Raw genomic sequence first — 72,089 nt, forward strand, 5'->3', positions numbered from 1 at the left:
GTTGAGATGAATTGAGATGGATTGTGAATAATAATGAGATGAGTTGTGAATAGTAATGAGATTTGTGAGTTAAAACTGCTGAATAGTAATGAATAGTAGTGAGATGAGTTGAGATGTCCTGCGAATCCAAACGTCTCCTAAATCTATTCATAATTTATTTTCTCATAATCTTTTTATTATATTTTGATATAACATTAGATGATAAATTTATAAGTTAAATATAATAAATAGTCTTAAATCATCTAATACCACATAATGAGATGATAAGAGTATGATAAAAATTGAGATGATGAATAACATTACTCGACTAAAAATTCTTGCCCCAACTTTTCAGCCCTTCATGGAATGCCTTAGGCTTGACTTGGATAGTAAAATCCTCTCAACTCATTTTATTTCAGCTTAATATCTAAACATAACAAACACAAATAATTTTTTAATTTCAAATTTTTAACATTTTTATCTAATCATTACAACTTTTCTAAACTTAAAAAAAAAAAATATAAACAATTCGACTTTTTCAAATATCAAAATAAAAATAATATTATAATTTTATAATATTTTTATTCAACTCTTTCTCTCTTTTTCCAAAACCCCATTAGATGTATAAATTCAAATTATTTTATTACTATTTATAAATTATTTCACTACTATTCATATATAATCTCATCTCATTATCCAAACCAGCACTTTAATCTTTCTCCGAATGCACTGAAAACGTTCACAAAAATTACACATGCACAGCTACTTTTGTTTGAGAGAATTTTTACATGCTCTTAAGTTATAGTTCAATTTTTTTGTCTTTTTGTCTTTAAGTTATGGTTCTTTCCACAATAAATTAAAGATTCATGTTACGAAAACCCAGATGAGTTTTACGCTCAAAACCGAGGATATCACTACTTGGATATCTAAGATATATATATCCGGTTTGGTGACTAAAAACCAGTCAAATGCAACTGTTGGGCTGTTCAAGATATGCTTCACAATGAGGAAACCCCAAACGAGGTGGCGCTATTAAGCGTCAAACGGGCTGTTCCTGCATTGGGTTGGGAGGATAGTTAATTCATTGGGGATAAAAAAAAAAATGGGGTTAAGTTAGAACTTGTAAGTGTCTGTGCTAACGACTCCTCTCGTTAGCTATTCTATATGGAAGTTATTTGATCAGATTGGTTTCAGCATGCGGGAGAAATGGGCAGTACTTTGGGGCGTTGGAGTTTTACAGGGATATGCAATGTCATGGCGTGCAGCCAAATAATTTGAGGATTGTAGGCACTCTCCCTGCCTCATGTGCTGATCTTGGTGTTTTGTCTATAGGGTGTTGTTTTAATTGTCTCAGAAATATTCAGAACTCGCGAGCTTGTCGATGTGTATACAAAATGTAGGAATCTTGAGGCAATAATCCGAGCTAGCAAAGACATTTGGTGAAGAAGGACATCATGATATCCCTAGAGAACTATATATAATTCGTGGGTGTATTGAGAATAAGTCTTCAAAAAATGCATTGTGTATATTCGTAAAGATCATGCATTTCTCTTGTTTAGAACCGAATGAAACCATCATCTGGGATTCAGCTGTGGCTTCCTTACAAGCAGATGAGCATAAACTTAGGCTAATATCAGCTCATTGCTACATACCGAAGATCAGTGGTTTCTTGGGTTTTGTTTCAGTTTGAACAGTAATTTTGCGAATATACATTAAATTTGGCGAGGATTCAGCTAAAGTCCTCATAGGCTGAATGCAATGATCTCGGCATATGCTCAAGACTGAAGACAGGAATCCTTGTAATGCATGTGATTCATTAGATACGACCAATGAATTATAAGAAGCCCAATGAGATCACTTTTGTCAGTTTATTGCAAGCATGTTCTTGATCAATGATTCAATGGGCCGGGGTCTCAAGATCTTGGGTGAAGCATCCCGTGGCCATTCCTATGTAACTAGCATTAAGTTACTCCCTCCAATACGTACATATTTAACATCAGTCTTAATAATTGATTTGTACCTCAAATTTGGAAGGATAAAGCAAGGAAATTAAAGCCCTTTTTTAATGAACTTCCCACCAAAGATCTAATATGTTGGAGCTCAATGATCAAATGGTGCGGGATGAATGGGTATGGAATTGAGGCTGATCTTAAATCATTCTCGAACAAATTGGATGGTGGGGTGGAGCCCAATGATGGTCTTTATTTTTGTATGGGTAGTGCTAGGTCTACCAACAATGGGTCCCGATTCTGGGTCCCGAGACGTGTAATCCTCTCTTCTTCTTCTTTTTTTTTTTTTTTTTTTTTAATATTTTTTTTAGAAAAATTCTAGACATAAGTCTCATATTCTACACACCTACTTAAAAACATATTATTTTATCTTTTTACCCACGTAATAAAAATAATTTCAGATATATTTGTAAGTAAAATAAGATAAAAAAGTAAAATGATATGTTTTTAAATAAGTGTGTATAGTGTGAGACTTATGAATAACACTACTCTTTTTTTTAATCTACGTAACTTTTTTTTAAAACAAATTCATAACATCGTTAAAAAGTACTTCTTTAATCATTAAGTTAGAAAAAAAAATGGGGACCCATTGTCGGTAGGGGCAGCATTTTCCTTTTTGTATCATCTGCTTCTAGTTAATGTCGGCTAGAATATGAAGGTAGGAGCTGGTTTCATTTTATGATCAAGCCTAAGTATGGCATTACTGCTAAACTTCCCCACTATGTTTGCATGGTGGATTTGCTCAGTCGCCAGGGAATTATAGAGGAAACTCTTGATTTTGTAAGAAAATATTGGCAGTGGAACCCAATGAAGGAATTTGGGGAGCTCTTATTGGGTGTTGTAGATTAACAAATTGGTCTATTATTGAGATTGCAGAGTTAGTCCTTATGTGATTTTATCAAACTTGTATGCAGAGCACACTATATATGAAGATATGTAGAGAGACTGGCTAAATGGGAGGATGGGAAGGAATAGAGGAACACTTTTAATTAGCATCATTGACTCAAATTCAATAACTATATAAATACTCAGATTACTTGTTTCCTACAATTAGGATATCTCAGATTTTATTGTTTGAATCTCAATTCATGATGTACAATGCTGAATCTGATATAAACATGGAAACTCAAAATTCGGATAGAATTTCATTTGGATTCTCTACATTTTCTCTTGATCCCCTGTCACTCATTTAATCTTCTGGGCCAGTAACATTCTCGCATCAGAGCTGGTCATGGCAAATCCTCGAATGGAGTACTTAGAACAATAGATGACGAATTTGGGAAGTTTCATGGAATGACTCGTGAAAAAGTTTGAAGAGAATAGTGCAAAGGTAGATTCCCTTGCCAGCAGAAGTTTGCTTGAAGGAGAAGGTTTGGGCTCGAGAAATACAGGTGGAAGAAATTATAGTGAAGCCCCTAACTCTGCAATACCCAAATTGGCCAAACTAGATTTTCCTAAATACAATGGTTTGGAAATGTTAGAAATAATAGATCAAAATACACAGCGGAAGCGATATTATCACACAGGAAATATCTCGGATCTAGTGCGGTTGTTCCACAGATTCTCCAGTATCATTGTTCATCCAGGATCTTCACATCGATGGTGGAGTGTGCTACGTGGTAATACCAGAGCAACACTCACACGTTCCACAGCCTAGATGCCGTGACTAGAGAGAACCATTTGAGAGAGAGTTTATTTGTTCAAGTGTCTCCTCTAAAAGAGGGGGAGAGACTATTTAAATAGCCTCTCTAGTGTAACCCCCTGGCTGGCCATTAAAAGCCAGCCATCAAGTCTCATGAAGTGGCTTAAGAGCCCCTTCATAACCCCCAAGAGGAGGTGAAGGGGTGCCCACTATGGGTGCCCATTTCTTACATCTCCCATTCACACATAGTGGGCAAGACCCCAGGTCTGCATCTCTCAATATGTTCTCAATCTTGTTCATACTGACAAATAGGCTGTGCGACCATCGAGCACAGCTGTAAAGGAAAATGGGAGCACTATACCAAATCTCTCCTAGAAAAGACCAGCATAGCAACATCCCTAAAAAGTGTCTCGTTATGCCCCGACTCATTTGGTCACATCAGACTAAGCATCCCTAATCCCTCTCGAGTCCAAATGACTCAGAGCAATGCTCAATCTCCATAAAACATGATGTACTCACAGCTATATTGCAACTCCCAAGAAGCAACATAACTTGCCGGCAATGAGTATACACCATTATCGATGTGTTACCAAATAGTCTTCCCTTCGCACTCATGTCATTTAGTTTCAATCCAGTCGCTTTCCCAGCAATGCCTCTTTAGACCGCATCATTCATGGCCATAGATAACATGCCAAAGTAGCAGACACTAAAACATCAACCTCGTGACATAGTCAAAGGTCTCCTAAGGGCATAAATAAATTATGGTTATCAATTATAACTTACAGGACTCACACGGTGAGGAAGCAGGGAACCATTCACTCACCTCTACTGTTGGTCGCAAAAGCACATGTAGTATGAAATACATGCTACGGTGGAGTTCTCTTCCCAAAGAAAGAGCGTATATCTATTCTCAATTCACTGTACAGATTTTAGTCTAGTCGCTATCTCAGCGCCTAACTCGAGTCCCTCCATTTGCTCGCTATCCAAAGCGCCAAAGAGGATCTCGCATCTGGTTAAACCACAGGCTACATGGTATGTGGGTAACCATGCACGGTCCTTAGACCTCATCTTAGCTCCCACTAAGGCGACATATCTATTGTGTCTTCCAACTTATCCCTCTCCGGACAAGTACCGAGTAACACATTGTCTCATCTTTGCTCGCTACCTCTTTGTAGCGCCAAAAGCGATCGCTAATGTGAGTGAGCCGATCTAAGCCTGTCAATATACCTTTTTCACCATAACTCCTAAATATGGTGAATGTGTGTGCATACCAAAAAAATGCTTCCAATCACGCCACATGATCATAGAACACATAGTATCATGTGCATGACGAGCAATACCGTGAGGTACAGAGAAATCACATGGTCAACAACAAATTATTAAACCACAACTCTCAAGTGGTGTTTAATGATCATATCTCTCCATGCGCATTCTAATGTATAGTAATTTTCCAAAACATGCTCGTATCAAGAGACTCAACTTTTACATGTAAAAGTCATTTGCATAATCATGAAGTCAGCGATGACTCATCGCGAATCTCATTTAGGTCAAACTCACAATATAAGCCATAGATTCTAGTCAGCAAGTCTAACTGCGATTTTTAAGAATCTACAAAGTGACCACAAATGTTATTCAGCAAACTTAATTTGCGACTTCAATGTTTCATTTAAATCTCTTGCACTCAACAAAAACATGTGAGATAACCATTATTTATTTTTCATTAAGGGTAAAGCGATTAGGGCTTTTGCTCCCAAAGACAATCATAATAGTCTAGTCGTTACTATTAACGACAATCGTATCACAAAGTCACTTAACCAAGTAAGCCATATTTACCATCTAACAAAAACTTAACCTCTAACTTCCATGAGCAAACCATAATGAAAACATCAAACAGTATAGGCAAAATTAGATTCTTTAGTATTTTTCCATCTCATTAATTGTCTATGGATTTTGAACAAGAGCTCCTAGAAACTGTTTTCCTCAAAAACAGTCTCACAAGACATGAACTCCGAGCTTCTTTTCACAAACCCATGTCCATCACCTCAAAGTATGGAAAACCTCTTATTAAGCGACAATTAATTATCTAAGATAACCAGTTCGCAATATCTCTTATTATGCCACTTTTCTGATATTGTCGACAGCGTTCAAAGAACCCCATTTTATTCAATAGGTCGTTTGAATAGATGGTTTGTTTAGGCCGCACGTAAACAGCACTAGCAGCATTCATTCGCTTTATGTACCAAAATAGTACTAGCAACAATCATGCGTACCATCTAATTCTCCTATGAGAATCAGCTATTTAACACCTTCAAGAAAAGTTTCAATAAATATGCGATCAATAGCTATCTAAATGCAACTCAATTAGTGCCAAGAGATGGATCTATACCTCTATCAACTCCACTTTCCTTTGTCAATTAGATCAACAACCCCAGGTTGGATCATATAAGTGAAGCGAATCTAAGATTCTATGTTAGGATTCCTACTATGTGAATTCAATACCTTTAGCGGAGCCATATTATAAATATTCTCTTCTAGTCTCTAAATGATGAAAGAATATTGATATAAAGCTACCACACTATTTATGAGGATCCTTATAGTCTATAACTTTTGGGAGTCACTATCACTAATGGTACACCTTAACTCAAACTTAAAGGTATACTCTCACTAGTTGTTGAATTACTCTCACTATTTTCGGCCATCTTATATAAAAAGAATTTTGAAAAAATAAGGTTAAGGTAATGTGGAATAAAATGTGATGAAAACGTTCGTTCTTTCCAAAAATAAATAAGTGTTACAAAAATCCACAATTCCCCACCCTCGCCGAAAATACGAATAATTTTTTTGACTCAACCAAAAAAAAAATGATCAAGTTTAGATCCCCTCGACTTTTAATAGAATTCACGTTTGCACAAAATAGTCACTCAGCCTTTCTCAAAAGCGAATGAACTTGATCTAAGGACGACAAATCAAAATTAAGGCCATATTACATCAACCCAAGTGTAATGTAACAACTGCTTTGCGCCATAATTCATTTATAACACCATTCTCAGCAAATCAATAAACTGCGAGATAATTGTTTTCATCATATAACTCATACGATTGCGATTTCAAAAAAAAAAAAAAATTTTAATTGAAAAATATATTTTCATAAAAAAAATTTTGGATCGCATTTATATGATGAAACAACATATTTATTATCAAAGTCCTTAGTGTGCATTTATAGGAACCTTCACATAGAAAATGCTCATATTGCCTTTTCTCTTTGACTCTACTAAACCAAGGAGAGGGATCTCATTAGCGAGAAAAATTTTCAATTTCTCAAGCTTCACACCCATCATCCTATGCCTCTATGGCATATTTTAGTATATTATTTCCCCACCCGAGAAATAATACCACTGAGTCAATGAGTGACCATCCAACTTCCAAACCTCTAGGAATTCTTACTAACACCACTACTTTCAATAAGTCTTAAATCAAATTAGGTATAGACTTCACAAATATCGCATTAAAAGCGCTAATAAAAACATCGTTTTGTGCAACAAATGCAGTATGTGACGTTTTAGCTGCTAACTAGCGATATATCTTTATTTCTTGCATACTCAATATTTTTCATATTCTTCAATCCACTATAGGAGAGAAAAAGAAAAACTTTGCGAGAAATTATCTTAACCTAAAACCTATCTTGCATCAGTGCAACCACGAGCAAAATTTTTAGTTTTGGTTTAGATAAGTCATACCTAATTATTCAGACTTTTGCCACAGTTGCCATGCAAACCTCCAAGGTGCTTGGTATTACTTTCAAGGGGTGCTCCAAAGTTTATATATCTGCAAGAACCTATCTGTTCTCGCTAGAGAGATATAAAACTTGAGCAAGATTACCAGTGCTAATACCACATAAAGGTGTACTGATAAAATTTTTTATAAAAATGAATGTGCCAATCAAGAATGTCCTCAACACGCTTGCACACTCAGATTTTAATATCCTTACTCGCCAGACATACTAGCAAGTTTTAGAGAGTATGTTCTTATCTGTGAGTAATCTAAATTGCTTTAAGATTATAATACTCAACCTCAAAATATAGGAGCAATTAATCTTTGCGTTACAAAAATAACACGCAATTTCTTCTATTATGCACAAGATTCTTAAAGGCAAAATAGTGATTTAGCTCTATATGATAGTTGATCCCATCAACTTCTATAAAAATTGTAGTGCATGCGTCCCACGCGCACTTTCAATTTTATTCTAGACATTTTAGAGGTTTTACAATAATGATGGTATAAGACTATCTGACTCTCAAAATAATTTTCATTCGTTTCCAACTACTACTCATGGAGGAGATTAATGCGACAATTAAGTCGTATAAATAAACTATGCGCATCTAATTGCACACACATTTAAGAAATTTGCCGTGTTAATCCAAGTCAGAACAAAAATAATTAATACATGTCGCAAGATCGAAAATTCGCTAAACTTCCTAATCATCTCTTGCGCCTCAATGTCTAATTATTAATTTCTAACTTAATTTTCGCGCAAATTTATATTGTATAGGAGATTAATTTCAAATCAATCTCAACCATACTCCCACTAGGATATGTAAATTACCGAGTTAGTCTCATGCAAAAATAATTTATTCTTAGATCGAAGAAATCAATATGAGCCAATCACAAGCATGGGCTAATCAAACTCAGGTTACTTAATATTCTAGTTCATCACATTCTAAAAAATTGTAGACAATTCTTAAAAATAGTCTAACAATACAAGTGATAAAATAAGCTCGTACAATTACATGTAATTACAATACATGTACAAAAAAAAAATCACATCACATTTGATCCAAATAATTATTATTCACAAAAATAATAATCTAGGCAATTTATAACGTAAAATAAAATGCCAAACAAATATGACAAAAAAAATATCATGGCAAGCATGTATTTAATAACCATAATCACATGCAAAAAAAATATTTCAAAAAACATTTATGCCACAATAATATGCTGAATTACTAAATAAAATTAACAACAAATACACTAACAATAAGCTCTAACCCAATGGTTGAGCTTATAGCCTTTGTGTGTGAGGTCTTGGGTTCAGAACACCATCAAAGTATTTTGTAAAAAAAAAAAAAACTGTTTTTAGACATCTAATGGGCCGCACCCCCTTGGGCGCCCAGCTGTAGAGCGGGCTTGAACTTGTTGGGCTCACGGCCCAAATCTCCCAGTGGCCTCTTTTTTTCATTAAAAAAAAATGAGCTAGACTGCATTTAAAAAAAAAATGGTTGGGCTTTTCTTTTTCAACCGAAATAAACCAATAGATTTGCAGCCCACAGCCCATAAATAATTTAAACCAAAACTGAAACTAATTTTAGTTTTGTTGGGAAAAAAAAAATATGGGCCAGGCCGAAAAGTTTGATTTAGTAAAAGACAACCCATTTGTTTTACTGTTCTTCTTCCCCAACCGTTACAGAGTAACGTAACAGAAGGAAAAAAAAAAAAATAGCATGTAACCGCCGCCGCCACCCTTTCAAGCTTTCAGCCACTGCTCTAGGGCTCCCGCCGCTCACTGGTGCGCGCAGCACCTGGTGCTCGCCGCACCTGGTGCGCGCCGTTCCTAGTGCGCGCTTCCCCTGGTGTGCGCAGCACCTTGTGCTCGCTGCCACCGCCCTGCGTAGCATGCAGCTTCTGCATAGGCTGCTGCATCGCCGTTTCACGCGGCTCTGGGTGCGGCAAAGCTTACCGCACCAGCCAGGTGCTTTGGTTGAAGCCGTTGTGGGCACTGCCTGGCTTTGCCAGTTGCCGCTGGGCCCCCGGTAGCGCTGCACCTAGATGTGCACAGCAGTGAACCGTGTGCGCGCAAGCGCTCTTGGGTGCGCAGTGCACCATTGCAGCGCGGTGAACTTCCACGCTTTGGCATGCTGCATCGGTAACAGGTGCCACCGCACCTCAGGTGCATAATGCACTAAGGGGCAAGCAGCTCCAGGTCGTGCACGTCGCACCTGGGCGTACGCAACGCTTCCATGTGAAGCAGTCGCTGGCCGCGGCTTTGTGTACAGGTATTTTTAGTCCACGTCTGCGGCACTGCTTGGAGGTGCACGGTTGCAGCACCCTTGGATGCATGCCATGTGGGTGCAACCAACCCTCTCGTGGACGCAGCACCGAGGTGTATAAACACCATCAGGTGCGCGGCACATCACAGTGGTTGCAATGCCGCATGTGAACAGCCACATGACCAAGGTCGTGCTCCACTTTGTGTGGGTCGCAGTCACTGCCTATGCAGCGGCGCTACCACCGTAACGAGCAACCCGTTGGCAACAATGGTTACAAATCATTGTGCATAAAAAATTCACATTACAGAAAAAAATATTCAGTAAAAGAAATCACTACGAGCACGATAAATATAAATCGAGAACAACCAATTCAATGCTCTGATACCAATGTTAGAAATAATAGATCAAAATACACAGCGGAAGCGATATTACCACACAGGAAATATCTCGGATCTAGTGCGGTTGTTCCACAGATTCTCCAGTATCATTGTTCATCCAGGATCTTCACATCGATGGTGGAGTGTGCTACGTGGTAATACCAGAGCAACACTCACACGTTCCACAGCCTAGATGCCGTGACTAGAGAGAACCATTTGAGAGAGAGTTTATTTGTTCAAGTGTCTCCTCTAAAAGAGGGGGATAGACTATTTAAATAGCCTCTCTAGTGTAACCCCCTGGCTGGCCATTAAAGGCCAGCCATTAAGTCTCATGAAGTGGCTTAAGAGCCCCTTCATAACCCCCAAGAGGAGGTGAAGGGGTGCCCACTATGGGTGCCCCTTTCTTACACAATCCAACAAGTTGGATTTGTCGGGTGAAACAATTTTTAACTCTCCAAAGACAGTGAATAAATTGCATCCTGGGAAGCCTTAAAAAGAGGGACTCTTCGCATGCATTACTGGCCAACCATATTCGAGGATCATTTCGGCATGTTAAGCATGCTGCGATAGATAGGAACAATTTGAGATTACCAGTTGCATTTGAACAACTTCTAGGTTTGGTTGAAGGGCTCACACCCAACCATCAATTGGGAGGTTTTATTAGTGGTCTCAAAGAACTAATCCATACAGATGTGCAGGTGGCTTGTCCTATGTCCATCACTGATGCAATTGGGCTATCCCGATTTTATGAAGCACGACACTGGAATAGACCAATACCGGTTGAGGCCAAATGAGAAACACCTAAGGAATTGATGCCCCTTTTGCCATCAACCAGTCAATCAAGAGCAAAAACACCTCCCACTCGACACCTCAACCCTAATGAGTTATAGGCTCCAAAAAAAAAAAAAAAAAAAGACCCTAATGAGTTATAGGAACGGTGGGAAAATGGGCTTTATTTTAATTATGATGAGAGCTTTGCACCTAGTCATTGCTGTAAGAATTATTCCTAATTGAAGGAATGTACACGGAAGGGGAAGAATTAGACGGCGGGGGTGAAGAAAGAGAACAAGCTGACTTCTCAGATGAGCCAGTGATTTCAATACAAGCAATTGTTGGGACGACAACACCACAAACCATGAGGATTCGAGAGGTGATACAGGGCCATGGGATCACTATCTACTTGACTCTTGAAGTTTCCACAACTTCTTGAGTGCTTCCGTTGTTGATAAGATTGAATTGTTCCTTCAACGGGTCCAAAGGGATGAAGGTGATGATTGAATGGGGAGAAGTTGGACTAAAAGGGGCAGTGCGACAAGGTTTGTATCCTTTTCCATGGCACTCTATTCATTATTATTTTTTTGTACTGGCGTTAGAGGGTTGTGATGTCGTTCTCGGCACACGGTGGCTGCACACAATGGGTTTGATATGGTGGGATTTTGCTAAGTTGATAATGAGTTTTGAACACAAGGGGGATCGGTGGAATTGAAGGGGATTGGGGGATCGATACAACGGGTGGTTGAAGATAGGGTAGCAGTGAAGGAATTGTGTAAGAAGAAGTGTGGACTTCTTTGCTAGTTGTTAACCCACCACACAAGAGGGTCTCGACTAGGGGTGTAAACCGGTCGGTCCGAACAGGAGAAATCGACCAGACCAACCGGTTCGATCCGGATCGGACTGGACTGACCAAATGCACGGTCGGTTTCGGTCCAGTAAATAAGGAAATTTCGGTCTTTGGTCTGGTCTCGGGGTGGAGATTTCTCAGACCAGACCGACCGAATAAAAAATAAAAATAAATAAAATATTATATATATTATTTATATAATAATTATACAATTAACAATATAAAATTTTAAATATGTTATTAATACTTGTTAATATTCTATAAATTAACAATATTTTATATATATCTTCATCTAACTTATCACTATTAATAATATAAAATTTTAAATATGTTATTAACACTTGTTAATATTCTATGAATTAACTAATATATAATATCAATTAGTTAATTATATAGTAATTATATAAATTAATAATGTAATTTTCATTTAATTTATTATCATTGACCATATAAAATATTTTTTTATTGAGTTTGTTACATAATCCACATCAATAAGTCACTTAATTTAATTTAGTATTTTAAATAAAAAATTTTTATTAATTGATTTAAAAATATATATATATGCTGGACCGATAACTACCGGTCCGGTCCCTATGGGGTGTTCGGTCCAGTACGGTCCGATCCGGTGATGGACCGAAAATAACTAGATTGGACCTATTTTCGGTCCATCACCAGACTGACCGGTTTACACCCCTAGTCTCGACAACTCAATTTCTTTCATTAACTTGGGCACTGACCCTGCAGGACCTGCATCAATTCCTGTTTTGACAACCATACTTCTGGAGGCACTTCAAGCCATCTAGGCAAGACTGTTTTGACAAGTATTGGGTCAAATATGTTTGACTTTAATTTGTAATTTAGTTTATTAATATAATTTGCTTGGTTCTATGCTATCACTTATTGATTTTAGCAAATGAATGATCGTATGAATGAACTTGATCTGGTGGAGGAGTATGAAAATGAAAACTCTATTCGAATTAGTTTAGTAGAGCCCATATCCAATGATGATGGAGACATTGCAAATATTGAGGCCCCTAATACGGTCTCTAATTAGGGCCCAATAGAAGTTCAAATGGTAGCCTATGAAAGAAAAAAGAGAAATAAGACTTCTGTTGTATAGAATGATTTTGTTAAAATTGAACGAGATGGTGCTAAACAGCCTCAATGGAAGTGGTGTTAAACTTTGTTCAAAGCATCTCGATCGAGTTTTAAGACTAAATTGCGTGTGCGTGTGCGTGTGCGTGTGCGTGTGCGTGTGCGTGTGTATATATATATATATATATATATATATATTATCAATTTGAAAGGCTTTAAACTTTCATGAATTTCAATATATATTAGTTACTAAAATAATTAAGTGAATTATTTTATAAATTTAAAAAACCAACAAACTTTTACAAAACTTAAAAATGAAACAAATTAAGCATATATCAGCTTGTGAGATCCTTATAGATGGAAGTGAAATGAACTAGAATAAACTTTGGCATGAATCCACTTTGAGATTTTGTTTTTGGACATATTCGTTTAATATTCCTTGCAATACAAAAATGAAGTGATTATTCAGGATTTAGAGGTTTTCACTTTCGATAAATGTGAATTTTCGAAACTCACGCAATCATCCAAATATATATATAAGATAATTTTTATTATTTGAGTAATATTTTGGGTGTGCTGAAATATTTTGGGTGTGAAGATCTTTACTACTATAATATCCATGGGATGATACCGTACAAAATTGTGTACTAAGGAGTCGTATGGACTAAGAAACACTCTCAACCCATCTCATCTCATCATTATAATTTTTTCAAATTTTCACACAAAATATAATAAATAATTCAAAATTTTCAAGTTCTAAAACAATAATAAATTTAAAAAATAATATTCTAACAGTATTTTATTCAACTTTTAACTTTATAAAATTATCTCATCTCATCTCATCTCATCTCATTATTTAAATAGCTCCTAAGTAAAAGAATTAGTTGGGTTGACTCACAAATTATCTAGCTAGGTTGTCTGGAAATGATCCGATTAATAATTGAATCAATTGGTTATGTGCCAAATTGACATTAAACTCGATACTAGACCACTAGTACTTTGTGTTAAGTTTGTTTCGAGTTCGCATGTCATATGAAAAATTGACAACCTACTTATCTGGTTATGTTGGACCCTGAGAGCATCACATAGGGACTTCCAAAAGTCTAGCTAGTTCTAAAAATGCATCTCTCTCTATTTTTAACATTTAACTTTCCGAAAAACATAACATTTCACTCTTTATTATTTCTCTTTTTTATTTAAATATTTTATCTTTATTATTTGGGTGCTATCATATAGTTTTTTATCGGTTAAGTTGACGAGTTGGAGATAAGTAGATTTAAATCGCTGACATCCGCTAGAGAGTAAACTGCCGTCTTTACTAATTCTATCATATTTTATATACTGTATCTTTTTAATGGTCATATTTTTTTAAATTCATACTACTGCTGATGATATTTTTTAAATAATTATATTTGGGAATGGTCATATTTTAAGATATTTCGTAATGAAAACCTTTAACTGGCCAATAAGCAAAATATATACTTTTTGTCAATGTATTTATCAAAATATAAAATATGATTTTGGCTATCCCCTGCCAACAAAATTATGAAAGTTACAAAAATATATACCGACTAATCTTTTTGTTTTATTAGTTTGAAAAATAGAAAAAATTAGAACAAAAATACGAGACCTATCGAATCTTGAATAAAAAATATATAAATAATGTTTAGCTTTGCTACAGCTTCCAAATTTGAGAGCAACAATAGAAAAGCTAAAATAAAACAATTCTACTATGTACAAATGAAGTGTCCAATCGCCACGTAACTGGTTGACGTGGCATTTTGCATTAAAAGCATTTCAATCATGTAAGAAGAGGACATCTGGCAAAAATTAAAAAAGAAAGAAATTTGAGAAGCCATCGGACTGAAACTCAGGAAGAAGACATCTGAGAAAAAGTTTTGATATTTCAAGTGAAAGCATTTCACATTTTGTTAGAGAGCATTCACGCTGAAAGCATTTCGATCATCTGGGAAGAAGAATGCCCAATATAATGACTCGTCCCAACAATTCTAAGGTCGATATATTAATAATCTTTATTGGGCTTAAATTATATTTAATGGGTCATATTGGATAAGCCCACGAGTAAAAAATTGTTGATTACTCCTTTGAGTTTTAATTAACCTCAATAATTAGGTTAAATCTCATTTATTATTTATTGAATCAGTTAGAGTCCTTTTAGAATTTAAAGATCGGCCATTAGAAATTTATTTCAACTTAAAATCATTACTGATTGAATTCCCTACATAGTCTCAGTTACTACCAATCCTATATTGAATGAACTACTAAATCATATTCTTAAAGTCAAACTCTCTTCTTAGATGATCATGACTGAGTATTCAGCAGATTAGTGTCACTACATGTATTAACCAAGTCCAACTCAAACTAGTCGTCACCCTCTCCCAAATATCTCTATAAATATCTCTCTTCCGCTTGTTATTTGGAAAAAACCATAAACCTCCAGTCCAACACTATGATTGATTTTGTGTTGAAAATTTTAAGAGGAATCACTACAAGGTAAGTAGCTAAATTAGAATTAGCATACGTTAAGTAGTTATATATATTATTATTAAAGCAAGTTCTTTCGAAGCTAGTGTTTACGTGCGACACATGTCATGATATTTGCAAGCATGTCATTCATCATGTTTCGTTCTACATATTATAGTTATGTATGTATTATGCATCTCACATTGCATAAGACATGTAAGTTTTCATAAGATCAAGTATAAGATAAGTTCATAACAGTTAATCAGATAGTCATTCAGATGTATAGTACCAATGCAGTCTCAAGGTGGGTGTGTAAGCCACGGACTCAAGCGTGGTCTACAATAGTACGCTAGAGTACTGCACAGTCGTCTTCCTTTGCTGCAGCATGGAAAGTTAGTGCACAACCTTGCACACATAGTTAAGTGTGTTGGCCAGCCAAATCAGTCAGTTAATTCAGATAAATCAACCATGTATAAATAAGTATCATTACGATTAGTCATGATTTTAAGTTCTCAACATGAAATATTTTATGAAAAATATTATATTTAGTATGTTTATGTTATAATGGGTTTCATATCGAGTTAGTTATCGAATCATTTTCGTTTATTTTTATATTTTTAAACCACCCCAGGTCAGGATAATTATGGATATAGAGCTACAAGATGAGACTTAGTCTAGGGAGGTGTGACAGTGGCCTAAATCATGTACAGAGATTTTATGTTGTGAGAATTTTATGGCACGGGTTTTGAGAAGTTTTAATAAATGCTTCCGCGCACTATCTTTTATAATCTCAATATTTTAATAAAGAATTATTTTATTTATAGAATCTTTATACTTGACGCTTCCTTTAGAATAAAAGAAAATATTTTTAAGTCAAGCTTCAGTAGGAGCACTCCGGCTCCCGAAAATTTTCAAAATTGACTTTATTATTAACCGTGGGGAGTTGAGTGTTACACCCACACTTGGTTTGAGTGAGGGCATTTCGACTGAAAGGAAGAAGCCATCTAAGAAGAAAAATGCTGAAACCCATTTCGATGGAAAGGAAGAAGACCATCTGAGAAGAAAAACACCCAAACCCATTTCGACTGCAGAGCATTTCGATGGAAAGGAAGAAGACCATTGGAGAAGGAAACGCCCAAACCCATTTCCAACAAAGCATTTTGACTGAGAAGAAAAACGAGGTCCGAAATCCATTTCTTCTCTCAGCTTGCCTTTGCCTAATCTCAGAAATATTATAGATATAGATCTGCCTATTAGTTTCTCAAATGCTGGCTATTTTGTTTGTTGGATTTGAGTTCTAGTTGCATGCTCTAAGAACAGTTTCGTTAGTTTGTATTCGTGGCCACATGAAGTACACGTTCTTCTTATTTTGTCATCTATTTTTGTTACCTGCTAAAATTAATTTTTATTACCTCCAATAACAAAGATGTAGAAGCTTCAGGTTCTAAATCAATTCTTCCTAAGCTTGCTTTAATTTATTGGAAACAAACTACATAGACACTTGCTAACTTGTTTGCCATACATAAGATCTAAAAATAAAAAAAAAGTTTTAGTAGTGGAGTCTAAGGAGCCAGATGGTGGCTTCACTGTGTCAAACTTTACCTATGATCGTAATATGGTCCAAGAGCTTGCCTCTCTAATGATACTTTACCATGAATATCTGTTCTCCTTTATGGAGCATGTGATATTTTATAAGTTTATGAGTGTAAATACTCTATATTGGAAAAAAAAAATTGTCTTGGGCTGCTGCAAAAAAGGAATGTATGAGAACTTATGAAACTGAAAATAGAAAGTTAAACGCTTTGCTTAAAAATGTGAACAAAGTTTATGTCATTTTATATATGGTAGTAACATGTCATTTTATAGATACTAATTGGCATCTTTAGAGGCGTGTGTTGAACTTTTGTAATGTGTCACTTCCACATACTGGCCTTCTTATTGCTGATGCTTTACAAAATTGTTTTCAAGATTGGGGAATTGAGAATAAAATTAGTTCAGTTATTGTTGACAATGCAAGGTCTAATGATGTTGTCATTAGGATCTTGAAAGATGATTTTAGCTTGAAGAAAACATTGTCTGTTGGTGGGCAATTATTTCATGAACGTTGTTGTGTACATATAACTAATTTACTTGTGCAACATGGACTTAGAGAGATTAGGAACATCGTTGATTGTGTGAGAGATGATATAAACTATCTGGTAGCATCAGGCTGTGTTTGGTTGCAAGACTCAATTGAGCTTAATTGAGCTCTGTCTAATTTTAAGCTGAGTCAAACATCCAAACACCCAACTCTCAAATTATTAAACTCATTTCAGCTCAAAACCTCCTTATACGTGGGACCCACAACCTTTTTTAACTTTACACATCTTTATACGTGGGACCTACAACCTTATTCAACTTTTCATAAAAAGTACTAAACTCATTTTAACATCCAAACACACTTTAAACTCAGTTTAGATGGGCCCCACAGAAGTCCCTACACTACTCAACTCACTACTATTCATAAAGAACTGAATTCAACTCAACATCCAAACGCAGCCTTAATGTTGGATGTTGTAATTCAATTTAAAGAAGTGTTTATTAGATATGGTGATAAGGATAACAGTTTTGAGTGGGTTCTAAGTGTTGAAGATTGAGGGCAAGTTGAAAATGTTTGTCAACTACTTGATATTTTTAATGAAGTAATCAATATTGTATACGGAAGTGCTTACCCAACAACAAACATATTTATTTATGAAGTATGGAGAAGGAATGTCATCTTTGGGTAAAAAGTCTAGAGATGAGAATAAGTACATGAAATCAATAGTAAGAAAAATGAGTTCTAAGTTTGAAAAATGTTACGGAGAGTGTAATCTATTGATGGTAATTGCTACGGTGTTAGACCCTAGATTCAAGATGGTGCTGATCCAGTTTTGTTTTACTTGAATTTATCAAAAGCCGGAAGCTTCCAAGAATGTTGAGCATGTCGCTTAAGTTTTGCATGAGTTGTATGATGAGTATGTTAAGGAAGACAATTCAACTATTGAGACACAAAGAGAGCAGAGAAAATGCTCAAATAAACTTTTATAATAGTTCCTCCAATGGTGGGCGAAGCATGCAGAGTGGCCAATTATTGTTTAAATTTTTTGTTAAAAATGTTGATACAGTGCAGCCAATCAAATTAGAGCTCGACAATTATTTAAAGGAGAGTATATATATATATATATATATATATATGTATGTATGTATATGAAAAGGGTTCAAATGCAAGTTGCTCTGGAATGGCGGAAAGTAAATAGTCTCAAGTTTCGAACTTTGTTCAAATTGGCCCAAGATATATTGGCTACACCAATTACCACAGTTAGTTCAGAATTAACATTCAGCGCAAGTGGAGAGTTATTGATCCTTATCGAGCTTCATTGTCAACTGAAACGGTATATATATTGTTATGCGAGTCTGATTGAGTTAGAGCATTATATGGGTTTAAAAAATCAGAAACTAAGACTTAGATTTATTTTAATTTTAAGTTGCTATTTTATTATCTTATTGGATAGTTATTTACAAAAATACTAACTAATATTTTTCTTGTCAATAGAGGGAGGTTCCATCATAGTTTTAAGAAATGAAAACCCCAATGATCTACATGTCACGGTCATAAAAAAAATGTGAAAAAATGAAAACTTAATAGAAAATAACTAAAATAGACAAAAATTATCTAAAATTTGAAAAAAGAAAAAAAAAATAGTACCCTATGGATCCGTTTGAAATTGGGCAAAACCCGAATGACCAATATCCTTAACTTTGGTCAAAACCTGTAAAAAGTAGGAATGTTCTGCACCTTGGAGTGGTAGTACGGGACTCAAAGATAGATCTATATATATATATATATATATATATATATATATATGTCAATATTATATGCGTGTATGAATTTGTTTTATATGCAGAAAAGTTGACCTCAATATAATTATATATATCAATTAATTAGAGTCCTCAATTATAAGCCACCCATTCAAGAGCCCAAAAAGATTATTATCAGAAGGACTCAAAACTGGGAAATGGGATGCACGTCTATCACACCTGCATGCACCTCTTTGAGACCAAAAAAAAAAAAAAAAAGCCAAAGTTTATTATTATTATTCATACGGCCTAAACAACATTAATTTAAATTATCAGGGACTGCATGATTAATTTCAAATAATAAATTATTTATTTTGTGGGAATAATTAAGCAAAATGTGGTCGAAGGGTGAATGCAATATTTCACAAGCTTTCCAAACCAACCTCCGACCAACCTTTCTTGAACATGCATGCAAGTGCATGGGATCCACCTCCTGCACGTAGTACTTCTTCTTCTTCTTGGGTCCTTCTAATTTTAGGTTCAATTAACCTTTGACAACTAATGATCATCATCATGGGTTTTATGCATTTAATAATTAATTAATTCACGATTCTCAGTCCTAAAGAATAATTATTAATTATTCATAATCTGCATGCATGCATAACACTATTTTATTTTTTTATTTTTATAATGGTTATTGCCAATTTATAAGTTCTTTATAATCTTCATGAAGGCTTTGAAATCTGAAAAATCCAAAAGATGCATCAAAATTGAGGGGGCAAAGTTAATTTCTAAGGAATTTACCATATAAAAAAAAATTAATTTTTTGAAATTTGGAAGGTCTCAACACCAAGTACTAGTTCTTCCCCTGCTTGATTATAGATCTTGATATATTTGTGACTACCAAGCTGAAGTTTTTACCGTAAATATTATATTAGAATGTGTAAATTTTGCACACTCATTTTAAAGAAAATAAATAAATCTAAATTTTGAATGAATTTGTGCAATTCTCAGCATTATTCAATCATCTTCATGATTCAGTTAACAACCATTACACCTACTGATCATGATTTGGTGGGTGATGACAAAATTAGTGATCTTACTTTCCCTTTGCCATATTGTCAATCACAGTAACAGTGTACGTGCAACCGTTTAACTTGAAAACAAAACAATGATTAGGCAAAAAAGTCTACACAATAGAATACTTGAAAGATTTTAGGATCAGATCGGAATCCGGAATACAAAATTTCAGGCAATCATGTAATTCAAACTAAATATGTTCTTATTTCACAAAACCAATAATAATATATTATGTATATATATATATCGATGTCCAACCATGTCATACAATACTGCATGTCCTTAATTTCTCTACATATTTTGCAAAGATTCAGCCATTCTTTGCAACTGGGTCTAGCTCATTTGATCAAATAGGTCAACCGCACGATCAGACGGCCAATTGTGTTCGAGTTCTATGATTATGGCGATATGGGTATACCGGTATGTTGCAAGAAAGAAAGTTGTTCTTTAGAAAAGAAAAAGATTTTAGAGGCATAAAGATGCAGCATGCGCTTAGGGGGGAACAGTTTCAAACGTTCTTCAGCTAGCTTAGCTTCAACAGTTCAAATTCAAATCTTGCCATTAAAGGTAAACATGAAAGAATATTAGACCGTTGCTTCTTTTCCCAACCGTTGTCTTTGAATTTTTAAGTTTCAGTTTTGTTAGAACTACTAACTACTCTTGGGAATTTTTCATAACACTGCTTTATTACTAAAGCTTTTGCTGCATATTCAGTAGTGAATTATTTAAGACTCCTGACAGCAATAGCTACATCTCAGAAACCTCTTTTGCTTTTTTGTTCCAAGAAAAGAAAAAGAAAAGATTCATGCTTTTAGACTGTTAAGTTCTACAATTTCAAGACATTTCCCGGGTCCAGCCTTTTTAATCAGAGTCCCACCAAAATACCTATGTCTGAATGTGATAATGAGGTTCTGAAATCTTTGAGCCCACTAACCCATTCCGTGAGAGTTTCATGATTGCGTGCAGGTTTGAGCAATTTAGAGCATAAGTTACAAAACTCGAATGGATAATTTGTCGAATTCTGATGATTATGATCTGGGTTATCAACCTTCAGTTTCTTCAGTGGATCAAAATGATCTATCAACTTCAGAAACTCCAGGGCGTTCTACGATGAGTGGGAGCCCTTTTGCATACTGTAGGACTAATTCTGAGGCCTCAGCCTTCTCAGAGCCTACAGACGGAAACAGCTTTTCTAGTGAACCTTCTCCTTCCCCCTGGCCAGTAGCCAAATCCAGATCCCTCTACAGACTACCAATGAAGCCCCACAGGCAAGTTGTGGACGATAAACTTGATGATCATGAATCTACTGATTTAGGTGAGTTTGCATTGTCTTGCTTTGGCAAAATTCTTGTCTTTTAAGGGGAGAAAATTTTGAAAAGGCAATAAAATTTTGCTTAATTTATGTGAAAAATCTTGGCAGAGCTTGAAATGATGAAGGAAAGATTTGCAAAACTTCTGTTGGGTGAAGACATGTCTGGAGGTGGGAAAGGTGTCTGCACTGCTGTGACTATCTCAAATTCCATAACAAACCTCTACGGTAATTAAGTTGTAACAGATTATAATTTCTGATGAAAAGTGATTATGCTCTAATTCTACATCTCTTTGATCTTCTGCAGCAACTGTATTCGGCCAAAACTTAAGGTTAGAGCCTCTGAGTCCTGAGAAGAAGGCTTTGTGGAAAAGAGAAATGTATTGTCTTCTATCTGTGTGTGATTACATAGTGGAGTTTAGCCCAACCTTGAAAGATTTAGATGATGGGACAACTGTGGAGGTGAAATTTCTTTGATGCATATCTGATGCTTCGATGGAATTTAATTGTTTTTACCTCTTTCTGATGCAAGTTATGATGTATTTTAGATGATGGCAAGTACAGCAAGATCGGATATTTATATTAATCTTCCTGCATTGCAGAAGCTTGACATGATGCTCATAGTAAGACAAGCTCCATTTGCAAAAACTCATTCTTTTCTCTAATAGAAACGACACATTTTTCTCATAGCTCATGAAGGATTAAATTTTCTATGACAGGAAATAATGGATAGTTTTGAAGATACGGAATTCTGGTACGCGAAACAGGGGAGCATGTCGGGGAATTCAGTTCGTTCAGGCTCATTTCGAAGGGTTTCTCGGCGGAAAGAAGACAAATGGTGGTTGCCAGTTCCATGTGTTCCTCCAGGTGGCCTCTCTGAGAAGGCAAGGAAGCACTTGCAACACAAACGGGACTGTGCTAATCAAATTCACAAGGCCGCCATGGCAATTAACAGTACTATTCTTGCAGAGATGGAAATCCCAGAATCATTCGTGGCAACTCTTCCAAAAGTGAGTCCTCATAGTTGATCCAACAGTTCTACAAAAACTTGTGTTTCTGAAACTACGAGTCTCCACGAGTCCAATGGATTTATCTTCCAAATTAGATGTACACTGAAATTTTGCAGGGATTGGGAAATGGTTGGCGGATTAATTTAGGAATTAACATAAAAACTTTGACAGAACTTTCCAAATAGAGTAGAAATGGGAAATTTTCAAGAACATAAAGATGAAACATATTAATTGCAAGAATGAATTTGGGACAACTATGTTGACTGCTAGGAATACTTGAGTAGTTCCGGGCATATTTATCTTATGCATATGTCACAACATTAGGCACACAAGTATGTAAGTTCAATGAAACAGTAAAGTGTTCTTAGGACTTTTCTCAGATGGTTGTGTCAGTGATAAAACAAAAAACTTCCTGGTTCTGACTTCATTTTCTCCCAAACATTTTGATCAGAGTGGAAAATCATGTCTAGGAGAATCGATTTACCGCTGTATGTGTACCGGAGATAAATTCTCACCAGAACATTTTCTTGACTGTCTGAATATAACATCCGAACATGAAGCACTTGAGCTTGCAGACAGGGTTGAAGCTTCTATGTACACATGGAGGCGTAAAGCATGTATGAGCCATTCAAAGTCATCCTGGGACCTGGTAAAGGATCTCATGGCTGACTCTGACCGGAGTGACAAAAATCATGTTCTAGCAGAGAGAGCTGAAAGTTTACTGTTCTGCCTCAAACAGAGGTATCCTGAGCTATCACAGACAACATTGGACACTAGCAAGATTCAGTACAATAGGGTAAGTTTACGGCAATCTTTTAATGCTATATCATAGGATAATGAATGGTATCTTTATAATTTCACATGAGCTTGGCATGTTTAAAAGATTCATTACAAATTTGAGACTTGGAGGGAACTGATATTTGCAGGATGTGGGGCAAGCAATATTAGAGAGCTACTCAAGGGTGTTGGAAGGCCTAGCGTTCAACATTGTAGCTTGGATTGAAGATGTTATTTTTGTAGACAGAACATGAGAAATGAACAATAAGGCCAGAAATGGGTCCGATATATCTTAGTCCCAGTGCTTTCCTTGAGCTACTATTCTTTTCTTTTCACAAACTTTTGCTGCAAACTTTTCCAGGAGGTTAAAAAAAATGCAGTGGATGATCCTAGGAAGTTTACTTGTATGTTTATGAGCTTAAAAATGTTAGCTATAATATGTACAACATTTTCCACAACCTTTTAATGATTTTTAGCCTAAATTGTACATTAGCCTGGTCAAACAAACTCCCAAAATTTAGCGGAAAATTCTTTTAATCAGTCTCTATTCACTACCCCACACCACACACTCTATGAAAAATACCCTGCACTTTATAAAAAAAAAAAAAAAAAAAACAAACTATAGATATAGTATGAAAGTGAATAATGACTGATACATAAAATTTTTCAAATTTAGCAGCTCCCCAAACCCCTAAAAGAGTTCACAATTACAAGATAGTATACAAACCTCACAAATTACAATAAGACCCATTGCAGTCATTAAAAAAAAAAAGTCATAATATAAAGAGTATTTCTATCCAGCTGCCTACACCGCACACTATTGTTATTTTTTTTTTAATTTCTGCTAAACTAATTGAGTTATTCTACTCATCATCCATACACCACATATTTGTTAAGGAAAAAAAATATATAGTGTAGAGATAATGAGTAGAATTATTCTAATATAAATACCTTTTTATAATAACTAAGAGGAATTCTGGGCATCAGTCCATAGCCGCAGCACACCTGCGTGCTGTGTTTTTTTTTTTTTCACTCAATCCAGTGGAGTGTGTGATAAATAGTAAGCTGATGTAAATATTTTTTCAATAACTAATATAAATACATTATAAAAATATAATGTGTTTGGTGTGTCAATCAATAAATAGGCTTATTGATGCAAATAAATTTTATGTATTTAAAGTAGAAAAAAAATGGTAAATATTATTTCAAGCTTACTTCACAAGCCGAATGCTCCATCAAAGTATATGATGATGAGCAGAAAGGACAATGAAACACAAATATGGAAAATTATCTAATAAAAAAACCTTATCCAGACAGAGGAAAACAGGAAACGTCACCAAATTATTAGTTTGAGGAAGCATGATGTATGTTAGCAGTCAACTCTTTTGGGGTCAACCCTAACTTTTAAAGGGTACTTTTGCAATAATGTAAATAGAATATTGCAGCAACATAAAGAAATAAATAGGAAAGTGGGTCACTACTTCAATCTAAACCCAACTTTTGGCTCTTATTTAGAACGTGCGAGGACGTCGTGAAAGATTCCTCTATTTTTTATTTTTTATTTTTTAAATATAATTTGGATTTAAAAAAAAAAAAAATTGAAGCTGGGGTATTTTAAGAATTTTGCTTGATTACTACCAAAATCTAATGGTTGTCATTAAATAAGATAATAAAAATCTCTGTTCGTATTCCTTGAGAAATAGAACTTAAAATAAGAATACTCATTTCACAAACCAAACGGAATCAATAGATGGATTTACCTTAAAAAGAAAAATAAAAAATCTACACAACCTCTTACTATTTACACAACCTCTACACTCTACACTTTTTTAAATTTTTATTATTTTTTTCTTTTATCAAATATTTAATATATGAATAATGAATAGAAAAATTGAATTAATTTAAAAAGAATAAACTTAAAATAAATATTAAAAATTTAAAAAAAATATAATGTGTGGAGGATGAGAGAAAAATATAGCCATAGTAGAAGCTTGAGAAGTTCGATGAAGTAATGCAATTTAGACCAACAAATAGATATTTATAGACCCGAACCCCCCTCGTTACCGTACATGCGACTCTCACTGCATACAACTCACACAAAGACTCCTAAACCCTAATGCTCTAAATGGCTAGGCACCACTCTCTTTCTAAGTTATTTCAACTCTGCCCTGTGTGGCGGCACGAGCTACCTAGCCCACACAATGTGGGCCGGGGGGTCCAGGCCCGCCCATTTAATACCCCACCCCCAGCCTAACCCACTATTATACATATATATATATATATATATATATACACACACACAAATATTAAAAAAATATTAATAAAACGATGTTGTTTTGGCTTTATTTTTAATTAAACCTAACTCTTCTCTCTCTCTCTCTCTCTCTCTCTCCTTTTCTTGCCTCTTGTTGCTCTCAATCTCTTAGAGCATAGTGATGTGCTATGCAAAACACGCACACCAACGATAGCAAACAAAGTAAAAACAATCGCGATCAAGTACACGATGTACAATATACGTGATTCGACAAATTACCTACGTTCATAGAGTTACAGAAATCTTATTAACAGTGGAGATTACAATCACTCTATCTCAACTCACAATCTCTAGGACTTTTTGCTCTCTCACATAATATATACTCACTTGATAATTGTTCTCTCTCAAAATATGCTGAAAGTCGTACAAAACAAGTAAAATATGACATATATATATAGCAAATGGTGCTAGAAACCCTAATCTAGCACCGTTTGCTATATATATATATATGTCATATTTTACATATCTCGTCTTGCTCTTCCCCTACTCTTGGAACTTGACCTGTCATGTTCTTTGCTCCGATTGTCAACATTCAGGGCTGATCCTGAACTTGAGAACTCACCCGAGTCTTTCCTACGTACCTATTCAGCAAGGACTATGTCACGTATGTCGTCATAGTTCAATTTCATCTTGCTGGCTAAACTACTCACAGTCATCCTCATGACCTCCCAACTATTTGACAACAATGTCAACAGAATCAACGTTTTGATCTCATCATCAAACTCAATCTTTATAGAATATAGTTGATTTGTAATCGTATTGAAGTCATTCAAGTGTTGGGCTACAGACATACCTTCTGACATTTTTAGATTGAACAATTTTTTCATCAAGTGCACTTTATTGTTCGTCGACGACTTTTCCTGACAAAGTCGCCATGAAATTCACTGTGGTTCTCTCCTTACTGACAAAACAACATTGACATTGAACCTTGTAGAAAGTGATGGAAAATAAAGTGCTCCAAGTGAGTAAGACTATTTCTATATGTTTTGTTTGCTCATGAAACACATAAAATCATTCTGATTTGATAGAGGTACAAGAAAGGGTTGGGGGCAATGAAGTAGGAGCAGTATTTTGCGAGTTGTTCCAACCACTGCGATAATAGTTCACGAGCCCTAAAAATGATCTTAGCACCTTGATAAGTGCTTGCCATTGTCTTTGATGGCTCTAATGCCCATCCAATTCCCTAGGAATAAGATCTCTGTCTATCCAAAGGTGCAGGTCCAGTCCCTACACAAAAATAGAATACCCGAAAGCGGACATGAGAGGAGAGGCAAAGCCACTAGATGTATCTTTGTTTTGATATTTAGGACACTAAGTCAATTTATAATCTTTAACACCAGCTTTGAATTCAATACTTTTAGTCTCAAATGGTGGTGGCAATCCTCCCAATGAACTCAAGTTTTGTAGTATGCATAGGATCAATTATAACAAGTCACACACTCAAATACAAAACAAAGAAATGGCCACCCCCTTGTTCTAGAGGCTATTCTACAAGGGATGGGATTGTTACTGCAACCTTTTCTTCCAATGTATGTGGATAAAAAAAAATTGAGAAAATCATTTTATTTAGATCTATAAAGTCAACAAAAGCTAATGAAGCAGTTGAGAGGTTGAAGACTAGATTGGTGGCAAGAGATAGACACGAGCCTAGAGTCGAAATTGAAGAATGGACCACTCGATAAAAGAAAATTGAGTTGAAGCATGGTTAAGTAGGTAAGTGAAGTCTCTCTCCCTCACTCTGTGGTCACATCATGATGTTACCTATAAATATCAGATTAGTAAGTCCATAGTTCATCATACATTTTATTTTAGGTTTGCCTCCTCTCTCACCATTTCCCAAGATTTTAAAAAAAAAAGTAATTTCTTAAAAACCACAAATTCAGAAAATAAAACATGAATACTTATAAAAAGAATTAAAAAATTATGATGAATGTACAAACCTGGAAAAGTAAATGTTTTTTTTTTTGAAAAAAAAAATTGACTCAAGTTGGTTGAATTTTATAGTGAGATATTTTGTCTTTCTCAAGGGAAAGGAGAGCAGATTTAATTGTTTGGAAAGATGATAGTCAAAGATTGATATCCATGGTAAGAAAGAAACATGAATAATATGAGCAATTATGATCTCTTATTAGTTATTACCAAAGCATTGATCCCAAAAAACTAAAAACAGGTTCCATTTTTTATATTAAAATTAACAGTAAAATTGTCCACAGTCACCCCACCCTCTACAGACCTTTAAATAATAATAAGGTGAAATCCAGAAGCGTCATGCTACAGCTCGAACTCCCGCTTAAGTGTAGTATTATTTTATGTGTTTTTTTAAGTTATTTTTTATATTAAATTTTTAATATTTTTTAATATTTTAAAAAAATAAAATATCATTAAAAATATCATTAAAAAAATACTTCCTTAACTACAAAATAAAATAAAAAATTATAAAAAATATTTTTTTATAATTTTTTATTTTACTTCGTAATTAAGAATAATATTATATTTTTTTTATTTTTTTAAAATATTTAAAATTATTAAAAAAATTTATATAAAAAACACATAAAAAAAACACTTATTAGATCCCACCGGTACCCCCAATGGGAGATCTAGCATTTTCGAAACTGTAAAGAATGCTTTATAATACTGACCGTGAAGAACTTTATTTATTTTTTATTAAATCAAGTCATGCATCAAGATAAGATTGGCTGTATACATCCAATACACCATCACTCAGCAGCATATGCATCATCCATGAAATATGTCAATCCACAGATTTTAATTTTAATTGGAACTAAGCCTATTCTGAGAAGCATATCACTGCAGAGAGTTCAAGGACATGATTTTTTTTTTTTTTTTTTAAGGCAAGATAGTTCAAGGACATGATTAATTATACCAAACCCAACACCAAGGGGAAATTATTTTTTAAATTAACAAATTTTTTTTTTTTACAAATGATTTTTAAATAACAAATAATAATACTTATAATAGCTGTATTTAAATAACAAATAGTAGTAACAAATTTAAAGCACCGCTTATAGGAGGGCCAACAAATCTTAAAAAGTCCAGAAAAATAGCAGAGACGAGACAGCATTATTAAGTAAACATGAAGAACTGAAGAAATGAAAAGTTCCAAAACCGGGTGTTTCAGAAATTACAGCAATAAATGTCCAGAAAAGTTACACAGCAGCCATGCATGCACATTCATGGCGTCTGCCATTCTGTCAGACACGTCCACAGATTGGCATTTTACTTATTTAAATACTCAGACAACTCAAAATCGTATTAAACAAGAGTATATGAAGAATTTGAAGACTTTCCACATTGAAAAGCACAGATATTAACAAACTTGGGTGAATTATTCTCCACCCACTTTTTTTTTTTTTTTTTTAAAGTAATATTCACATACTTTTTTACAATAACATTCCAAACTTGCCTTCATTTTAAGTGCAGAAAATACATTACTCAATATAATCATCGTGAAGACAAAAGGGATTTTGGAAAAGAGAACAAATTGGAATATGCATAGAAGAAAAGTTGGGCAATCTTTTTAAAGGGAGAGAATATGTTAACATGCACATGTGCGCGCAAACAAAAATCTGTGCATAAGTTTTCATGGTGAATGTCCATGTGTACATATACACGAGTATATGTTAATAGACATAATAAAGTGTTGCTTTGCAAGAGTATGTGCCTACATATGTTTGAGAGAGAGAGAGAGAGAGATGCAACTAAAATTTGATGAGCGTGGAACAGCTCCGGATCATTCTTGAGATATTTTACTCGGATCAATTGGTAAAGTGAAACAATATCTCTATATATACAAGAAGCACCCAAACTGCACCTGAAGTGCAGTCTGGATGGGGGTGATTAAAGGGTTAGTAGTCAGGCACGCCCAAGACTCAATCAGAAAGGGCTACCTGAGAACATTCTTCAAACTTCTGTCACAAGGACCCCACAACCCCAAAAAAATATCCCCCTCACCAGTTTCCTTCATCATCAAAGCAAGAAAGGCAACAGTAAACTCGATGCCTATTATGCATATTTAGAACCTTAAATTACCTGCTGAGGGATCAATATACTCCAAGATCAAATCAAGAATGAAGTTAACTTATATCAGCTATCCTCATCCATGGCACCAGTATAGGTGAGGTCTGTCCGCCTCACCCTTACAGCACCCTTAAGCCAGCTGGATGCTCGAAGATTAGCTTGGTCACCGCTGCCTATCACAGCCGTGTTACTCGAAGATGGCCCAGATCCTGCACCATCTTCCAAGAGAGTCCATGGATCAATTTCCATGTCGTGATCCAGCTGCAAGGGCATTGACTTGAACTTCCCTGACGTATTAGCTGCAGTTCGTGCCAAAGGAGCTGGAATCCTTTGGGGTGGACAAGAATGAACCCCAGTAGTGGAGATGCTGGGTTGAAGCAAAGCAAGGGCAGCACCTGGAACAGATGGTGGCTGGCAAGAGACGGACCAATGGACAGAAGGAAGAAGAATTGGCATTGCAGTTTGAATTCGCAACCGAATTGTTTCAGGCAGTGGCATCCGATTTAAGTCATTCTGCATCAGTTGATAACATGTTAAGACACAGAAAAAACCATTTATCCATTTGACAACTTGTTCAATTTTTTCCTGACAAGTGACAACGTGTAACATTTTAATAGATGATGGAGTGGCAAAAAAAGCCTGAGAGACTAAGTGCAAGAAATTTGAAGATTAGGAAACAAATAGGGAGAAAAACAAAGGAGGGAAAGAAAGAAGATAACTTCCACATATACCCACTATTTCTAGCTCAACCTCCCCATCATGCATTAAGGACTATTTCCTTTCAAGTAACAAACAGATATTACCAATAACTGCAACATATGATACACATTATGCATTTTACAACGTGAGATTACTGTGGTGGGTTTTGGACCTCCAATGCATAAAGAAATATAACCGTGGGGTAATTTACGTATGACTTCAAGTCAATTTATGCACATAACACATCTATTTATTTAATTTTTAAAGTATCCATGTAACAGATTTATTAATGCATTTTGGCCTTTCTTACATTTTTTCATTATTATCCTGGCGGGCGTAATAAGTTTAAGCTAGTTGATTAGCAGGAGGCTGGATTTCAAACCCATGCCCCACCAGTGCCACTTTTAAAACGGTAAGGATTTATATACTTATGAAAACACATTAAAATTGACAGGCAAGCTGACAAAGATCAAACCTGCAGAGTCTCTGCTACCTCGCGATCAAGTCCAGGAGATTCCTTTGTAATTTCACTGCTTGACTTGGAGGTAGGCTTTGACCTCAGCCAACTCGGCTGAAAACTACTCAACAACCCATGCAAAACTAACAATAACCGATCAAAGAGACTTTCACCAGAAAAATCTACAGAGGCAGCCGAAGAGGCTTCTACAGGAGACTCCAACTCTCTCTTGGAAAAATAATTCTGCGTGGGATAAAATGAAAGGTCTGCATCTTCATACACAACTCGATTTCCAAGGAGACGAAGTATTATCGAGGCAAGTGTGTGCCTCATACTCCGGCCCGATGGTTCCCTGAAAATTCCAATATATGAAACTTAGACAATATTGTATATCAGCTATTTCATTCTCTTAAGATATTAATGAGTTCTATGCACAATCATTAGCAAACTTCCAAAACCGATTTGATTGTACAGCAAAAGCATTTCAGTAAGCATACTCTATACTGCTACAAAAAATGTAGTGTATTTCCAAAAAGCCTATTCCATTCTTTGAGTGTTAGAAATAACATTGAGCATGTGGCATTTGTTTGAGATCATTTACAAAAGATCGAGAGAAGAATTGTTTAAAACACAATATCACCTAAATCTGTTACACCAGAAAATATCACATTTGGCAATCAATACATACAAAATCTCAATTGTTACCATTTATAAAAAGTCCCAGAACAGAAATGAGGGGACACAAAACTACTCTTGAATGGTAAAGCATTACAATCAATCTGCCAAATGAAGCTCATGGAATCACAAAATGAATGAGTATAAACACAAAGAAGGTTTAACATGGAAGGAAGAATATAATCTTTTCAAAGCAATATAAGGATAACAAGAAAAAAGACTATTTAGTTAACATTAAAAAAGGAGTATTGGCTAGATTTGAGATCTAATTCTTACCAAGACAAAAAGAGGAAAAGCAAAAAAGTAACAAGTGACTCACCAAATACAATAATTACAACACAATAATTTTTTTTTATCAGTAAACAAATTTATATTGATCACCGATAAAAAAAAAAAAAAATTAGTGTTGTAATTAAATGAAAATTAAAAAATGAAAATTAAGAAGCAATCAAATGAAAATTAAGAAGTCCTTGTATGATTACCCATCTCCACAAATGATGGGAAGAAATCTCAGGAGTAACTGCAAGCGCAATGACATAGAAGCTCGCAAAGCTGCAGGGGATGGCGGAGCAGAATCCATTGTGCCTGCAGGACGTCTAGCTAAGCCAGGACTACCACCTCTCATAACCTTGCGATTATTTCCTTTGTTTGCTGGTCCTTCAATTCCAGAAGGTATTAATCCTGCCTGCTTGCTGGCCCCACGAGTTACTGCATTTATTTGTTGCTCAATACCATTAAACTGCTTGATCAGATCACTTGCAAAGGTATTTCGCGATTCATCAGAGCTTTGATCTATGCAAGGAAGAAGTAATTCAATGAGAGCCTGCTCCGTAACATGCTGCAGGTTGACATTGGAACCTTCAGTGTCCAATATTTGAGTAGACCCTTTTCCATACCTTTTCAAGTCTATTCCCTCTTCAACAACTTCTCCTTCCTCAAGAGAGGAGACTTCAAACTTCTTGTCTCCCCTCTTTGGTGATGGATGAGATCCAGAATTAAACCAGCCCCAAGGCTTCCAAAACTGGGGCTTTGTTGATAGACCTTTACTCTCAGCAATACTAATAAGCCTCTGTCTGATTGTCTTCCGACCAAAAAGAACATCCTGGCCTCCCAGGAACCATTTAGCCTGTAGCAGCATTGAATCTTCCAGTGACTGTCCAAAAAGATGAAACACCTCCGAGAAAAGGGGTGCTGCATCAGGTCTGACCAGTAACCTTGTAAGGATGACGACAATAAAGTTGTTCTCATTCTCAGAAGCAGCAGCTTTTTCAGGAGTAGGAGAGGAGGACCGTAAAGCATCCACTAAGGACATATCATGGTTTTCGATTTTTTCAATGAGGGATTGTTCATTCAAAAGAAGCCTGAGCTCCACCCATTGCCAATGAAATTTTGCAGGTTGCAGGGTATCCAAGACATGTACAAGCTTATCTAGAAGTTTTGTTTCACTCTCCAAATATTGAACTCTAGATTCACCATGTCCGGAAATCCGATTCCCATCTTCTAGTGCAGATAGTGATTGAGGCATTTTACAGTCAATGATGGCATTTAGAAAAATCCTGGCTCTGAGAGGAAGAAAGGCTGTGGATTTTAAATGGTTATCTGAAACAGTCAACTCTAGCATGGCAGCAAATTCAGCATCACTACCATCTGCAGCTACAAGATCATAGAAACCCCGACTATCTCTCAAGCATACATCTCGAAAAGGCAAGTGTTTTATAGCATCAACCATTGCCATTGTTAAAGATTGATATAATTGGTTGATGTCTTCGCGAGTTGCCAGGTTTGTGTTCACGATGAATGGCCGCCACATAAGGTAGGCAAATATTGAATAGGCAGGTGGAAAGACTAAGCTAAGAGGCAGCATTCGCTGCATCCTTGAAAGTGCCACTATGTATGGTTTACCCAAGAGTTCCACAATCAGTCCATCACAGACAGTTCTACAATTTCCCACCAGCAGTCTAAACCAATGCACATAAACTTCAACCGAGTTATCCACCCTCGGAGCCCCAATTGAACGGGCATTACCATTTGAATTGGATCTTGTATTCCTCACAAATTGAATTACATCCAATCCTTCCTTCAAGCGGAAGACAGTTACAATTCTCTCCAGGCTAGTAGCCCCATGAATAACTGCCCCAATCACAAGGGCAGACACAGCAGCTGCAATTTTTGTTGATCTGCTGAACACTAGTTTTGTAGAACTGCTCAAACTTTCATTTGACATGTTTGCATTGGATTCATGAGCTTCAGGAGACAACTGAAACTGAGTGCGAGATGCCTTTACAGGAGAAAAAACTCCAGCCAGGGCAGAAGAAGCTTCTGTTGCAAGAGCTATCTCAAATACACGGCTTTGGCGCTCTCCAAGAGCTTCCTTAAGCAGGCATAGGCAAGTTATATGGATACGCAAAATGTGTCTAGAAAAATTCAATGAACCTGCAGCAGATGAAATGTTTATATTATTATATCCTGGAAAATCAGGCATTTTCGCTATAGTTGGTCCAATATTACTAACGATTGCAGAAACAGCAGAAGACACTAATGAGGGGTCCCCTTCTTGAGCGGCACCACCAGTCTGCCTAAAGCAGTCCATTATTCCTGTAATTATTAGCTGAGCGACCTGATATCCATCGTCCCATTTGTCAAAAACAGGACCTTTCGGTGGACCAGCAGCAAAAAGCTTTCTCTCTTTACCAAGGAAATAGTTACAAGTATCATCAATATGTCGTTGCACTATATCTCTCATGTTCATACCCACTCTTGATGACCGACCACCACCTATCTTTTGACGGAAAAATTCATCAAGATCCTCAACTCCTGCAGGAACTCCAAGTGGAAACCCCAACTCTCCATCTACTGAGCGTCCAGATTCAAGTTCAGAAAGAAGTCTCTTATCACATGTAGCCTTGAAACTCTTCTCCCATTCAATGACACTACCCACATTGCCATATTTCTTCAAAAGATATCGAGCATAAACTAGGGCAGTTGAACCAGAAACTCTTCCAATTGAGGCCATAACTGCTGCAGCACGATGCATTGTGGCCGACAAAGCTTGAGGAATAAGATCTATCGCAACAAGTATGTTCTCATACCTGAACCAAATTAGTCATTAGGCACATAAGACAATCTAGGTTTTATTGCATCAACACAGTACCAAGATACATAAACATCCTAAAAAAATGTAACCTCCCATGTCTTCCTAATACTCATAGTAGCAAGATTTCAAAGATCGTATCAAGGAAATGCAGGTATCAAAGAAATTAAATCCAAAAACAAAAGGTCATCAATATAACAAATAAATGCTCAACAAGCTGCATATTTAAATCAAATAGAGCTCAAACCAAATAGCAAGGCAACAACAATATGCAGATAACCAGACGCACAGATAGAAGAAAGGACAGAAGCAGAAGCAGCAGAGGGAAAAAGATTCAACGCCAGAAATAACAAAACTTTCTTGATTTAGCTAAAAAGTTGAGAGTCCACCTTCGAAGGGATGACAAAAGAAATGCCTCCCCTACTTCACAAACTTGGTTGTCCACATTCCTTGGCAGCATCAAAACATTTCTCCCAGCATGGATTGTAAAATTTGAGCTACTGAGAACCTTTGGAAACAACCAAAGGAGAAATTTGACCGCTGGAACTAAATCATTTGTTAGATCCATCAAATACAGTATAGCAGACAGTTCATCCTCTCCAAACTTCCACTGTATAGAGCTCCGATCATCAACAGGAGTGAAAGGCCTACCAAACTGGCCAACCTTGACCACAGTCTTTTCTGTCTCTTCAATAAGCTGCCTAACAACAGTCATCAACCAAACTGTAAGTGTCCTCTTTTCTCCAAAATGCAGCTTCTTTAAAGCCTTTCCAATGTTAACAATGTCTCCGCAATGGGTTGTTTTGATCCCATCAGCTGACTTAGGAGTCTCTCCTTCCATTCCAGATTTATGGTGAGGACAGCTTATCCTACCATCACATACGTGACTTGTAGATGCTCCCTGGCTACCCTCAATTCTAGAATATGCTAACTGAGAAAGACTTTGAGTTTTGCGCACAGTCTTCTGCCGACTCCTGGGGACTTGCTTGGTTGACTTAAGTGGAGCTTCAACTTTGAAGGACTCCAAAGATTTAGGCCCCTTCCTCACCCACCATGTATCTTCATCGTCTGATGGAATAGGTGAATGTACTTGAAGGTATGGGCTCCTTTCCTCACTTAATTTTTGTCTCTTTGCCCTTCTACATTCTTCACACCCAGGTGTACCTTCCAACAGATCCATCTTGTTGATGATTGACCCAAAATCCCTCTTGACACTCCCTTGAGATTCATCAAGTCCTATATCCATGGATAAAGATGAATTGTTTGGAAAATGCAGCAGTACTGAGATGGCCATCTTCAGCTCCTCAACATCAAAATCATTTTTAACATTTTTAGCAGGTAATACATTAGATGATGATTGAGAAGCTTTCCAGTGTTCAATGGGAGCTAAGGAAACACCATCCTTCCCATGGATGGGCTTCTGAGCTGATATATTTGCAGTTTTTGAGTTTTTCCGTTGATCGCAAGACAATCCACGAAGTACAAGGCGGCGTTCATTTGAGTAAATATGCATGGCCTCCAAAAGTTTTGGCCTTTCAGCAATCCTTGCTTCTTCCAAAGCATCACACATAAAGAGCCCAGGTAACTGCTTCAATATTCGATAATGTCTCTTCCGTCTGTCAAGGTCAACCACAGGTCCATTCATTTCCAATATTCCACTTACTATCAGCTGTCTCACATATGCCTGGGGGTAAAATATGCCAGCACGTACGAGTTCCACAAAGAGTAGATGAAGGCGTTTGCAACCTTCTCCATTGCGTACTTCATGCTGATCAATCCAGCAGACTATGATATCATGTAAGGGACCAGGGCTGTCAAATATATCCGACTTCACACAACTTCGATCCACACTTCTCAAATTGTTATTAATTTCAAATACATTTCCCACAGATGTCCTGCCAGAGTTTTGCTGAGAGGAACCTCTTCCAACGCCACTAATTCCAAGGGCGTTCCCACTCTTGCCTCGAGATGAACTTTGCAAATCTTTTACCTTCAGCTTTAAAATTCGAATTGCAATATATACTTCACAAAAATCTTTTCTGCCTGAAAACTTAAGGTTATCAGGTGGGACAGTCCGAAAATCCCTGTAATCACATGTTGCCCATTCACAAAGGAAAAACACAGAACAAACAAATGATAAAGTCACAGTCCCAATCCACTTCAACGATGACCTTAGGCATCGGCTTACTTCTGCAATCCAACCTTCAGCAATAGCACCATCACAATGATCTTCAAAGAGAAATTTACAAGCTCCTCTGACATCTCCATGCACAAGAGATTTATCCAAGGACTGTACAGCTTTAGCCAGACTACGCCCTGGATAGCCAGGTCTTGCAGCTGTTGCAAGATTATTGGCACGTTTCTGAATAGAGGAAACAACATGATCAAAGGCCAAGGATTGATATTGAGCATCTATAGCTTTACTTTTGAACAATGAAGCAACTTCTGCAGAACCATTTTTTTTCTTTTCTGCATCCCCAGAAACCTTCGATATGAAATTCCCATCATTTACTGCATGGGATACTACATAGGGTGGTAAAGGAAAGCAGTCCAATGCAACAAATGTATCAGGTACAGCCAGTATTAAATACCGAAGCATCTCAACCAGCGCAGAAGTTGTATATGCCTTCCGCGAATTATCTACTAGATCTGATCCACCAGGAGAAGGTTCACGAATGAAACGAATAGCTACCCCAGCGAGACTCCGTACATATGTTTGAGATAGAACAACAGTTTCTAAAACACCATATATAATAGGCAACAGAAACTGCAAAATCTCGAGAAAATCCTTTTCCTGGAGAGCATAAAAATGTAAATTAAAACCAATGAAACATTTGCGTACTTCCAATCCTTTTAAAGAGAACATTAGAGCACTTTATCCCCAAAATAGTATTAAAAACAAAAAAACACATGGACAAAGTAAAGTACCTGCAGTTGATTCAGAACCCAATCAATGATAAGAGAAGGAAGAAGTAGCCCTTCCGCATGGTGCCATTGCAAGAGACGTGCCATGTACCACCATTTGAAATGCAGGGAAGGCTCCTCACCATCAAGAACTGCTGATGACAGATCACTCCTATGCTGTAAAGACCCAGCATAAGGCACTTGTGTTGACCGATCTCTGCCATGTGGAATAGAATGAAAATTGTTTCTAGAGAAAAACTCATCCAAGAGATATTGCATATAATCAATGACATCTTTTGTCCAGAGTTCAGTGCGAGACAACTGAGCTTTTTCAGGAGCCCCTGAAGAGATACTTGCAGAACCAGGCCGAACCTGCAAAGTAAAACCATCATCTGCAACCTTTCAATATTAAAAATAGCAGCGAACATTTTGGAATAGCAACAGGTGGGTACCAGTGTTGAAGTGTTCAAGCATCCATACCTGATTAAGATAAGTTACTTTGATGAACCAAGTTGCTCTCAATAATGGAACATTATTCCTAATTAGAATCTCAAAGAGAGATTTTCTCCTAAATCCATGAGGAACATGATCGGCCAAAAAACGTAACCGTTTGTGTGGTTGTGATAGACCCTGCAAGAAATTTTATTTATAAATAAAATAAAATAAAATAAAAAATAAAAAAGAACAAAAGGAAGTGAAGGTCAAGGATTTATCAAGTAAAAAAACTACTATAGATTTATCTTCCATAAAAAATCTAGACACATTCAGGCATGCTCAACAGAGACAATAAAATGCTCTATCGCATGCATCACTTTCAATAAAAGATTCTAGAACAAATACCTCATCCTAAGAATATGAGGATGAGGTATAAGATTCTAGAACCAATACCTCATATTTGATTTATTTCTAGGCATCCTATAGGAATTATTTATCTTTACAAAATATCCTTATTTTATCACTTCAAATTAGTTACAAAAGATTAAAAATTAAAGAGAATTCATAGAAAATAAAATTATATACAAACTATGGTTTTTCTTTCATTTTTGAAAAATAAAACTCTATATCTCGTTTGAAATATTTTACTTGCTTAATAGTAACAACTAAAACATGTTTGCTTTTGTTCTTCTATGAAATAAAATAATTGCCCACTTATATATATATATTAACAATGGTCCACGGACAAAAAAAATAGCATTAAAAATAATCGTAACAAGATTCAACATAAAGAAATTAATTTTCTTGTACACCATTTAATAACAGCCAACAAATTAAAAGAAAATAATAGCATAAACAAGCATTTATTTAGAACATATGGCATCAATAAATAACAAAAAAATATACATCAAACAATCCTAAATTGTTATATAAATATAATTTATGTAATTTAAAAAATTGTGCAGGATATTTTTTTTCCATTTAAAATAATAAAAAATAAAAAATTCCTAAGGCGATGGGAATGTGAATTCCCACCTCTACAAGAGAATCTACATTCCCATCAAAAGGGCGTTCAGAAGGAATCCAGATTCCCATGGGCATCTTGATTTCTATCACATAAATGCTTTCAAACAAGGTTAATCCAAATGCCCCATAACAGTAAAGTTGGGAGACTGCCAGTCTAGGCTTTACAATGGCTACACAATAAATGCTTTGCAGCCATTTCACTTTCAAGAAAAGATACTGGAACAAATGCCTCATCCGAACAGCAAAGTTGGGAAACTCAACGTCTACATATGGCAACCCAATGTCTCCACAACCCATATGTAGATCTTTTTTTTTATGACGGGGAACCACCCCACGGCAGAGCCCTTAAGACTCACATGAAACCTAAACACCCAGGGAGACTAGCACAACAACCCACCGCCATGGCCTCCCACTTAAAACGCAATTTGATCCCAAGGGGAATCAAACCTGTGACATGGGGGCTCATGCACACAAGTTCGCCCTTACCACTTGGTGTAACATTTAACACGTCTCTAATCTATATTCTTCCTACAGAATCAAGAATTTCTTAACCAAAGCTTGACTAGATGAATGCCGCTCTACAGTTTTAATGTTTGCCAGTAAAGTGTTAGAGAGAACTAACATAGTGGAGACTATCATTCACCATAAGGCCAAAAAGTGGAAACTGCATTGCGGTCCCTTCTCTTCTCTCCCAAGACCATTTCTTTCTTTCTTTCTTTCTTTTTCGCAATCTCCAATAACCAGTTGAAACCTCATTACCCTCCAGTGTGGTTATGGGGGCAGGCTTACTTACCACTTTGTTACTGTGGGGCTGGGCAGCAACCAAGTGAATGTGATCCCACCCTCCATCAGTCAGTGTGTGTGAGCTTCACTCCTTATAGCTCTACTAACATGACTTAAACATGCGTAATTTTGGAACTTATCAGTCGCAATTTGCTTAGTTTGCATTACTAAGAATTACATTACAGAAGTTTTGATTTTAGTACGCAAGTATAATAAAAGCCTATTGAAGGCCTTGAAATGAGCATGAATAAATTATGTCAATAATATTGCAAGAGATTGTTACACAACTTCAAACACCTGACAAGTCCACAGGGAAACCAGTGAGGCTTCTAGGATAGTAATAGGCAACGAAGGAAAATCTAGAACACATTTTCCAATTGATGGGAAAAGGGTAAACAATCATCAAAGGAAACAAAGACCAAAATTTTATCAATTATTGAAGTGCACGCACATTGTCATTCAGTGAGAATAGAAGACATACCTCAATCCATTTCTTCCGGAAGTCTTCACCAGATGCTCTTTGTTCAGGAAAGATACCAGGTTTAGTTAATTGTGAACCAGAAAGTGGCACATCATAAACCTGACCAGCCTGCATAGTAAGAATATCATATATTGTAAAATTTCATAATAAGATTTCAAAAGCTCAAAAACATCACTAGGCAAGATAGAGCCCACTGAAAAGAAAAGAAGAGGGGGGGCACACAACTAGGAAAAAGGGTTTAAATATATGGTTTGCTGAAAGCAAATAAAAGTTGCAAAGTCAATTCCTCACCTTTCGCTTTTGAGCACGAGATTCATTGATGGCCCTGAAACGTTTTCTAATTGCCTGCAAGGAAAAGCCAACAGTCACAGATCATGCAGCCTTCCAATCAATTTTCCATGAGCAAGAAATCATGCATGGAGAAAGTGGGGAAAAAAAAAGCAAAACTTTGTTGCTAGTAAGAAAAGAGAGCCCGCCATCATAGCCTCATTAAGTGATTCACCTCTTTGCACTTGACAACCACAGGCTTAGTGAAAGCTTGAACCTGAGTAAAGGAAATCTCTCTAGAGTCCTACATCACGCATCAAGTAAAACAAAGTTAGATACCACCCATCAAAGGAGAATACAGAAGAATTGAGGTTCTTGACGACAATACGTTTGAAGGCAGATAAGCAAGGGCCACAAGACCAAATATTTATTTTATCAGTGGACATATTTCTTCAACACTTGGCATCTGGCCAAATTAATATGCAAAAATGCTGCTTGCTTTTCGAAATTCACAATGACACAAAATTTCTATGTATAAATTGATTTTTTTTTTTTTGTGCATAGGTTGTGCAAGGAGTGTCAGTTATTATCCATACCATCTAAATCAACAATATCTGCCTTATTGATGACGCTGTTTTTGTGTTCAACTTACATCTATGTACCAATCAACAACCTTTCATGTACTAAGCTGGGACGAAATATTTCTCCAATAAATAATGCGAGAGAGGAGAGAAGGAACAAAAGTTCTAACGTGCCTAAAATTAGAAATATGCACATCTAAGCTTAAGAGTATAGACGTCTAAATCAGAAATCCATAAACAACACACGACTCTAGTCTGTCTTTTTTTAGTTTGAGGTTCATCGATTCTGATTCTGTCAGTCATCCATTAGTAAACAAGTCATTTCCCCCCAATAAAACAGGTCATAGTAGTAACTGTGAATTATTGGAAGCAAAATTGAAATGTGAACAGCTAGAGAGACAAGCAACATTCGCAGTTTTCAAGACTTGACTTTCATTGCAACAAACTTAGTACCAGACAGGACAATTACAATGTAGTGATCACATATTCTTCAAGTATTTTTCATAAAATGGTGGAAACCTCGAGTAATTTCTATAAAATAATTACTTCTCAAAAACATTATAAAACAGTGGAAACAAGGAACAATATGTCAAATATATCATTTATTGCATGTCTGGGATTAATAAAAATTAACAGGAAAGGACATTTTATTTGTATGAAAGCAAAAGGCACATTCTTTTATTAAGCAATGACAGATTTACTTAAAATAGAAGATTTTAAAAAAAAAAATCACATTTATAATTAAACATAGCAATAGCCTCCATATCTATACGTACTTCCTCCTGGAAAAGATAATTAAACTTAATATGCAGACAGTAAAAATGTACCTCAATTCTTCAAAAACTGACGTACACAATAAATAAATACCTCAATTCCTTCAATCGTCTCCTTGTAACCAGATTGCACATAGTCTCTGGTAAGTGTCTCCTCAGGACAATTTGTAGTTGGGGGGTGAAAGTCAGGTGGCCCAAGTCTGAGATTAACAGAGTAAAAAATTGTGATATATAGAACTAAATATGATAGGTGTTAAAACAAAATATCAGATCAACCAGCAACTTCTACACTGTCCTTAAACAATATTTATTGAAATGAGAACACTGCACTGCAAACCTACCCATTCACTGTGGAGAAGTAAAAACAAATAATACAACAAAAAAGGTACTATTATGTTGCAGGGGTTACCGGGAATTTAAAGGTTCTTTATCACACTTCAACTTGTATGGAGTTAGTTGAGACTGTCGCCTGCACAAAATATTGATGATAATTTGATGACTTTTTTTGCAAGTATGATTTGATAAATCCAAAAAGTTTAGATTAACCAATCTAGTCTAAGCAACATCAGGATTTAAAGGGCATCCTAGAAAATGCAAAGATGGCGGTTGAGATATTGGCTAGTTGGAAGGGAGTGTTAAAAAGTTGGGAGTAGCAGACATTGAGAATGCCTATGATCATGCCAATTGGGAGTTTCTATTATATTTTTTATGACGAGGAATCCTAGAGACGTTGGAAACGCAACATTCCTTTACTCGGCTAAACCCTAGACCGTGTAATGCATCCCCATCACATGGATCAAATAAATTATTGATTCTTCACTAATGGGACGTAACCCCTAGAAATTGTTTGTATCCAAAGCTTTGAACCTTAGACTTGGGGGGAGCATATCCTCAACACCAAAGCCCTTACAGTTTGAGCCAACCCCTAGGGGTTTATTGCATCATTAACTTGTCACAATTTTGTATGTTGATGATACTTTATTGTTTTTAGGGGTAAACCTGAATCACCTTTGTTGTGTGCACATTTTATTTGTATATTTTGAAGCAATTAATGGTTGAAGGTCAACTTAGTCAAATCCGAGTTGGTTACAGTCGGTCTAGTTACTAATGTGAATAGTATTGGCAGGCATTATGGAAAGTAAGGTGTCATCTTTACCTATGAGGTATCATGGCCTTCATTTGGGGGAGGCCAAGGTAATTTGATATAGGGATATTGAGAAGATTGAGTGAGCCGACAGTAGAAGTTGTTGTAGCGAGATTACCTTCGGTAGAGAGCTAGGTTAAGAGGTCAAAAGGTAGTAGAATTATGTTGTTCGTGAGCATTCTTTCAATATGCCTACTTATTTCATGTCTCTATCTCTACTTCCATCTAGTGTGGCTAATTGCCTAGAGAAGTTGTAGCAAGATTGCCTTTCGCGAGGTTAGGTGAAGAGGTCAAATTTCACCAAATAAGTTGGGCCAAAGGATTTATTTGTCTAAAGGGGGAAGAATCACCTTAATTAAGAGTACTTAATCTAACCTCCCTACATATTTTCTATCTTTATTTCCTTTGCCTATAGGGGTGGCTAATAGAATGGAAAAGATATTTCTTGCTTTCTTGAAGGGTGGTATGGGGGATGAGAATAAATTCCATTTACTTAAGTGGGATAAGATTTGTAGCCCAATCTCTAGTGGAGGTTTGTGGGTTCAGAAGCTGAGAATTTTTAATAAGGCCCTCATAGGGAAATTGTTATGGCGGTACTACCAGGAAGGGGACGCCCTTTGGAGGAATGTCGTTGATGCCGAATTTGGGAGCATTTGGAGAGGGTGGTATTCAAATGAAGTGAGGTGTGTATGGTGTGAGAGTGTGGAAATTTATTCGGAATAAATGGGGGGATTTCATTAGCAAGTTCAGATTTGTGGTAGGTAGGGGATCTTGGATTAGATTTTGGCATGATATTTGGTGTGGGGATACAGCCCTAAAGAATGTTTTCCCTTCTCTTTTTAGGATTGCATTCGATCAAGGAGCTTCAGTGGCAGATTATATGGACAATTCCAATGGCTATTTACCATGGAATGTGAGGTTTATTAGAGCTGTACAAGATTGGGGGCTGGCAGACATCTCAGATTTTTACAGCATGTTGTATGCGTTGAATATGAAGAGTGGAGGGGAGGATAGGCTGGTTTGGATTCACCCCGGGAACAAGAACTTTACGGTTAGATCATCATACAACGTTATGTCATATCGAACCCTAGGAGAGTGAAACCTAGGAGGGTAGTGGATCTACTAGGTTGTTGGAGAGGAACTCAAGGTAATTTCCAAATTGCAACCATTTGGAAGATGGTTCCCTTTATGTGGTGTATATGGAATGAGAGGAACGGACATTGTTTCGAGGATAGAGAACGCTCGTTGGGAGGGATTAGAGATATTTTCTTCCAAACATTATTACTTTGGGCATTGGATATTGCATTGGATGGGACCTATTTTCATGATTTCTATGTTGCTTTTTCTAATGCTTAGCTAGTAATTAAGTGTTTTCTCTTGTATACTCCCTATGTACTTGTGTTGTGCCTAGTTACGTGGATTAATAAACTTCTTTTTACCTAACAAAAAATATTCTATAATACCTAAGGATGGGTTAGAAGCCTAGAACCTGCTATTCTTTAACCATGCACTTTTGGAGAAGTGACTTCGGCGCTATCAAAATAAGAGATAAGCTTTGTGTGCAGAGTTTTGTAGATGCTAAATATTGATGAGATAAAAGTGTGTTCTAATGAGATCAAAAGGCCTTATGAAGTGTCATTTAATGGGCTTTTTTGTATCTTATTGCTTGTGCCTTTTGCACTTTTTAACGAAATTCTGTTCCTTAAAAAAAAATAAGTAATTTCATCACTTGTCCAAATATAGTAAGTAGAAGTCCAAAAGTCTAAATTTAGTGCACACATAAGGCATCAACATCACCAAATGAGACTATAAGATTGCAAAATCTAGTCTCATAAAGTTCGCTTCCTTTATCTAAGAAAGTCAGGAACTTTATAAATATGATTGCCACTACCATGTGATCTCGCAACAATGGAAATGCATCACAATAAATTCTATCACAAACTAGATAATTATGAACAAATCAAGCGTTATTAGACACTAATGACTTATCTCCAAATATGATCAACCTCCTATTAATTGGAACCAATATCTTAATAGGAATCTCATCATGTCATACACTTTTTTTTATAAGTAAGAAAGTTTATTTTATTTTTACGATAATTAATAAGAAACTTTATTCCCAAGAATAGGCAAAGCCCAAGTAAGAAAGTTTATTGATCCTCATAATTAGGCATAGCCATGTCATAAACTAACAAGGCTACAATAATCAAAAGCAAACGTAATGGGGGTGAGGTAGGCGATGCAGGGATTCATTATCTGCATAAAGTGTGTAAGACAGTCCAATTTTTCAGGAACCCATTTACCTAGAATTCAGGCCAAAGTTAGCTGACAATGAAGAAGAATCAGCTCGGGCAGTATCCCTAGCTGATGGCCCACCTATTGTACTGTTATTAACTGCACTAGCGCAGCCAGCAGGATGATACCTTTGCATTTCTCCCAATTACAACCGGCATACTGCTCCCAGCATCAAGCCACTATTAGAAGCTGTATTAAAAAAACATGCTTAGCATATCATGTCTAACAAAGGAAATCTACCACTTCATATATCCAAATAATATGCCAGAGAATTAACAAATAACATGAGAGAGAATTAAGATATTAGATAACAAAATTGGATGCTACACAAAATGATTCTATTCTATGACCTCTAGCATCAGTCGATGAGTAAATGAGCTCCTATCAAACAGCTGCAGAATATAAGTTTAAATTTTAAAATTCCATCCAGATTAAGCAACAAATCTTTATGACCAAGTCTGTCAAACCACAGATATGTTTGGATTTGACAATCAGAATGTCAGGAGTAGCACTAGAATATGCAGTAAAACATCATAAGAGTGGGGAAAAACACAAGGACGTATGGAAAAATTAGAGGTAAAGGCAAGCATACAAACAAGAAAACCATTAGTGCAGAAACTTCCTTGTTTGCTATTTGTTACTTCATTTACTGTTAGAATACATAAAATTTAGAGCCATAAATTTCTGGTACTTTAAATCTATGGCACATTTAAAAAAATAAAGTGGAATATTTTTTTATTTATTTATAGGTATTCTAAGAGCATATAAGATGGTCTTAAAAAAACAAAAGTGGAATATTTTTTATTTATTTATAGGTATTCTAAGAGCATATAAGATGGTCTTAAAAAAACAAAGTGGAATATTGCACTCTATTGCAAAATGTTTTTTTACAAGTAATGCAATTTTAATGAACGAGCAGAGAGGCATAACCCCAATACACATGAAGTATATAAAAGAATACACCAGACTAGAAAGAAGACTCTGTAGCAAACATAAAGTAAACCGAGAATTTTGTATCCGGTGCTGTAGCATTTCAAAATTTAAAAATAAAACAACAACAAAAAAAAGATAACTAACCCCTATTTACAGCTCGAGGTTGCTTATGCTAGGATTTTAAACAAAAGGACTCGACATAAACATGAGATCACCCCATACCTCCATCCAGAAAATAAATAAATATAAGAGAAACATAAACCAATATTTTCAGCAGCCAAAACTTGGACTGTTCACAAATCAACATTTTAAACACCAAACAAATAATGGAAATTTACATCCTTGAAACCAATCATCCATGCAAAATGTAAATCCGGCATAACCCAACTAATGGCAATTGGTGAGATTTACAAACTTAATGAAACTACTTGCATCGTATTAAAATTCTGAACTTCCGAGATGCTAGAGCAATAGTTTGGAGTTGCTAATGATATAATTATGAGCATATGCAAGTCAAGAAACTTCGAATCCAGCAGTAGTTGTATTTGACATGTCAATTTCACAAACAGAATGTTAATCACAACCCTAGAGTTTACAACTTTAAACTCAATGTTTAAAATCAAACATAAGGACTCAGCAAAAGTAACTCTTAATTTTCAGCTGTTCAGTCAAACCTAACCGCCGAAGTAGCTCAAATCACTCCGAATCTCCCTCCCAAAAGAAACGACAGAAAATTCCTAGAATATATAATGAACAATACAAACACAAATCTTCTGGATATTAAAAAAAAATTGAAATCACCCAAAATCTAAGCTATAATCTTTTCATCAAGAATAAGAGTTTGCACCACAAATTTTCAAATCTAATTCCAAAAACGCACCATGATTCAACCACAAACCAAAGCTAGGGTTTTGAACGAATTCCAATTCCTGTACTCGAAGACGAATCCCGAGCTAAAGCTAGGGCCAGGGATTGGGTTCCCAGGCGGAAAATCAAGCTAGGGTTTTTATGGCAAAATCTCCGGAGAAAGGGGAAAGTCAAAGAAAAACCAAAACTCGAGATGCGAGGGGTCCAAACTCTGAGGGATTCGGGATTCGGGATTCGGCGAGAGCGGAATGGAAATTCTAAAGAGAGATAGAGATAGAGATAGAGATAGAGATGCGAAGGAGAAGAAGGGTTTCGTGAGCGTTGAGGGCTTTGACTCTTTAAGCTTTTGTTCTTGCTGCTTCTGCTGCTGCTGACGATGATGCCTGTGTTGCTTCCTGCGATTAGAAAAGGTAAAGGTGGGCGATCTAGTAAATATTGTTTTTTTTTTTTTTTTTTTTTTTGCATCTCAGTTTTTCCCCATTTCACCCTCCTGTTTTTCGCATGGTGGCTGGGTGGTTTCTGTTTAGATGATGATTTCGTTAGGGACTTAATGGTCAAAGCGAGTCGAGACAGCAATCGATCGGACATCTTATGGTATGTGTTCGTTGTGCATTTACTTCGGTTGTGCGTTTTGGTGACTTTGATTAGTGGCTGTTCGAAAAGTATGCAACAAAAACAATTCACAAGGATTGTATTTTTTATCGAAGCTTTTTTTTACTTTGCAAATTATTGGGGTAAGATGCGTTACCTTATTTAGACAAATTCAGATATTTTGCTTGAGATTAGGTCTAATTTGGGTACTGAGAAGAGAATACTTTATTACTATTTATTATTTTATTTTTATTTTTTATTTATTTTTCATTACTATTCACAAATATTCAATATTCTATCATTATTATTTTTTTTATTACTATTTACAGAATATCTGAAAATACCCCACTATCTAAACACAACTAATAAACAAGAATTTGGGAGAAAGATCTTGCTTACGCATGTATAGATAATTTTACTTATTTTTGTTTCATGCATTTAGCTCTATGATTGTAAATTCATTTTTATTGTCTTCTTAAATGAATTGGAACATTGGAACCAAATGCAACATGTAATTATCCTAGAAAGAGTGATAGTAGAATCCGTATCATATTCTAAAATGACTAACCAATATTACAATTAGGCTGCAAACGGTCCGGTCTGGCGATAGACCGAATATTTTCGATCCATCATTTTTCTAAACCGGATCAGACCGAACACCCAAAGGGACCGGACCGGACCGTCCAGTCCGGTCCGGCCTATTTTTTTTAAAATAATTAATAAAAAAATTTATTTAAAATACTAAATTAAATTAAGTGATTTATTAATGTGGATTATGTAACAAACTCAATAAAAAATATTTTATATAGTCAATGATAATAAATTAGGTAAAAATTATATTATTAATTTATATAATTACTATATAATTAACTAATTGATATTATATATTTATTAGTTCATAGAATATTAACAAGTGTTAATAGCATATTTAAAATTTTATATTGTTAATAGTGATAGGTTAGATGAAGATATATATAAAATATTGTTAATTTATAGAATATTAACAAGTATTAATAATATATTTAAAAATTTATATTGTTAATTGTACAATAAAATATATAATATATATATTTTTTTTTCATTCGGTCCGGTTCGGTCTGGTTTGGTCCCAAAAAGCCCTGGACCGGACCGAATGTTTTCGGTCCTAAAAAATATGGACTGGATCGGACCGGTCTAAGTCTCGGTCCGGACCGAAACGATCGGTCCGTTCGGTCCGACCGGACCGTTTATCACCCCTAATTACAATAAAGTTGGTCCACTTGGTAAACCTAGCATGTGAGACTTACATGTAACACCTCTTTAGGACTAACTATTAAAATGACATGAAGATATATATATTATTAATAGTATCAACATTGATGGATGTTAAGTCTTCTAACTCAACCATTCATGAAATCCACTACTAAAACCTTTTGATTCGAAGTTGATGGTTGTAATACAAGTGAACGTGGGTGAACCACTACTACAATTATAAATGGGGGTAGATGAGCCACAGCTAGAACTAAGGTAAATAAAGAGTTACTCTATAGTTTAGAGTTTCCACATTAGGCCAATAAATATTTCCAATTTCACTCTTAGAATTGGACCTCAACCAACTTATTTTCATCTCCACCCAAACACTAACTACGGAGAATATTTTGTCAGAAAAGATTTTCATCCTAATTTCTTTTGCTTAAGAAAAGAGCCTTTAAATTTTCACCAATAAAAAGTCTATAATAGCACCAACTTGAATTATATCACAAATAATCATATTTATAATGTTACTAATAATGATAAATTGGGCTGTAAAAGTCATTTCTCAGGCATATTTATTAGTGATGAAAACGATTAGCCACTAATATTCTACAACAATAAATTGTCTATGGCGACCAAAAGGTATATTGCCAATTCTAAAAGCATTTTTGCCTATGTAATTGCATACGTATTGACAAGGATAACAATTTCGCTAATAAAAGATATATTAGTAATGAATTTGCAATTTTTTCCCACTAATAGTAAACCTTAATTAATGATAATTTTTCTTGTAGTGTGGCAAGTTTTGTCTTTAATTTTAACACCTAGTTTGAGTTAAATCTTAAATTGGATTACTAGATAGACAAATATTGTATGGGTTTCAAGTCCGACGTGAAATATTTACAAAGTGGGTACTGAAATCTATAAGGCATATGTAACTAGTCTTTTTTTTTTTCTTAGTGACACCATAAGGCTTGAATTAAGTTGCATCTTTCAATGAATAGTGAGTAAGTCATGAAAGCGTTCTGTAGAAGTCTCGCATGATCTATTTACTAGGTGGTATCGAGTTTATTACAACATTGAGTAATTTTTATGGAATATAGTATATATTTGGATGGCATTTTTTAGATGATGTTTGGATTGTAGAAGTTGAGAAATTATTGATTGAGAGTGAATAAATGATTTTCTAGATAGAAAAAGCCTGAACTTAGATGTGAACCATGTAGGCCCCGTGCACGGCGTCCAGCGTGGCAAAATGAAACGATGAGTTGCGGTCTGAAATAAAACGGTGCGTTCCAGAAAAAGCCCCCTGAAGCCCGTGTGCTTTGTCCCTTCTTCATGCTAAGACGCCAAACCCTAACCCACCACGTTGCATTGCAGAAAAAGCCCCCCAAAGCCCATGTGTTCAGTCCCTTCTTGGTCGTGGATTCATGGTCGTTCGCTTCTACTGGTAGGCAGTGGGTGCTCGTCCTTCTTCATCATGGATTAATTGTCATCTTCGTTCCTGACATTGGTGAGTTATCTGTCTCCAACTGTAATCAATTGGTTTGAAGCAAGTTTTTGATATAAAGTTATAAACACGTTAAACCAGAAGCATAAATCTATATATTTGGGCTTAGATATGTGAAATCTACCATTCACACAATCTTCCCTGAGACCAACCGTTTGGCTCGCAGGCATACTTACATATTCAAATTGATAGAACATTGATTGATATTCGAGAAAGCTAACAGTTGACTCTATTAGGTTGTGATGAATTAAGCTTAGAAGTTATTTTCAATTTTTATTTTGTCAATTTTTTATTTTAGGATGGAGTAAATCGAAGAAATCCTTAGAAAGACCTAGATGATGAAACTGAAATACGGTCACTGGGTTTCTTTGATAACTCTATCTTACTATTAACTCAGTTGTCATTGAAATACCATTGGAAAAGTGATTGAAATGATCTATAGATTGGTGACATAAGTGGGAAATATCTTTAAATTCCTGATGATTATAATTTCGAAAAAAATAATAAATATAATTTAATATCTAGATAATGATTAAAAATATGATAAAATGATGAAAATTTGAGAAACCTTTAACAAGATTCTTACAATGTTTATGTTATATGTCAAACATGGTACAACTATCTATGTTTATCATGCTGCATCACTTAGGTGAACTATTCAAGGATTGCAATGATTGTTTCTTTTATGTCAAACTTGTTTATATGTGAATATGTTTGTTGATTAGAATGTAGGCTTTACAGTAAGAGATCCCATGGATGTTAGCATGGTCTTGTGGAAAATTTATTTATATGTGCCTATTTATCTCTATTGGAGCCCTTTGAGTCATTCTAAAAGACAATGACTTCCACATCCCAAGCAATGTGAGATTCTCATTTTTCACCTTCCTATATTCAATACAGAGGTATTTTAGTGTGGTTGTGGGTTAAATCCATATGATGCATTAGTTATATTTACCAATTAAAAACATGTCACATATTTGCTCATTTCTAGTTGTGCTCCAAATATACTGGTAACTTTTTTTTGCAGAAAGTATTGCATGTAGTGCTCTTATAGTTGAGATAACAAATTCTATAATTGTCGTAAATTTTCTTTTGAAATATATAAATACAATTTTCAGCATTGCATAAAATCAAGTAATGTCATTTGATGAAAATGGCAAAGGATAAGCTGGAAAAACTTATTTACACACACTCATTTCTATTACATATATTGATTTTGGAAATTGTAACATTTTAATATCTCATTTCCTTATGTGTCACCATAAATCACGTGCTCATTAACATGTTTACCATTCTATATTTTTTTTCTCACAATTGAATCAAATCTTCAAGCAGGAGTATAATTCAAGTACAAGGTGCTTATGTCATCTTCTAATGCAGTTATTTCCTATTGAAGTCCAGTAGAACTTAGTACTTTTTAACATTATTACTTTTAAGAGCTCAATCCTTTTAGGTTTGCGTCCTTACATATGTCATCCACAAAAAATAGACTTTTTGTCCATATCTTTTTCTGCAAAATATAAATCAGAGGATGGAATTGGTGATGGAATCAATTTTCTAATTTAATGTTTACATTAAACATAGATAGGATATTTCATATATTCAATTCCAGAACTTGATTATGATGGACTAGATAGATTTGTGCATGCGTGTCAAGATTGTGTTTATTGAATGATTAGGTAGGCATACTTATTGCTCTTTTAGATGTGACTTATTTATCAAAGAGAATAAAAAAACTCAAATTTGAATGTGGTTAGCAAGAAGTTACTATGTAAAGAATTCTACAATAGTGTTTTAATGTTGCAAATAAACTAATTTCACATGACAAGGAAGTTTTGCCTTCCATGCCATTTCTTGTTGAGTATTTTTTTCAACAAGTTTTTTTCTTTAGTTGCTCTGGGTAAGTGATGGTTGGGTTTCCTCTTAGGTAAGTGTTCATTTTGAATCCCTAAGTGTTCATGCAATTCTGATGCTACTGTTGTAATAATAGTTTACTTAAAATGTCATCATCAGTTGCTTCATCATTTATTGTTAATCGTACTATGATGGACTACCCAACTTGCACCTATGCGAAACAAGCTCTACTTAGAATATCAAATACTTCAAAAAATCTAGGGCAACAATTCTCTCGATGTCCACAGTACAATAAAAAGGTATAAGTAGTTAACAATACTTACTCAAGGCATAATGTTTTATTCAAATTTATAGTATCAAACATACTTTCTGATTAGTGTATAATTAGGAAATACTATTTTACAAATATTTCAAGTGGGTAGATAGTAGTGATGTCAAAGAGAAATTCCTTGTAAAAAGAGAAGCAGAATTGTTAAGGAAAAAGGAAGCGCTTAAAAGTAGAGAATAAGAAATTAGGAAAAGGGAGTTCGCACCCCATAACAATGAAGCCCAGCTTCGAAAGCACTTAGATGACATGCGGTATGCACGCACACTGCTTCGTGTGTATTGGTTGTTCATCATATTTATTTCATTGTATTCTATACGATTAAATTAATGAGGGCTTTTGTAATGATGAAGAGCTAGTTTTAGAGTCTTAGCGTTTGTAACTTGAGTAAGACACCGCACATGTACTTAACACTTTATTTAGCTTTAGTGATCTTTAAACCTATTATTGATAATTATTGTGTATTTGAGACTTTATTCAGCTTTGATGTGCCACTTCTACTTACTAAAGTTACAATCTTTTTTGAAATGAATATGTCAAAAACCCAGCTTATATGAATTGGATTGTCGATTCATGAGTAAATAATTGGTTTGCTTAAAGTTTAATTTATTTTTTATTTTTTTTGTTCTCCGAACATGGCAAACAATATCAAACTTAGCTCAATCTTCAAAGCATCCATTGCAGCTACGGATCTATAGAATTCTGATTTAAATTATACTAATCACATTTAATCCATAAATTGAGTACTTGGATAAAAACCGGCGATTCAAATACATGTTTGCTCCATGCATGAAGTTCCCATAAACTACAAGTTTCGGGCATTTTAATATATAAACAATAACAATTTAATCTTTCCATCACCAATGCCATGCCTCCATGACATCTAAAGCAAGTTTTTTCTTATACCTTATATGAGAAAACAACTTAAATTACATGTTAGCATAACAGTAATGAAAAAACACATTTATGAGTAAATTAGAGAAGTAATTTCAAGTCAGCACCAACACAAAATCTAAAATTACCAGCACACAATTTTTGCAAATCACAACTAATACATAACATCTCACCACCACCTACACACAAGATATAAGATAACAACCAATACACAACATTTCACTACCACCAACACACAACATCTAAAATTAACACCAATACACAACATCTAAACTCACCACCACCATCACAACTTCTAAAGTTACCACCACCAACACAACTTCTTAAATCAACACCAATATACAATATCAAACCATCATCAACATGCAACATACTCCACTAGTGGCAGTCAAACTATTTTTTTGTTGTGTTCTATCTGTTGTCAAATATTGTATTCCATCCATTCTCAGCTGTATCTATGCATGTAATAGCACAGAAAGTAGGACACATAAAAACATACAAATAGGTTAAATAAGAAAATGTGGTAATTATACAATTTCTTATGTCCCCATTATTGAAATTTGTACATTATCTTATACCTCCATCATTGGTTGTTGTACATTTTATTGATCGGTCATCACGAATGTTTGTACAGTTTTTTATGTACCTATTATCGATGGATTGAATTGGTTCCCACTACTTTTCAATAGTTCGATGTCCAATTTACGTCGTCAATGACAATAAAAAATAAGCAAAAATAAGTATTTTATCAAGTACTATATAAGCAAAAATATAGTATATTATCAAGTATTATATATCTATTATCAGGTTACTATTAACATAATTTACATTTCATGCGCTCATCAGTCTACTTTTTCCCTTGTCATTGCGGTTTTTAGCAGCCTTAGTTTTTATTTTCTTCACATTTTCCTCCATCATTGGTATCCTTCTCTTAGATAGGGGTCTTCTCATGCCTCTGACAACATGGAGACTTAGTACTTTTTTATAATGCCCTTTTCATTAACAATACTTACTCCAACATTTGAAACTACGTTGTGGGGATTCAAGGTAAGGTATACCTCATTCATCGTATATAACTTCGAGACCATATCCTTAGTATACTCATCACATGACGCTACATTTGTTATTACCTCATAACAAACTTTCAATAGACGTTTATATCTAAAAGTTCCGGGCCTCTAATTCTTCTTGTCATAACTGTTCGGAATAATAGTATACTTGCGTTTTATGTCCTTCCTCCATCAATCCACAGACTTTTCTTGTTGAAAATATGGCAAAGATATGTGTACATAGTATCCTTCGCATACACTCTTCACCTCCAACTCTGTCTCATTAAAGTAAACAGTTTAAACAACTTTTTTGATAAAATCTTCAGCTTTAATTTTATCATCAATATGGTAAGTTGCGATTACTCCATCCTATTTTAAGAAATAACAATGACAATAAATCATTCTCATTATCTCTTGTTGAACCTCCATGATTTGGTATTCGTGTACACTTCTTGAAATATTTTTTCAAGTATCAAGTGTGATATGCAAGGAATAGTGAAGTTAAATGAAAGAAAGTCTGCTTGGTTTTCATTTTCAATTTTTTTCTTTAATGCATTATCGAACTGATCATCAAACTCTTTTAGATTTGTCCTAACATGCACATAGTCGTCGAAAAAAGCATTCATGCTTTCACTATGCTGAGTTGTGCTCATTTCAGCCCAAAACGAATTCTTCAAATATACCAACATCCAAAACTCAAGCTTTGCATATAATTTTTGCAACCAACCATTTTCTTGCAAGTTGAACGTTGTAATAAGGACATTTCAAGCCAACTCAAACTCCTTAATAGTAAGGGAGTCATATACACAAGATAATAGCTTACTTTTTAGGCCACATTTGTATTGACTATAGCGCCAAGCTTCTCAAGAACCTTACGCAGTATGTGTCACAAGCAATATCTATGACGCGTGCTAGGGAAGATAACGACGATTGCATTTTTCATTGCTCGATCTTGATCTGTAATAATAGTATTCGGCGATTTTCCATTTAGGCAATCAAGCCAAGTTTTAAATAACCACATAAATAATTTTATATCTTCACTTGAAATAAGCCTTGCACCCAAAATGATTGATTGTCCTTGGTGATTTATACCCATGAAATGTGCAAATGACATTCCATATCTATTTATCAGGTATGTGGTATCGAATGTTACCACATCTCAAAAGTAGTTGTATGCCCCTCTACTATAAGTGTCCACCCAAAACACATTCTTCATCCTATCATCATCATCCAAATTCATTATGCCTTAAAAACCATAATTCTTGTATTGCATCATTCGAAAATACTCAAATAGTGCTTGTGCACAACATTTCCCCAGTCGTAAGTGACGTGTCTTATCAATATAGTTATGATAATCATTTTCTCAAAGGGTACGTTCTCAAACCCACCGGCATTAGTCACAAGAGTTTAGAAACTCTTATTCATCTATATGTCAGTCTCATCATTTGTATCCAAAACCTTCCTAACGGACTCACTAACTTCTCTATTGCATATGAAGAACCTGGATTTTCTTGGACTTAGCACATGATTGTGTGTGTTAAATATCGATATGGCACATAATTTCTCATCCTTCAACAATACATTCATCCTTGTCTTGTAGTCTGTCTTGCTTGCTGACCGAGACTTAGAGACATTTGACATCCGATTCCATGCTTTCCCACCATGAGCACATCCCAAAGTGACATATTTGATAGTCTCATCATTCTTCCTTTTACTCATCTGTGTCGTTATCCCAAATCTACAATGTTTACCGTACTGTTTATAGGAAGATATAAACTCATTCTCTTATTCAAAGCACATCTTTGCCTTTGACTCCTCAGTGATATCACACCCTGAAGTAGGCTCTATAGATAGTGTCCTGAAACTGTCAGCCTCCTTGGTATTAATAGTATTATCCAAAGAGGCAATATATTGCGCTTCAATTCCTATAGAGTCTAGTGTGGCGTCACTAATTGTCTCAACAAAATGATTTTGCTGCACCTTATTTTCTTGCTATTTAGGAGAAAACAATTATAATTGATCAACATCTATTGTGAAAAATGTGCATACACGCATCATATGTAAAATAAACGCATCACCTCACTGCCACATGGATATGAATTGGCATTTATAGGAGGAACAAATGTTGGTAAAGTGGAGCATGAGCTACTAGCTATACTAGAGCTAGCACTGGTAGCGGAACTAGACATGGCATCGGAAGTAGACATCAATGGATATTGCTGCAATTTATCCAAAAATAAATAAAAACTCAAAATAACACTAAGTACATAAAGACTCAAAATCATCACCTGATTGCTCCATGGAATCACTAGTAAGACGGAATTATACAAAATAATGGAATTACTCCATATAAATAATTAAATATTATTTAATGTTACCACATATCGAAAATATCACATGGTTTCTCCATGGAAATAGGTAGGCAGTTGGAGGAGGTCTCATCATTGGTATGGTGGAATTATACAAGATAATAGAACTACTCAAGGCATCGAAACTTGACATGGTAGCAGAAGTAGAATTGGAGTTGCTGCAATTTTTCAAAAAAAATTAAAAACATAAATAATTATAACAAACATTCAAGTTCATAAAATTGGTACCCATGTACTACTTTACCATCCGCATCACTTGGTTGCTCCATAGATATGAGTTGGCATTTGGAGGAGGCACAAAAGATGGTAATCACGCATGAGACACTAGATCTTAGTAAGCATGCATATAGTTTGAAAAATCTGGATAAAATGGTCTCAATATGTCCTAATACAATACACAATAATATTAATTAACCCAAATTGGCAGTGACTACACATAAAATAAACATACGAGAACTGTTGAAATAATATTACAATACCTGGGTTGATGGATTTTCGACAGGAAATGTTGTGTGAGATGTGTCTTCTTTCTCATTCTCTATCTGGACAACTTAAAATAGAATATTGAGATCTTGCATAATAACAAATCTAGAAAAGTGAATAGCCAAAATAACAAATGTGTAATCAAACATATATACTCAATATGCATACATACGAAGCCAATTGATTCCTACCTGCTTTGTGATTATTAAACTAATTTTATATATACATGCATTGTTTTAAGCTATTCAATTCAACTTATGTCGTTTTTGGAGACGTATTTTTACAGTTGAAAAAATATTATCAACTAAGAAAGAGCTACCAGATAGTGATTGTGAACCTCCAAGGAAACATGATTCCTCTATATGTGGCTGGGGGGAACTTGGCTGTGTTTGAAATAATTGAGAAGTTCCAATGCTGCTAGACTTTGAAATGAAATCACGAGGGAATGTGGTGGGAAGATTGGTGAGGTCAAAGTATCGCATGCATGTCACTTGTTCCTTATCAATTCTCATAACAACAAACCTACCAAACTGAAAGAAGATTCGTGTACAAATAATTGATTTATTTTGAGGTTTTGTTGGAAGCTGTACAAACTACAAACATCTTTGAATGTGTAGTTTTATTTCATTGATTTTGTTGCACCTAATCCTGAAAAGAAAACACTTCAATTTCTATGTAATGTTGTAATAGCCAGAATTATAATTTCATTTTGGCTTTATATATGCAAGCAAACTCGTGTTTTATGACTCTAAATTGAGTTTTATGGCTGCTAGTTTACTGAACCAGAAAAAAAGAAAAAAAAGAAAGAAAATAATCATTCGTTTCATAGATTTCACAACTCACACAGTCTCAGATTTCACAACTCACATAGATTTCCCCACCTGCTTCTCTTCATATATTTCACAAGTCTCCACCCCTTCATTTGACAAGTTTCTCAAGTCACACAGTCTCAAATTCAAGCACAGATGAACAAAAGAAAAACCTTTGTCAAAGAATCTTACCTAGTTCGACGTCGAGGAGTGGGTAGCAGCCGACGGAGGTTCACCGATTTGAGAGAGATGAAAGGGCAAGAGAGATTTTAGAGAATAGAAATGAAAAAGTGTAGCCGACGGAGGACCTTTTTCATTTTTTGGCTTTTTGGTTTTTTTTAATAATATAAACGCTAACATGACAAAATGTCATGTCAACAGTGTGCACATACATGTATAAATTCTACCTATATGTAGTAATTCTGAGATAGATAAAAGTTCTACAAGATGAAATGTTTGGAGACGATGCTTGTAATGCCAACAACCCTACCACTTTTAAATAAATACACCATCTTCTAATTAGTCAATTTCTATTACATTTTTTTAACGAATCATTTTAAATAGATTTTGATTTGAAATGATCACCTAAAGGGAGGGCAAGATATTTCATTAACAATTAAGATATATTACATCTCAAAATGGAAGCCATACTCTCCACCTTAGGAATATTTTTTAGCGAAACTACTTTCAATTTGACTAGGCTCACTTTCAATCTAAAAAGGGCTTCAAAACACAGTTAAAAGTCCACAAAACTCGAATATGATCACGCTTGACCTAGTAAAATATTAGAGCACGTTTCTAGCCCAAAAACACATGCATGTAATTGGCCAAAATTGGCCCAAAACTTGTTTATGAGCCATTTTGCGTCTAGAATTTAATTAAAAAATTCAAAATTAAAAATAACAAAAAATAATTTACAATAATATAAATTATTAATTATATACTACTAAATTGTAACTATTAACTAATAATCATAACTAAGCTATTACAATGATGGAAATTAAGAAAAAACTATTACAAAATTACAAATTCATCTAAAAATATTATAAATTGTACTATTGTAGTAATATTACAATTAACTAATTAAGTAAATTAATAAAAGAATAACATTTCAACAGAATTTGGGGTGGCCATGATGGTTGAAAAGTCAACGAGCTGGCTATGAGACTGAGAATTGAGATCATAAAACTTGAAATATTAATAATTTAAAGGAAAACAAACTAGAATTATAAACATGAAATAAAAATTAAAAATAAAAACATATAATAGAAATGTAAAAATTACAAACATTAAAAGTACGAACCAATATGAGATTGAGTCATTGGGATCAATATAAAAATAGATCATTGGATCCTTAGCAATAGGATTCGGCATATGATATTGAGATTACAAAAGTTAAAAAACATATAAGCAAAATAATTAAATACCAAAAATTATATAAATATAAAAAATAATTAAGGGAGAAATTGTGTAAACCAATGACAATGATGAGTCTAATACACACAAAGTCATACTATAGTGGAGGTAGTCGTAGACATCGTCTCATGTATTACTACAACAATTGAATTTGAAATTATTACCGATTAAATGAATATAAATAAATTAAAATAATGAAATGAAATTCACGATTACCAGATCAAAACTGATCACCACCCTCCTCCTCGTTGGCCTCCTCAAAGTCAAGAACATTCGGAACATGAATTGGGATCCCTTGATTCAATTCTGTGTGCAAATCAATGCTTCCACAATGGTAGCAGATAATGAACTCCAGAATGGATCTAATATGCGTCCTATGGTGCTAAATGCTAACTTTAAGGCAATTATGCTAATAGGGATGTCTAAAATACTGCGGGTTATCTCTCCAATGACGAGATACTTCACGATATTGGTATTCCACCAAATTAATATATCAAAGTCTCATGCAAATGGTTGAAAATCCGTTTGCATCTATCTACCTCAGACTAAGCCTCTGTAAATGACGAACTATGGGGTTGTGCTCCAAACTCTCACCCCAGTCCAATCTACGCCTTTCCCAATCCCGACTTCTGGATGAGGTGAGGGGTACGTGTAGGTGTCAGAATATTACCATCCCTGTAGACGGTAAACTCATCAAACAATCTAGCAAGAGTTTCTTTAACCCTTGTCACAATAAGTTCCGCCCATGCATTCCCATGTGTAATTCTTAATCCATATACCATGCCATCAATGTTAAACTGGGGGTCAAGAGCAACAACCACACATAACAAAATATTAGATCTACTGAAATCTTCACAATACTTGTCATACTTCACCCTCATAATCTATGTCATCTCTTGTATTTTAATATGGTCACTCGCAGGGATGTAGGGTACAAGGAACTAGATAGCCTCGTTGTGATATCGTAGAAAAGTTTAAAAAAATCTATAGAAGTAGCAACTACCTTCCAATCATTATCAATAGGCTTCCTCAATCGTCTGTGCTCATCAAAATATCTGACATATTGAATGTCTTCATCACCCAATAATGCAAAGGCTGACTTATATTCTTGGGCCGCCTCCAACATCAAGAAGGTTGAGTTCCATTTTGTAGGAACATTAGTACAGAAGCCTTTCATGGATGTTATGCCAGCAAACCTTACAAAAACCTTGAGTTTATCCAATCTAGCAAGAGAAGATATCTCAAATCTCACATCAGTTCTGAGCCCGGCAATCGAGTTATCAAGATTTTTCAAATCATTAGTGATAATTAGATTCAGAATATATGCAGCACATTTCACATGCAAACAATTATGTAGCAATACGTCTCTTTTCTCTCGATTGTTCATGAGTCTCATCTAAGCATTTTAAATATTAAAATCGTGTTTTAAAATATAACGAGTGATTTTTAAATGAAACCCAATGTTTTAAAATATTCTAAATATGTTAAATGTCAAAAAATTATTTTAAATGAGGGTATTTTTAGTATTATTGAACCAGGCCCAGTTTTCAAGTAAGTCTGTTTATATTTTGGAGTCCTGAAAATAGCATGGCTTAAGGAAATCATTTTATTTAAATGATTTTTAATTCTTTAATAGTATTATGTAATATTCATTATCTTAATTTAAGTTAAAAATTCTTTTTAATTAGGTGATTTTATTCTCTTAAAAATATTTAATAAGCTTTATTATTTTATCCTATGATGAAAGATTATCATGTTTAGAATTTAAAGTTGGTTTTAAATTTGTTTTATTATTATTATTATTATTATTTATAACAAAGCAAACAACTTTATTCATCAGAAAAGAATTATAGCAAGGTATCATGCCCAATGATATGTGAAATAATCTCAAGAAAATAGTTCCACCAAACCATTAAATCATGTAGACGCCAATAATACTTTGCCAAACAATCAGCTGCAGCATTGGCCATACGGCCTCTATGCTATTCTACAATTTTAGAAAATCTTTTTAACATATTCCTGATCTCAAAAACTAGATTTCCCCAAATAGACATTGACTCATTCTCTTTTGTAAGCTCTTGAACAACCAAAACAAATCGCTTTCCACTTGAAGCACATGAATTCCCAATGGAAAACATAACTGCAGACCCTTTAACAAAGCCAAAAGTTCAACTTCTATAGGATCAATGATTTCATGCTCGAGTTTGCTAGCTGTAAATAGCACCTTGCCAATCTCATCTCGAATAATCATTCCCACAAGATCTACTTTATTATGAAATAGGGTTCCATCAAAATTCAACTTTAGAGTACCAACAGGTGGAGGGATCCAACCACAGTGATATTTGACTCCCTTTTTTTGTTCTTCTGCTACAAACTTGTACTCACTCGCAACTGAGAAAGCATGGTCTACTGCATATTATGGAGCTATCCTCTTGTTCTCATAGATGAGTTGGTTTCTGCTGTACCAAATTCTCCAAGCACATAAAAACAGTTTTTCCAGTTCCTCGGCTTTATTCCTTCGAATTACTTGATCCACAACATGAATAAAGTCTATTTGTGCTACATTTTCCTGTAAGAAACTTAGTTGAGAAAATAGAACAACTTTGAGTCTAGAACAATAAAAGAGTGCATGATTGATATCCCCCTCCTCCATGTTACACCATCTACATCTTGCATCTGTCAGTATCTTCTTTGCTTGCAAGTTCTTAAAAGTTGGCAAACCATTTTGACATACCCTCCAAGCAAAGATTCTTACTCTATTAAGGACTTTCAGCTTCTAGATTCTCCTCCACATCTTTCTTTGCTCCTCTCCATATGACATTTCACCAAGTTGCCTCTCTTCTCTAGATGCTAGAAACAATTTGTAAGCACTTTGAACACTAAACAAACCATTCTTCTCAGGTTCTCATACTATAGTATCAAGTCTATTGTCAGCAGGAAGTAGTAAATTGAAGACCTCATATGCTTCTCTTGGGGGTAAAAATCTGGAAACCTTCTCCATATTCTACCTCTTTGTATGAACATCAATCAACTCAGAAACTGTCCAATTCATCTATGCTTGTGAGACAGAAGCTGAAATTGGAACAAATTTGTGATGAGGCAGCTAATAATCAGTCCAAATGTTGATGGCCTTACCATCGCCTACTCTCCAACGACACCCTTGTAATAATAACTTCTTTGCCTCTCATATTCCCCTCCACATATAGGAAGGTGTTGCACCCACCTTAACATTTTTGAAAGTTGTTGATAGAAAATAGCTGGCTTTAAAGATGTTATGTATAAGTGAGTTTTCTTCCTTTAAAATCCTCCATCCCTACTTGGCTAGAAGAGTCATATTGAAAGTGTGTAAATCTTTAAAACCCATACCACCTTGACCTTTGGACTTGCCCAGTTTCCAACTCGCCCACCTAATTTTATTCTCTTCTTTCCTTTGACCTCACCAAAACTTAGCAATTAAATTCTCGAACTCATTACATAAAGAAATTGGAAGCTTGAAGCAGCTCATAGTGTAAGTGGGGATAGAGAGTGCTACAGCTTTAATATGCACCTCTTTTCCCCTTGTGATAAGAGCTTTTCTTTTCACCCTTGTAGTTTTTGCCAAATCTTTGTCTTTAACTTAGAAAAAAGATGATATTTGCCTCTATCCACTATAGATGGAAGCCCTAAATATTTATCATAATATTGGTACTGTTGAACTCCCCAAAATTGCATGATTTCAGCTTGCAAGTTTGTGGATATTGTCTTGCTAAAAATCATAAAAGTCTTCTCTCTATTCACTTTTTGGCCAGATGCTTGTTCATATATCTCTAGTAAGTGAAGAATATTAATGTTTGTTTGTAGATTAGCCACAAACATAAGATGGTTATCGTCTTATTTATCTATTTTAGTTAGTTTATTCCAGTATTTTATTTCTCACCGTTGGATCTAGCTTTCCCCCTCATATTTCCCTCCCCTCCAGCCGCCTCTCTCTCTCTCTCTCTCCCGTGGGTTCCTCTTCCAGCCGTGACTCCGCCGCCTCCTCCGTCGCGTAGTCGCCGGCTAGCCGAGCCCCTCCCTTACGGCCTCACCCCCCCCGCGGATCTCCCCCGCAGCTCCTCCCCAGCCCACGCCGTAGCCCAACTGTTATTATGGTTTATAGTGTTTAGTGATTTGTAGAAAAATAAATACATTGCTTTAATCTTATTGTATACTTATGAATATCTAGATTTTGACTGTGAGCATTAATTGTTTAGGCTGACTGAGAAGTTGCAATGGGCAGTACAGAGACACAACAAAAAGCTGGCCTTCCTCTAATTGTTAAACTGGATAAGGGATTGAAATTGGTGAGTATTCCTTTTTGTTTGAGGTGTGAGTAATGAACATAAGATGTTATTGATTCCTGGATGATTCCTTGTTTTGCTTCTTTTATTTGCACTGTGGTGAATATTCTAATTCGAAGCTGATGCCCATTTCATGTGACCACAAGAGTACACCAGTTAATTTTGTTCTCCTCCTCTTGATTTATCTGTTTTTAGGAGACCAATAGAACTCTTATAGAATTGTAGGAATGTGTTTTCAGATACTCATACCAATTATCTGGAGGAGATCTCTAGTATTTTTTGTCAAACGCTTAAGAAAAACTGTAGTTTGTTGAAGTCCTAAAACGTCTGACAAGTGATAGTTGTATTTGGGTTTCCTGCATATCTCTTCTATGCTCTCAGCATGATTGGATGGTTTCATATCTAGTCTCCTTATTTCATTAGCTGGTGCTTTCTGCTGGTTAGTTTCCTAAGTGGGTTATTAACTGGTGCTTTCTCCTGTTTAGTTTCCCAAGTGGGTGACCATGGCCTAACTGAATACATGAGATTCTCTAACAAGAAGCGCAATTGAAGTAATCGGTTCTGCTCTTATTTGATTTTTGAAGTTTAGATAGCTGGTCTGTACGTGTCTCAGCTGAAAGCGCATCCATTCGGAATCCCTAATGCCTTGGCATTATGTTGGCTAATGCACTGCATCCTTGTCTTTTTCCAGATAGCCAAAGGTCATATGGAGCCTTTGTAATGCTTGTCATGTACATAGAATTATATATACACATAGAAAAGTATAGAACATTTTCTGACGTGCTGTTATTGTCAATTCTCCAGTCTATGCTTAGGATGCAACTTTCTTTTGTCATGACAATCTACTGATGTGCAGGCTGAACAATGGATTAATACTATGACCAAAGTTGCAGAAGATGAACCAACAGAAGTAGAATTGGAGGCTCGACCTTATAGGTCTGTATATATATTTAACCATCTTTAGTGTCAGTTATGGCTATTCTCGGGTCATTGTAAGCTGTTTGCCGCAACCCTTCACATTGTGTTGTAGGCTTGGACTTGGTGCAAAGGTTTCGCGTCAATCCAAAGTTGGACCTTCAAATGATCCACTTGAAAGGAAACTATACGCCAAGTTAAACAATGGAAAAAGAAAAGCTTCCAAAAGTGCCAAGGAATGCATGCTGTCTGCTAGAGATGGAGGTGATGATGACTATGATGCTGAGGAGAATTTAGACAGCAGAACAACTGCGTTTGACAAGAAGAGAGCAGGAGCTTCTAAGACTGCATTTTTACAAGCAAATAAAAAACAGAAGTAGCTATTTTTCAAGGACTTTTACCTATTTTATTCTGTCGTATACTTTTAGGAGGGATGTCTTTGCTTTGTGCAAGTAATGCATTTTTTGGAAGTTGGGTATTTTTTATGTGACGCTGATGGCTTATTCTAATTTGAAATCGACTTGTACTAATTTGAGAGTCATCACACACTTCCATGAGCTTGGTAGGTTTCCCAAATTATGGGCTCCTCTGGTTGGAGAAATTCGGTGCAATGCAATAGAATAGTAGGAAGTTAATTAGGTCCCGTTTAGATATAGAAACACTCTCAACTTATTTTATCATTACAATTTTTTCAAATTCTCATATAAAATATAATAAACAATTTAATTTTTTTAAATTTTAAAATAATAATAATATTAAATAATAATATTCTAATAGTATTTTATTCAACTCATTTAAAATTATTTTATTCCATTTCATTTCACTATCCAAACCAGCTCTTAGTGTGGCTTCTCAATATTAATGAGTTCTGAGAAATTAGTGTATATTAGTCGACATTAGTACATAATAATCTTCCATACAGAGGCAACTGATAAGGGCTAAATGAGTCAAGTTCGAACTGGGTGATATCATTCCTTTTCAGCGAGTTTTAATTTGCCATGAGCTACATAATTTTGACATAAATTATTTATATTATATTTTATAAACGTTATATATAAATTTTTTCAATCAAAGTTTGCATTTTTATAAACAATTTTTTTATAATTTATATATATATATATACTAGTAAGATGTTACGTGCCTGAGACACGTATGCGCAGTTCAAAGTACTAATATATTTTATTAAAATAAAAATAAAGTACATATATCTTATTATTTTATTACTAATATATATCTTAAAAGCTATTGGAAGATATGCTATTTGTAAATTATTATAATACTTTCCTATTATAATGAATACGAAAAGACAAATCTACATAAATCTGTTTTCCTATTATAACGTATTTTCAAATTAGAAATTGAATCCATGATTATTATTATAATAAATCTGTTTTATTAGCATATTTAAATATATTAATAGTGAAATAGAAACCAACAGAAATCATAAAAGTAGCCATAAATAAAATGTAAATGAAAATACAATTGTATCCCTGTATTATGTAATTATTACAAACGGATAGAAAGTTAATGAAAACCAGCATATTCCGTTAAAACAAGAAATTTCTGTTAAAACAAAAAAATTCCGTTTCATAGACTCTTTATATATATAGAGAGATATGCATACATCAACAGATATAGTTATAATAGTTATAAAGATTCAAACAATACTTATAGCATTAGTATTTTCAACAAATATTATAATTATAAAGTTAAAAAAAAGACTAAAAAATATAATAAATTTGAAGTTATTTGTATTTATATTAGCTTATAGGATATAAGCCGAGTTTTATATAATATCATTCAATAATCAATCACGACTTATTTTACAAATGAAATGAGCAAAACTCAAGTTTGACTAAGAACTGGTTTGGATATAGAAACTATTGCATCTCACCTTATCTTATCATTACAATTTTTTCAAATTTTCTCATAAAATATAATAAGCAATTCAAAATTTTCAAATCCCAAAACAATAATAATAATAAAAAATAATATTTTATTCAACTCATCTTAAACCATCTCATCTCATCTCACTATCTAAACGAGTCCTAAACCTATCTCAAGCTGCTTGTTGAACAATCTTATTTATTTACCGACCTAATTTGGGTTTGCACAATAATCCAAAGCAGGTGGAATAACTATTTCATATTTTTCATGTACTATTTCAACAATCCATCGCATAACACTAGGTTTATGTGATGAAGACAACACTCCTAATATGAAGTCCCTTTATCTCCTTTTATGCGACACTATTAGTCGCAAATCACAATTCCTTAGTAAACACAGCAGCAAAAGCTGCAAAACAGAACACTCCTGAAAATAAATAAGTGAAAACAAAGAAGAATGAATTGAATCAAACAAACTAAAGAACACACCCTCGGCTAAGTCAACTCATCAAATTATACTAATCTATTACAAGACCACTTCTATTATTACTGATTTAGATGCAGACCTGACCCAGATTTCATACTTTTTATCCCTTGAAAATTGCCATAGAAACAGGCATTGTTTGTATTCTTGCACACAACGCTTGCAAACTGGAAGTTCTGATCCCTACCCATTAAGGATCCTCAGTTTGATGATTTTTGTCTATGAGGGCTCATCACCGACAGTTATCTAACGCTGAAGATTGTAAGATATCTACAGGCATTCAGTAGACAAGTTAAATCATCCCATTGACGTTCAAAGTTCCCTCCGAAATTTATGAATGTCATCTCTTTCCCTGATGAACAAAGAAACAACTTGCTTCCTGACCACCTAGGCAAATTGCGGGTCAATGTATGGCATGGATGTGTATAAGCTGACCGTCATTTACAAGTTACTGCTGCTTCTATTTTCTGAATCAGTTAGAACAGCAGTATACCCGCTTTCTGGATTGTCATCTACACAGCCTACTATGATGTCTTTGATTAAGTCTTCGAGAATTGCTTCACCCATTTCAATACCAATAATGTCAACATCAAAATGAAGATCCATCCATGTTCCCATTCTTGCCATGTCTTTTTTGACAATTTGGTCCAAAGTATGAGGCAGTGGCATAGGAAGGAGATGCCAATACACTCCTTCCCATACCTCATGAATAGCTTTTTTTATGTTTGGAACTGGCCTTATACTAGGTTTCATGAATGATACCCAAGGGCAGCAACCAAAATGGTATTGACAAACCTCGTGGAGAACTTCATCAGTACAGTCAAAGAGGAGCTTCCGGTCATATCCGAGCTGGTTGGGAAAGCACTCTACCTTATCAAACAATGATGGCTCAAGAATCTGGTATGATGTAAGGCACTTCACGCATATTTCGTCCCAGTTCAAGCCAGAGGCTTGCAGCACTGCTTTTATATATTCAAATATAAACTCCTTGTCTTCCATACAAGTTTTTGTGCAGTTGACCGGACTTGCAACAGAAGACTCATGTTCATCAAATTGAATCTGTAGTGGTTGCAGTGGCAGCTCGACTGAAGAATTGTGAATTAATTGACATTAGCCTATAACCCAAAATGAATGTTGAATGATTTCAAGAATTTAAAATCTTAAAATGAATGCCTACCAGATCGGAAGATGGACTTTGTAGGGCTAATGTCATCCTCTGGAAATAGTGGTTCAAGAACAGATACAGGACTTGGCCGCTCTGGTATATCAGTAGCACTTTCTAGGTTTTCAACTTTCTTATTGATTAAAGAGATGAGAGGAGATACAAGCGGAGAAGATGGCACTTGCTTCTCTTCATATGATTCCTGTGAATAGAACAACCAATAGCTGTTAGGATAAATGTGATAGATATGAGGAACATGGTGGTTGTGGTAGTCATAGTAATTGTGGCAGTCCACGAAATGATAGTCACTGTGGCAGTGATGAATGATGATAGCAATAATGCCAGTAGTGAGAAAGGTGGCGATAGCTGTCAACGCTGGCGCTACTGGTGGCAGTGATGAGTAATGGACCTTGAAATTGAATGTCATCTTTTAGCCAGGTCTAATATCCCCTAGTTCAAGCATTCTGGGCTCTTTAGTAACTAGAGATTCAGTGCACGTTTGGTATTTTTAGTTGTAGAGCTTTGTTAAAAGGTTTTACTATTGAAAAACTGTTTACAGTTAGGTAAACATGTGTAAATCACTTTTAAAGTTGTTATGGTGTTTTCAGGGTTCTCTACAGGTGCTTTTCAACCAAAAGTCCCAATTTTAGGTTTTTTGAAAAACGTGTTTTTAGCTTTTTTCAGGTCACTTTTATAAATTTACCGAACATACCATTTTTTCTTTAAAATAGATTTTAGACTGTTAAAATTACTTTTTAAGCTCCAAAACTCAAAACCAAATGGGCACTTGGTCATTTTAGACAAAAGAAGATTGGATCTCAACAAGTTGATAGGAATTTAAAATAATGCTTGAAATTTAGGAACCCAATATTCATGCCTACAATTCCTAGGAAAAGCATTGGACCTATGATATATCACCTGTTTCAAGCTTTCACAATATCCTTTATCATCACAAATTTCAAATGTCTTAGTGTTTTGGTCATCTCTGGTACTTGAAGAACAACTTGGATCAGGATGAGCACATAGTACACTCGTCTCTTCCTGCACTACATATTCAGTCGATTTTCCATTCTCCGAAGCACCTGCAGAAGTCGAATGAAAGACCAAGCATTAAAGAATCCAAAAACAAGCTTGAAATATATGAAAATGCTAATGATGAATAAATTGGATACTCAGAAAATAATACCTTTAGGACTCATCTCATCACTAGCAGAAACAAAAGTTCCTTCATCTCCAATACCAGGAAAAAAATCATCCGAGATATTTTGTTTTGAGTTATGAGCTTGTACTTTATTATCAGGGCAATCAGAAATGGATGACTGACTCTCCAAGTTTTGTGTTGCTGGACCTAGATGGCTGACATTGTTTTCTCTTTTGGGAGACCTTGTGTTTGAGTTGCCCTTCTGAATCTTGGCACAGGCAGAAAACCTCATCTGTGCAGTTACAAATTTATCCTCCCAGTCCATTCCAGGACTGCCAACTGGAGACAAGTTGTACTCAGGAAGAGAGAGGATCCTTCCAAGGCTTTTAGGAACCTGTTTGCTAGAAAAATCTCCACTTTCATCCCCATTGCTCAGCATCTGAGATAGATGTTTCTTGGCTTCAACGTAGATACTAGATACCATTTGCTTGGGATAGCCAACAGTTTCAGTTTTCATGTTTCTTTCAGAATCTTTCAGTTTCCTGGCCATGTCTCCCTTCTTGGCACTAACGGCAGGTCTGACAATTCTTTCCATATAAAAATGATCTTTACTTGGAGATTTTTTCCCAACGTTTTCTTTATCAATCCCTGTTTCACTACCTCCTAAACTTTGATGACAATGAGGAAAATTAGTAGAAACAGCCATAGTAGAGATTCCACTTGATTCCTTCCTTATGGCACTTTTCAATTTTCTTTTAATTTCACCAAGAGAAAATTGTCCACTAACTCTCTCAGTTGAACCTTTATTTCCAACAATATAGTGAGGCTTTGGTGATGAGAAAACGCTACATTCAGTTTTGGAATTTCGCAAGTCTGCTGGTCCAGGCTTCAAAATAACAATTCTCTTTGAAGCTTCAATATTTTCATTCCCAATTTTTTTTGATGAAACTCTTTCATGAGACTTGACTTTTCTCCTGAAAAAGTTACGCTGCTGCTTATGATTAACATGCTCCTCAGATTGTCTACGGCGACCAAACTCCAGTTCTGACAAGTTTGGTTCCTCAAGTGACTCAAGTTCTTTTCCTTTCCCTATCTGAGCATCTTGCAAGTTTAGAATATATTTCACTAAAAGCGAGTTTGGATCTTCCATTAGTTTCTGAAAGAATTCCTCATCTGAACTTAAAATCTCAAGTGCACCGACTTCTTTGGAGTGGTGAAGTTTCCCATCTTCTTTGAGATGCTTCACATTAATAGACTTCTGATTTATGAGCTCCTTGATTGCATCTCTCAATCTGTCAAAATCACACTGATTCTCTTTTGATTGCATTTGAACTTCATCATCCTGGTCATGATTTGTAGAACTTGAACTCTTTTGATAGATCCAGCGGCAGAAATCTTCCATTATTTCATCTATACAAATATTTTCTATCGATCGTTTCTCTGCATTCTGATTACAAGAGCATTCAGGTTCCACATTTTTAGCAGCATCCAACTCATGGTTGTCCATATCACAGCTTTTCTTGCGAGTCTTTTTTGTTCTTTTGTGCCCTGTCTTTATGTTGCTTTCATGTCCCGGCTTGCTCGGTTTTGATTCTGCTTCAGCATTGCAATTCTCCTTCTTCAGGTCCTGCTCACTGAACATCTCCTCTTCTATGAGTTTCTTCACACTACGCTTATCAGCATCAGCTTTCACTACTGTTGTCCTCTCTTTACCACCCTGAGACATTTGCAAATTAGACTATCAAAATGGTATCATGTTGATAACTTAATGTCAGTAGGTAGTACCACATTAAAGTTACTAAGTTCACATTTCAGTTTGATACTAGGCTAAAATGACAAGACTTACAACAGTGCCTTGATTATCTTCATCCAAATTAGTCAACACCTCAAACTTATTCCTTGAATATCCAGCACCTGAAGAACGAACAGAAATTCCAGCAATTACAAGGACTAGAGACTTTTTTAAAGAGTTTCATAGAAATTCACTGCATATTAACTAATATTCATAATCCAAAATGAAAACAATGAAACTTAAAAGCTTGATTAGAACATATGCTCTTGCGATAAATACCTAAAAATCACAAATCCAGATATCACACATGAACACGAATACTACCAAAAAGTTTTTTTAACTGATATTATTAGAAAAACCTTGCATGTTACAAAGACATTTTGTCGAAAACAAAGACATTCCATAATAGTAAACCAATTTCTTACCAGAAACAGGTCGCTTCCTATCTGAAAGCAGCCTTCGAGTTGAGCGACCCTGGCGGAAATCAAAGATACTGATCAAGCCCCACATACAGCCTGACCGATCCTTTTCGTACCGCAACGGGCGTCTTTGGGACCTCTTCCCCATAATGAACGAGTGATTCGTGAATTCTATTTGGCTTGTTCAATCCAAAATACACACTGGTAATGGTCACATTAAGCCTGATTAACATAAAAGTGAAATTGAAAAAGTAGTTAAAGTAGGTTAAACAGAAATATCAGTAATCTAATTCTTAAAACACTAGGGTTATATTCTCTGTTATACTTAACATTCAGGATTAAAATGAAGTGCTATATTGGTCATGCACATCAGGGTAGAACTACAGAATTTTGGTTTCCATACATGAAATGCAGAAAGATCACACA

General features: G+C 35.3%; 4 protein-coding genes across 9 annotated transcripts in view; 2 read left to right on the top strand and 2 right to left on the bottom strand.

Moving 5' to 3' along the window:
- Positions 1 to 21,016: 21,016 nt before the first annotated feature.
- LOC109001484 (rop guanine nucleotide exchange factor 3) lies at positions 21,017 to 23,734 on the top strand. Its single transcript, XM_018978788.2, has 7 exons — positions 21,017 to 21,468; positions 21,574 to 21,690; positions 21,770 to 21,924; positions 22,011 to 22,085; positions 22,182 to 22,472; positions 22,924 to 23,268; positions 23,399 to 23,734. Exons 1-7 carry the CDS (start codon positions 21,156 to 21,158, stop codon positions 23,501 to 23,503), a joined length of 1,401 nt encoding a protein of 466 aa, XP_018834333.2. The 5' UTR covers positions 21,017 to 21,155; the 3' UTR covers positions 23,504 to 23,734.
- A 5,399-nt stretch (positions 23,735 to 29,133) lies between these two features.
- Positions 29,134 to 47,398, bottom strand: LOC109001483 (mediator of RNA polymerase II transcription subunit 12). Of its 3 annotated transcripts, none has more exons than XM_018978787.2 (13): positions 47,026 to 47,398; positions 45,341 to 45,401; positions 42,183 to 42,242; positions 41,868 to 41,973; positions 40,655 to 40,723; positions 40,444 to 40,497; positions 40,153 to 40,260; positions 37,908 to 38,057; positions 37,452 to 37,799; positions 34,913 to 37,317; positions 31,915 to 34,521; positions 30,776 to 31,109; positions 29,134 to 30,114 (listed from the first exon to the last, which is right to left on the bottom strand). In XM_018978787.2, the coding sequence occupies exons 2-13, from the start codon at positions 45,346 to 45,348 to the stop codon at positions 29,668 to 29,670; spliced, it is 6,696 nt and encodes a 2,231-aa protein (XP_018834332.1). In that variant the 5' UTR covers positions 45,349 to 45,401; positions 47,026 to 47,398; the 3' UTR covers positions 29,134 to 29,667. The 3 variants fall into 3 exon arrangements, with proteins under 3 accessions (XP_018834332.1, XP_018834330.1, XP_018834331.1); XM_018978785.2 differs by having other exon boundaries at positions 45,221 to 45,401; XM_018978786.2 differs by lacking the exon at positions 42,183 to 42,242 and having other exon boundaries at positions 45,221 to 45,401.
- Positions 47,399 to 63,249: 15,851 nt separating this feature from the next.
- LOC109001482 lies at positions 63,250 to 65,313 on the top strand. 4 transcript variants are annotated; one of them, XM_018978784.2, is made up of 4 exons: positions 63,250 to 63,354; positions 63,778 to 63,867; positions 64,721 to 64,800; positions 64,895 to 65,313. In XM_018978784.2, the coding sequence occupies exons 2-4, from the start codon at positions 63,796 to 63,798 to the stop codon at positions 65,157 to 65,159; spliced, it is 417 nt and encodes a 138-aa protein (XP_018834329.1). In that variant the 5' UTR covers positions 63,250 to 63,354; positions 63,778 to 63,795; the 3' UTR covers positions 65,160 to 65,313. The 4 variants fall into 4 exon arrangements, with proteins under 4 accessions (XP_018834329.1, XP_018834328.1, XP_018834327.1 ...); XM_018978783.2 differs by lacking the exon at positions 63,250 to 63,354 and adding an exon at positions 63,400 to 63,675; XM_018978782.2 differs by lacking the exon at positions 63,250 to 63,354 and adding an exon at positions 63,400 to 63,667.
- Positions 65,314 to 66,993: 1,680 nt separating this feature from the next.
- Positions 66,994 to 72,089, bottom strand: part of LOC109001481 — a 6,214-nt gene continuing 1,118 nt past the window's right edge. Inside the window, exons 3-8 of the mRNA XM_035692468.1 lie at positions 71,670 to 71,885; positions 71,299 to 71,366; positions 69,498 to 71,169; positions 69,230 to 69,393; positions 68,327 to 68,513; positions 66,994 to 68,234 (exon numbers count right to left, since the gene is read on the bottom strand). Coding sequence (XP_035548361.1) covers positions 67,591 to 68,234; positions 68,327 to 68,513; positions 69,230 to 69,393; positions 69,498 to 71,169; positions 71,299 to 71,366; positions 71,670 to 71,811 — 2,877 coding nt within the window. The 5' untranslated portion in view covers positions 71,812 to 71,885 and the 3' untranslated portion in view covers positions 66,994 to 67,590. The remainder of the gene's footprint in view (positions 68,235 to 68,326; positions 68,514 to 69,229; positions 69,394 to 69,497; positions 71,170 to 71,298; positions 71,367 to 71,669; positions 71,886 to 72,089) is intronic.

The sequence above is a fragment of the Juglans regia genome, chromosome 7 (genome assembly GCF_001411555.2).
Source record: "Juglans regia cultivar Chandler chromosome 7, Walnut 2.0, whole genome shotgun sequence".
Classification (NCBI taxonomy): Eukaryota; Viridiplantae; Streptophyta; class Magnoliopsida; order Fagales; family Juglandaceae; genus Juglans; species Juglans regia.

What these genes read in the sequence shown, in the direction of transcription:
- LOC109001484 (XM_018978788.2), top strand. Translation starts at nt 21,156, where the DNA reads ATGGATAATTTGTCGAATTCTGATGATTATGATCTGGGTTATCAACCT. An exon ending in TCATGAATCTACTGATTTAG is followed by an intron (nt 21,469 to 21,573) that starts GTGAGTTTGCAT and finishes AAATCTTGGCAG; the next exon opens with AGCTTGAAATGATGAAGGAA. An exon ending in GCAAGATTCAGTACAATAGG is followed by an intron (nt 23,269 to 23,398) that starts GTAAGTTTACGG and finishes TGATATTTGCAG; the next exon opens with GATGTGGGGCAAGCAATATT.
- LOC109001483 (XM_018978785.2), bottom strand. Translation starts at nt 45,348, where the DNA reads ATGCAAAGGTATCATCCTGCTGGCTGCGCTAGTGCAGTTAATAACAGT. An exon ending in TCCGGAAGAAATGGATTGAG is followed by an intron (nt 38,058 to 40,152) that starts GTATGTCTTCTA and finishes AATTTCTTGCAG; the next exon opens with GGTCTATCACAACCACACAA. An exon ending in CTTTTGTCATCCCTTCGAAG is followed by an intron (nt 34,522 to 34,912) that starts GTGGACTCTCAA and finishes AATTTGGTTCAG; the next exon opens with GTATGAGAACATACTTGTTG.
- LOC109001482 (XM_018978784.2), top strand. Translation starts at nt 63,796, where the DNA reads ATGGGCAGTACAGAGACACAACAAAAAGCTGGCCTTCCTCTAATTGTT. An exon ending in TGGATAAGGGATTGAAATTG is followed by an intron (nt 63,868 to 64,720) that starts GTGAGTATTCCT and finishes ACTGATGTGCAG; the next exon opens with GCTGAACAATGGATTAATAC. An exon ending in TTGGAGGCTCGACCTTATAG is followed by an intron (nt 64,801 to 64,894) that starts GTCTGTATATAT and finishes ATTGTGTTGTAG; the next exon opens with GCTTGGACTTGGTGCAAAGG.